General features: G+C 47.9%; 2 protein-coding genes and 1 pseudogene across 3 annotated transcripts; 2 read left to right on the forward strand and 1 right to left on the reverse strand.

The window, feature by feature from the left end:
* Window positions 1–5352: 5352 nt before the first annotated feature.
* LOC137315717 (zinc finger protein 229-like) lies at window positions 5353–11502 on the reverse strand (annotated as a pseudogene).
* A 3591-nt stretch (window positions 11503–15093) lies between these two features.
* On the forward strand, window positions 15094–22378 carry LOC137315701 (zinc finger protein 551-like). Of its 2 annotated transcripts, none has more exons than XM_067980214.1 (2): window positions 15094–15151; window positions 20682–22378. In XM_067980214.1, the coding sequence occupies exon 2, from the start codon at window positions 21441–21443 to the stop codon at window positions 22269–22271; it is 831 nt and encodes a 276-aa protein (XP_067836315.1). In that variant the 5' UTR covers window positions 15094–15151; window positions 20682–21440; the 3' UTR covers window positions 22272–22378. The 2 variants fall into 2 exon arrangements, with proteins under 2 accessions (XP_067836315.1, XP_067836314.1); XM_067980213.1 differs by having other exon boundaries at window positions 15109–15432.
* Window positions 22379–67408: 45030 nt separating this feature from the next.
* LOC137315768 (probable G-protein coupled receptor 139) lies at window positions 67409–70852 on the forward strand. Its single transcript, XM_067980258.1, has 2 exons — window positions 67409–67478; window positions 69948–70852. Exons 1-2 carry the CDS (start codon window positions 67409–67411, stop codon window positions 70850–70852), a joined length of 975 nt encoding a protein of 324 aa, XP_067836359.1.
* Window positions 70853–72089: the final 1237 nt, after the last annotated feature.

A 72089-nucleotide genomic window follows, 5' to 3' on the forward strand; every position in this document is an offset into this window, starting at 1 on the left:
TTATGTGGAGAGTCTGGAGAACCTGGGATTGTTCTTCAGAGAAGAATAAGGGGAGATTTAATAGAGGTGTTGAAAATTTTGAGGGGTTTTGATGGAGGAAATAAGGAGAAACTGTTTCCACTGCCAGGAGGGTCGGTAACCAGAGGATACAGATTGAAGATAATTGGCAAAATAAGCTGAGGGGAGATGAGGAGAATATTTTAATGCCCATAGTTGTTATGATCTGGAATGCACTGCCTGAAATGGTGGTGGATGCAGATTCAATTGTAACTTTCAATGGGAATTGGATAAATACTTGAAGGGGGAAGATTTGCAGGGCTATTTGGAAAGAGCCGGGGAGTGGCACTAATTGGAGAGCTCTTTCACAGAGCCGGAACATGAACGATGGGCCAAATGGCCTCCTTTTGTGCTGTAATACTGGAATAGATACTGTTCTCTGCAGCTGCAACCGGGAGTCCCGAGGGCTGTGTTGCCTGCCCGGTACAAGGGTTAAGGACATCTCCTCGCGACTGGAGAAGAACTTGATGCAGGAGGGGGAGGATCCAGTTGTTGTGATCCACGTAGGAACCAACGACACAGGTAGAACTAGGAATGAGGTTCTGCTGAGGGAGTTTGAGGAGCGAGGGTCCAAATTAAAAACCAGAACCTCAAAGATAATAATCTCTGGATTACTACCTGAGCCACACGCAAATTGGCATTGGGACAGATTAGACGGTTAAATGGGTGAGTGAAAGGTTGGTGTGGGAGACAGGGGTTTCGATTCATGGGGCACTGGCACCAGTACTGGGGAAAGAGGGAGCAGTTCCATTGGGATTGGCTCCACATAAACCGGGCTGGGACCAGTGTCCTGGCGAATCGAATAACTGGGCGGTAGATAGCGGGGGAGGGTTCAGGTAAGGGTAAATTTATAATCGAAAGAGAAAAGTCAAGGCTGTAGAGCAGAGTAGCGATTTGGGTAAAAACCAGCAGAGTCTGTCAGGAAGGGACAGAGAGTATAACAAAGGTAATAGGGTATTAGTGGCTAAAGTCACATCAGGGAAAATAGTAAAAAGTTCAAATTAAAGGCACTTTATCTGAATGCACGAAGCATTCGTAACAAGATAGATGAATTAATGGCACAAATAGAGAGAAATGGGTTTGAACTCGTCGCCATCACTGAGACGTGGTTACAGGGTGACCAAGGTTGGGAACTAAATATTCCAGGGTACTTGACTTTTAGAAAAGATCGGCAAATTGGGAAAGGAGCAGTGAAGGGGAGGGAGGAGGGTTTGGGGAGAGGGATCGGGGGGGAGAGGGGGATGTGGGGAGAGGGAGGACCCCTGATAATAAAGGATGAGGGAAAGACAGCAATGAGAAAGGATCTTCGCTCAGAAAATCAGAATGTGGAATCAGTCAGGGTGGAGCTAAGAAATAACAAGGGGCAGAAAACACTGGAGGGAGTAGTTTACAGGTCCCCAAACAGAAGTTATAGTGTTGGACAGAGTATAAATCAGGAAATTAGAGGAGCTTGTAACAAGGGTAATACAATAATCGTGGGGACTTTAATCTTCATATGGACCGGGCAAAGGAAATTGGTAAAAGTAGTTTGGAGGACGAGCTCATGGAATTTATTCGAGACAGTGTTCGAGAACAATATGTCGAGGAACCAAAGAGGGAACAGGTTATTTTAGATCTAGTATTGTGTGATGGGACATGGTTAATTAGTAATCTTATAATTAAGGATCCTCTGGGGAACAGTGATCATAATATGATAGAATTTCATATTGAGTTTGAGAGTGATGTCGTTAATTCCGAAACTATGGTGTTAAATTTAAACAAAGCCAACTCCGTAGGTATGAGGGCGAGTTGGCTAAGGTAGATTGGGAAATTAGATTAAAAGATATGATGGTAGATAAGTAATGGTGAACATTTAAAGAACAATTCATAATTCTCAACAAATATCCCTTGAGGAATAAAAACTCTGTGTAAAATGATCCATCCCTGGCTAACTAGAGAAGTTAAGGACAGTAGTAGATTAAAAGAAGAGACTTACAATGTTACCAAAAAGAGTTGTCAGCCTGAGTATTGGGAGGGTTTGAGAAACCAACAAAGGATGACCAAGAAATTGATAAAGAGGGAGAAAATAGAATCTGCGTTCAAACTAGCAAGAAATATAAAGACAGATTGTAAGAGCTTCTACAGGATGTAAAAAGGAAGAGATTAGCAAAAATAAACGTGTGTCCCTTCGAGGCTGAGACAGGAGAAATTATAATGGGGAATAAAGACATGGCAGAGACATTAAACAAATATATTTTATCTGTCTTCATAGTAGAAGACACGAAAAACATACTGTAAATAGTGAGGAACCAAGGGTCTAATGAGAGTGAGGAACTTAAAGTAATTAATATTAGTAAAGAAAAAGTACTGGAGAAATTAATGGGACTAAAAGCCGTCAAATCCCCTGGACCTAATGGCCGACGTCCTTGGGTTTTCAAAGAGATGGCTGCAGAGATAGTGGATGCATTGGTTCTGATCTTCCAGAATTCCCTAGATTCTAAAATGATCCCCATGGATTGGAAGGTAGCAAATGTAACCCCGTTATTCAAGAAAGGTGGGAGAGAGTAAACAGCGAACGACAGGCCAGTTAGCCTGACATCCGTAGTGGGGAAAATGCTAGAATCTATTATTAAGGACGTAGTAACAGCGCATTTAAAAAATCATGATGTGATTAGGCAGAGTCAGCACAGTTTTACGAAAGGGAAGTCGTGTGTTTTTGAGGCTGTAACTAGCAGGGATGATAAAGGGGAACCAGTGGATATAGAATATTTTAATTTTCAAAAGGCATTCCATGAGGTGCCACATAAGAGGTTGTTACATAAGGTTAGGGCTCATGTGATTGGGGGTAATATATTTGCATGGATTGAGGATTGGTTAATGGACAGAAAACAGAGGGTGAGGATAAAAGGGTCATTTTCAGGTTGTCAGGCTGTAACGAGTGGGGTACCGCAAGGATCGGTGCTTGGGCCTCAGCTATTTACAATCTATATCAATGACTTAGATGAGGGGACTGAGTGTAATGTATCCAAGTTTGCTGATGATACAAAGCTAGGTGGGAAAGTAAGCTGTGAGGAGGACACAAAGAGGCTGCAAAGGGATATAGACAGGTTAAGTGAGTGGGCAAGAAGGTGGCAGATGTTAGAAAGAATAGAAATACAGGTTAATTTTTTAAAAGTGAGAGACTAAGAACTGTTGTTATTCAGAGGGATTTGGGTGTCCTTATACACGAATCACAGAAAGTTAACATGCAGGTACAGCAAGCAATTAGAAAGGCAAATGGTATATTAGCCTTTGTTGCAAGGGGGTTGGAGTATAAGAGTAAGGAGGTCTTGCTGAAATTATATCGGGCTGTGGTGAGACCTCACCTGGAGTACTGTGTCCAGTTTTGGTCTCCTTACCTAAGGAAGGATATACTTGTCTTAGAGGCGGTGCAACAAAGGTTCACAAGATTAATTCCTGGGATGAGAGGGTTGTCCTATGAGGAGAGATTGAGTAGAATGGGCCTATACTCTCTGGAGTTTCGGAGAATGAGGGGTGATCTCATTGAAATGTATAAAATTCTTTGCGGGCTTGACAGGGTAGATGATGAGAGGTTGTTTCCCCTGGCTGGAGGGTTTGGAACTAGCGGTCATAGTCTCAGGATAAGGGGTCGGCCATTTAGGACTGAGACGAGGAAGAATTTCTTCACTCAGAGGGTTGTGAATCTTTGGAATTCTCTACCCAAAGGACTGTGGATGCTCAGTCGTTGAGTATATTCAAGACTGAGATCGATAGATTTTTGGAATCTCGAGGAATCAAGGGATATGCGGATCGGGCGGGAAAGTGGATTTGAGTTTGAAGATCAGCCATGATCTTATTGAATGGCGGAGCAGGCTCGAGGGGCCATATGGCCGACTCCTGCTCCTATTCCTGACTTTCTTAAACAAAATAACAGATGGTGTAATGAATGTTGATTTTAGAGAGTAAGGATGGAGGGAGGAGAGAGAGTGTGTTGAATGGGGAATTTACAGCTTCGGAGGGGACAGAATTTTCGACAGAAGCAACAACAACTTGTATTTATACAGAGCATTTAACGAAGTAAAACATCCCAAGGTGCTTCACAGGAGTGAAATCAAATCAAATTTGATAATGGAATTTGAAACTGGAGACAAGAAACTAGAATTGTCTGTGCTGAAATTCTATCCTGTAATTAAAGTAGGAACTTTGGTAAACTCCTTTTACAGGATATTAGAAGGGGAGGATTTACAGATGGGAAACTGAAACCAAACATCACGTCAAGGTCTGACAGTCACTCGATTCATCAGGACCTGAATATCATCGGCCTTTGGATGTGGAAGGAAGAATCACCAATCACAGTGGTGAGGAACTGTACACGTGTTCTGTGTGTGAACATCCTTTGGCAGATGGAATATAATGTGGGAAAATGTGAAGTCGTCCACTTTGTGTATTAAATGAAACAGGTGGGGAAATTACAGAAACATTAGTCATAGTTTCCCAAAGCTCTCTGGACTCGGGAATTGTGCCTTTGGATGTGAAAATATCACTCCAATATTTAAGAAAGGAGGAAGAGAGAGAAAAGGAAACGACAGATCTGTCAGTTTAACGTCAGGAGTGGGGAAGTTACTGGAATCTATCACCAGAGACAGAATGATTGAGGACTTGAACAAGTCTGAGCTGATCAAAGAGAGTCAGCGTGGATTTGTGAAGGGTGGGTCATGTCTGACTAATCTAGATGAATTTTTTGAGGTCACTAACAGGCTGGACAGGGAGTGTCGATGGACATTGTCTGTGTGGACTTCCAGAAGGCATTTGATAAGATTCAGCACAAGAGATTATTCGCAAAAATAAAAGTGCACAAAATTGAAAGTGACCTTGTGACTTGTGTTGGGAGGTGGGAGACAGAGAGTGGGGATAAAGGGAACGTTCTTTGATTGGTGGGATGTGACAAGTGGTGTTCCCCAGGGATCTGGACTGGGGTCTCAGCTTTTCACCATATTTATCAATAACTTGGATGAAGGAAGAGAGAGTTTTATATCCAAGTTTGCAGATGACACTAAGTTAGGAGACACAGTAAGTTGTGTGGATGGGAGCAGGAAGTTACAAAGGGACAGATTAAGTGAGTGGACAAAACTGTGGCAGATGGAGTTCAGTGTGGGGAAGTGTGAGATCATCCACTTTGGATACAAGGAAACATTGGAGTATTTTCTTAAAGTGAGAGACTGGGAACTGTGGAGGAGCAAAAGGATTTGGGGGTCTGTGTGCACAAATCACTAAAAGCTAGTGCCCAGATACAAAAAGTAATCACAAAGACTAATGGAATGTTGGCCTTTATCTCGAGGGCTGGAATACAAAGGGGAGGAATTTATGCTTCAGTTCCACAGAGCCTCGGTCAGAGCCCCTCTGGAGTACATATATCCAGAATATTAAACTTCAGCCCAGTTCTGAGGGTTATTTACATCAGAAACAAACCCCAACTGTCAGAATGAATATGGTTCAGTCCTGGATGTGATTAACAGCAGAATGCAACCCCCGCATCACAGGTGAACTCGCTGGTGTGTCAGAAGGTGGGATGAACGAGTGAATCCCTTCCCACACACGGAGCAGGTGAACGGCCTCGCCCCAGTGTGAACTCGCTGGTGTTGCAGCAGGTGTGACGACTGAGTGAATCCCTTCCCACACACGGAGCAGGTGAACGGGCTCTCCCCAGTGTGAGTACGTTGGTGTCTCAGCAGGTTGGATGAACAAGTGAATCCCTTCCCACACACGGAGCAGGTGAACGGCCTCTCCCCAGTGTGAACTTGCCGGTGTTGCAGCAGCTTGGAAGACTCAGTGAATCCCTTCCCACACACGGAGCAGGTGAACGGCCTCTCCCTAGTGTGAACTTGCTGGTGTTGCAGCAGCTTGGAAGACTCAGTGAATCCCTTCCCACACACGGAGCAGGTGAACGGCCTCTCCCCAGTGTGAATTCGCTGGTGTGTCAGCAGGTGGGATGATTTAATTAATCCCTTCCCACACACGGAGCAGGTGAACAGCCTTTCCCCAGTGTGACTGCGTTGATGAGTTTCCAGGTGGGATGGGTAATTGAATCCCTTCCCACACACTGAGCAGGTGAACGGCATCTCCCCAGTGTGACTGCGTCGATGAGATGCGAGCCGGGAGGGGTAATTGAATCCCTTCCCACAGTCCCCACATTTCCACCATTTCTCCATGAGCCGGGTGTCCTTGTGTCTCTCCAGGTTGGACGATCAGTTGAAGCCTCGTCCACACACAGAACACGTGGACGGTTTCTCCCCGCTGTGAATGGTGCGATGTTTTTTCAGACTGTGTGGCTGGTTAAAGCTCTTTCCACAGTCAGTGCACTGGAACACTCTCACTCGGGTCTGAGAGTCTCGGTGATTTTCCACTCACACTGATGTTTGAAATCTTTTCCCACAGACAGAACAGACAAACATTTCTCCTTCCACATTCAAAGGTCGATGATGTTCAGGACCTGATGAATCGAGGGACTCTGTCAGATTTTGACGAGATGTTTGGTTTGAGTTTCCCGTCTGCAAATCCTCCCCTTCCAACACCCTGTAAAAGGAGTTTACAAAAGTCCTCACTGTAAATACAGGATAGAAATTCAGAACAGAAAATTCTAGTTTCGATGGAACATTCTTCCCGCTCATTCCCCCAGACTGTAAATCCCCGTCCCACACACTCTCCCTCCTCCCTGTGCTGAAATCCAAACCCATCGCACCATCTCCATCATTTCTTCCCTCCACTCCCAGTTTCCTCCCTCCCTCTACTCTGGTCGGGTTCAGTTCTCCACCGGGAGCAGAGTGAGAGGAAAATAAATGAGGCACAGGGACCCTGAAGCCCCGCCCACTATTTGTTCACAGTCACAGGGACCCTGAAGCCCCGCCCACTATTTGTTCACAGTCACTGGGACCCTGAAGCCCCGCCCACTCTTTGTTCCCAGTCACAGGGACCCTGAAGCCCCGCCCACTCTTTGTTCACAGTCAATGGGACCCTGAAGCCCCGCCCACTCTTTGTTCCCAGTCACTGGGACCCTGAAGCCCCGCCCACTCTTTGTTCACAGTCACTGGGACCCTGAAGCCCCGCCCACTCTTTGTTCCTGGTCACTGGGACCATGAAGCCCCGCCCACTCTTTGTTCACAGTCACTGGGACCCTGAGGCCCCGCCCACTCTTTGTTCCTGGTCACTGGGAACCTGAAGCCCCGCCCACTCTTTGTTCACAGTCACTGGGACCCTGAAGCCCCGCCCACTCTTTGTTCCCAGTCACTGGGACCCTGAAGCCCCGCCCACTCTTTGTTCCTGGTCACTGGGACCCTGAAGCCCCACCCACTCTTTGTTCCTGGTCACAGGGACCCTGAAGCCCCGCCCACTCTTTGTTCACCGTCACAGGGACCCGGAAGCCCCGCCCACTCTTTGTTCCCAGTCACTGGGACCCTGAAGCCGCGCCCACTCTTTGTCCCCACTGACTGGGACCCTGCAGCCCCGCCCACTCTTTGTTCCTGGTCACAGGGACGCTGAAGTCCCGCGCACTCTTTGTTCACCGTCACAGGGACCCTGAAGCCCCGCCCACTCTTTGTTCCCAGTCACTGGGACCCTGAAGCCCCGCCCACTCTTTGTTCCCAGTCACTGGGACCCTGAAGCCCCGCCCACTCTTTGTTCCCGGTCACTGGGATCCTGAAGCCCCGCCCACTCTTTGTCCCCACTGACTGGGACCCTGAAGCCCCGCCCACTCGTTGTCCCCACTCACGGGGACCCTGAAGCCCCGCCCACCCTTTGTTCCCAGTCACTGGGACCCTGAAGCCCCGCCCACTCTTTGTTCCCTGTCACAGGGACCCTGAAGCCCCGCCCACTCTTTGTTCCCAGTCACTGGGACCCTGAAGCGCCGCCCACTCTTTGTTCACAGTCACAGGGACCCTGAAGCCCCGCCCACTCTTTGTTCACAGGCACAGGGACCCTGAAGCCCCGCCCACTCTTTGTTCACAGGCACAGGGACCCTGATGCCCCGCCCACTCTTCGTTCACAGGCACAGGGACCCTGAAGCCCCGCCCACTCTTTGTTCCTCATCACTGTGACCCTGAAGCCCCGCCCACCCTTTGTTGCTGGTCACTGGGACCCTGAAGCCCCGCCCACTTTGTCACCGGTCACTGGGACCCTGAAACCCCGCCCACTCGTGAACAAAGATGGCCGCGCATGCGCCGTGATCCCTTACTTCTCTGACCAAGATGGCGGCCAGTTCCCCGCTCACCCGGGCGGCCGCCGGTCGGGCCTGTCACCGCGGTGTAAACACGGGGCCTGTGGGCTCTTATTCGGGGCCTGAGGCCTGCACCGGGTGTTTATGAAGCTTCCCTGCCCACCCATGGGTCCAATTCCTCTTCCGCGCCCACCGTCTCCTACCGGATCCCAACCCGCCTGTTCCCTCAGTCCGTCGCCACCACTCGCACCGCGCATGCTCAGAGCACAGCCCAGTCCCGCGCCTGCGCACTGGGCTCCTATAGTCACTGACAGGGCACTTTCTGGGCCGCGGGGGATTCTGGGTAAACTCTCCGCCATTGAAGGTCTGAATCGGTGAACAGAAATTTCGTCATCGCATCGAGATTGGGGCCGGAGGGACAATAAACATTAAACAAAATCAATCAATAAATTATACAGAAACCCGAGTGCCCGGGCCCTCAGACAGGGAGCGAAGTTCACCGGTCGCCACTTTTCCTTCACCACCTCGCACCTCAGGCCCCGCCCAGTCTGGTTCAATTGATCAATGTTTTCCAACTGTGTTTTCCAACTCGAGTTCAGGCCTGTCATTCTGAGAGAAACTTCGAGGCCTCATTTTTTCTGTGTGCTGTGAGGACCGATATCGTTCATCTTGATCTATTTCTAGTTTAATAAGTTTTGCTGAATGTGGCCCAGGCTAAGTGTCAGGAGATCGGATCAGGCCCACCATAGAAAATGATTTTGAACCCCCTGAGATAGACAATGTGAACCGGATTATCCTCATCCACTGACCCAGCAACTTCTTCAAAAAACACCCCTGAGACAGACAATGTGAACCGGATTTTCCTCATCCACTGACCCAGCAACATCTTCAAAAAACACCCCTGAGACAGACAATGTGAACCGGATTTTCCTCATCCACTGACCCAGCAACTTCTTCAAAAAACACCCCGGAGATAGACAATGTGAACCGGATTATCCTCATCCACTGACCCAGCAACATCTTCAAAAAACACCCCTGAGACAGACAATGTGAACCGGATTTTCCTCATCCACTGACCCAGCAACTTCTTCAAAAAACACCCCGGAGATAGACAATGTGAACCGGATTATCCTCATCCACTGACCCAGCAACTTCTTCAAAAAACACCCCTGAGACAGACAATGTGAACCGGATTATCCTCATCCAGTGACCCAGCAACTTCTTCAAAAAACTCCCGAGATAGACACTGCATGAAAGCATGGGGGAATCAGAGTCAATTCTAATTTTCAAAAGGGAATTGGATAAATACTTGAATAGGATAAATTTGCAGGATAAAGGCCATGAGCATGGGACCAATTGGATAGCTCTTTCTTAAAGCTATCACAGGCATGATGGGCCTTATGGCCTCCTTCTGTGCTGTATCATTCAATGATTCTATGATAAAGGGCCAGACACTGCTTCATCCTTCACTAACAGGGTCCCTATTAACAGTCGCTCCCTTCTGTATTCAGTGCAGTGAATGGAAACCTGTCTATTTTAGTGAGTTCAGCCTTTCTAAAATCTCTCACAATTTTTGAAGATCCATTTGACTCACTTGTTTCATTTTGAAAGACTTCTGATTTTTCCACTGTGTGTCGATGGTTTTGTTCAAAGGTGGAATGACATTTGTTTCAAAATATTCTGTTCTAACCCCCGGCCCAGTTTAAAACCCTCTGCACTACTGACCAGGAAGATCACAAGTCCAATCCTTGATCTCAGCCAAGGCAGCAGTTCAGGGGCTGGAATTGGCCTCAGTACCACTGGGCTAAATAAGAGTAAACCTGCTCTCGATGGAGATCCAGTGACCTCAACTGGGAAATTTATGGATGTCACTTGAGGGCAGGACTGGACTCGACCGTGATGCCTACCACAGTGGATAATCCTGCTGTCACTCACTGTGTGGGCTCATGTATAAATGTTCCCTTACTGTTAGATTATTAACGAAGTCTGGCTCATTACTCATTGCTGAATCTAGTTCACCCTCCTTCAAACCTACTTCTTTGACCAAGCTTTTGCTCACCTGTCCTACTATCTCCTTATGTGGTTCAGTGTCAAATTTTGTTTGTTAATCACTCCTGTGAAGAGCCTTGGGACGTTTTACTACGTTAACGGCGCTGGATAAATTGATCAATAAAACAGGGAACTCTTGGAAACACACTGCAGGTCCTTCTTTATCTGGACAGCAAATCACTGCTGTTGTGTTGAACCAGCAGTTCACATAAGAACATAAGAAATAGGAGCAGGAGTCGGCCATACGGCCCCTCGAGCCTGCTCCACCATTCAATAAGATCATGGCTGATCTTCTGCCTCATTTAACATGTACCCAGAATATTAAACTCCAGCCCAGTTATCGGGGTTATTAACATCAGAAACAAACCCCAACTGTCAGAATGAACATGGTTCAATCCTGGATGTGATTAACAGCAGCAATAACAGCAGAATCCAACCCCGGAAGTCACAGGTGAACTCGCTGGTGTCTCAGCAGGTTGGATGAATGAGTGAATCCCTTCCCACACACGGAGCAGGTGAACGGCCTCTCCCCAGTGTGAACTCGCTGGTGTGTCAGAAGGTGGGATGAACGAGTGAATCCCTACCCACACACGGAGCAGGTGAACGGCCTCTCCTCAGTGTGAGTGCGTCGATGATGTGTCAGCAGTTCCCATTTGCTCTTAAAGCTCTTCCCACAGTCAGAACATTTAAAAGGTCTCTTATCAGTGTGAACAAGTTGGTGTGTCAGTAGGTGCTGTGACTGAATGAATCCATTTCCACACATGGAGCAGGTGAACGGTCTCTCCCCAGTGTGAGCACGCTGGTGGGCAATGAGAGTGGATGACTGCCTGAACCTCTTCCCGCAGTGAGAGCAACTGAACGGTCTCTCGTCAGTGTGAATTCGCTGGTGTCTAATCAGTCCCTCCGAGCTTTTAAACCTGTTCCCACAGTCAGAGCATTAAAAAAGGTCTCTCCGCAGTGTGAATATGCTGGTGTGTTCGGAGGGCGGATGACTGAGTGAATCCCTTCCCACACAGAGAGCAAGTGAACGGCCTCTCCCCAGTGTGACTGTTTCGATGAGTTTCCAGCTGGGACGGATAATTGAATCCCTTCCCACACAGAGAGCAGGTGAACGGCCTCTCCCCAGTGTGACTGCGTCGATGAGTTTCGAGCTGGGAGGGGTAACTGAACCCCTTCCCACAGTCCCCACATTTCCACGGTTTCTCCATGGTCCGGGTGTCCTTGTGTCTCTCCAGGTTGGACGATCAGTTGAAGCTTCGTCCACACACAGAACACGTGGACGGTTTCTCCCCGCTGTGAATGGTGTGATGTTTTTTCAGGCTATGTAACTGGTTAAAGCTCTTTCCACAGTCAGTGCACTGGAACACTCTCACTCGGGTCTGGGAGTTTCGGTGATTTTCCAGTCACACTGATGTTTGAAATCTTCTCCCACAGACAGAACAGACAAACATTTCTCCTTCCACATTCAAAGGCTGATGATATTCAGGTCCTGATGAATCGAGTGACTCTGTCAGATCTTGACGTGATGTTTGGTTTGAGTTTCCCGTCTGCAAATCCTCCCCTTCTAATCCCCTGTAAAAGGAGTTTACAAAAGTCATCACTGTAAATACAGGATAGAAATTCAGAACAGACAATTCTAGTTTTTCTGGATCATTTTTTCATCTTTTGAGCCTCAAAAGCTGTAAATCCCCGTCCCACACACTCTCCCTCCTCCCTGTGCTGAAATCTGAACCCATTGCACCATCTCCGACATTTTTTCCTCTGCTCTGCTGGGTTCAGTTCCACACCCACTGGTTCCCCTCTCTCTCCTCCCCTGAAGATGCTGACTCTGACTGGGTTCAGTTCCACACTCACTGGTTCCCCTCTCTCTCCTCCCCTGAAGGTGCTGACTGTCCTTCCCATATCCTAACTCGCACCAAGTCCCATTCACCCATCACCCTTGTGCTCACTGACCTACAGTGACTCCCGGTCCAGCAACGCCTCATATTTAAATTCCTCATCCTTGTGTCCAAATCCATCAATGGCCCTTGACCCTCCCAATCTCTGTAACCTCCTCCATGGCCCTCGCCCCTCCCCTATCTCTGTAACCTTCTCCAGCCCTCCGACCCTCCCCTATCTCTGTAACCTCCTCCAGCCCTCCGACCCTCCCCTATCTCTGTCACCTCCTCCAGCCCTCCGACCCTCCCCTATCTCTATCACCTCATCCAGCCCTCCGACCCTCCCCTATCTCTGTAACCTCTTCCAGCCCTCCCCTATCTCTTTAACCTTCTCCAGCCCTCCGCCCCTCCCCTATCTCTGTAACCTCCTCCGACCCTCCCCTATCTCTGTAACCTCCTCCAGCCCTCCGACCCTCCCAGATCTCTGCTCTCCTCCAATTCCGGCCTCTTGCTCCTCCCCCATTCCCTTCGCCCCACCATTGGGGGCCGTGCCTTCAGCTGTCTGAGCCCCAAGCTCTGGAATTCCCTCCCTGAACCTCTCCCCCTCTCTCTCCTCCTTCAATCCTCCCTCTTTGACCCAGCTTTCGGTGCCCTGTCCTAATCTCTCCTCATTCCTCTCTTCCCGCTCCTGTGAACCCTCTTGACCCATTTTGCTCCGTTAAAGGCGCGATAGAAATGCAAGTTGTTGTTGACTGTGCGGGTTCAGTTCGAGCGGAGATTGCGTCGGGCCCGATCCCGGGAAGCGGCGGGTAGTGGAGGGGGGATGATGCCGCCTGTTTTCTCTCGGGTCCTGGGCCCTACACTCGGTGTTTCTGGGCCCTGTGATCCCCGCCCTTTATTAACCCGCTCTCTCCACACCTCCTCTGACCTGCTCGAACCGCGCTCTCTGCCTCAGACCCTTCGGGCCGCGCATGCTCAGCTCACACTGACCAACAATCAGCCTCTCCTGCGCCGGCGCACTGGGCTCCTCTCAGATCGATAGGGGACATTCCGGCGCGCGGTGCAGTCTGGGGACGGACAGCCGCCATTGGAGCTCCGATCCGACCCTCAGTTTCTCTGATGGGACTGAGATTGGGGGCGGGGGAAAAGCGCTTTTGGAGCAGCGGAGGGCGGAGCGGAAATAATAAAAATAAAATAAAATAAAAATAAACCCGAGAGCCCGGGTCACGCTGGGTAATGGAGACCGCCATTAAACCGTCAGAAACACTCACAGCGCAGGCGCGCACCGCCTCGCCTCGAAAAAACTTTGGGAAATGTATTTTTCCCCAAATCTGTTAATAATTTAGTCTCATTACACATTGGAACTGACGGGCTGGATTGATGTTTATTTTCCAATTGCAGCTCAGGACCTTCAATCCCAGCGTCAACCCGGAGCAAATGCGCTCCCGACCAATAGGAAGAGCGGAGAGGGACTGGAGGACCGAGCGGGCGGTTGGTCCTCCAACCAATTGGAGTGTGTGAGGGGTGGGACTTGCGGCGGAGGGTCTGAGCCCGGATCTCGCTCCGTGTCTGGATCTCTGCCGAATTTTTGAAACTTGATTCATCTCAAGATAAAACTCCAGAAGAAAACTGGACCTTTCAGTTGTGGCTTTAAACAGATGAAACCCTGTGGTGTCGAGCAAACAGTTCAACATTTGTTAGTAAAATGACTCTGATGAAGTAATGGAGAGCCATGTATCCAAGTTTGCTGATGACACTGAGTAAAGAGGCACAGTAAATAGTGCAGATGGGAGCAGAAAGTTGCAAGGGGGCAATAATAGATTCAGTGAGTGGTCAAAACGGTGGCAGGTGGAGTTGAATGTGGGGAAATGTGAATTCACCCACTTTGAACCTAAGACAGAGATCAGAGTATTTACCAAACGGCAAGCAGCGAGAAACTGTGGAGGAGCAGAGAGATTTCGGGGTCCAAGTACCGAAATCACTAAAAGCTAGTGGACAGTTACAAAAAATAATTTTAAAGGCTAAAGGAATGTTGGCCTTCATCTCAAGGGGGCTGGAATATAAAGGGGTGGAAGTGATGTTACAGTTGTACAGAGCTCTGGTTAAACCCCATCTGGAGACTGCCTTCAGTTCTGGGCACTGCACCTCAGGGAGGATATACTGGCCTTGGAAGGGGTGCAGCACAGATTCACCAGAGTGATACTGACAGATTGCATGGACTGGGCTTGTTTTGAGTGGAGCTTGGAAGATTAAGGGGTGATCTAATCGAGGTGATTGAAGGATTTGATAGGGCAGATAGAGAGAAACTACTTCCTCTGGTGGGGGAGTCCAGAACAAGGGGGCATAACCTTAAAATTAGAGCGAGGCCATTCAGGGGCGATGTCAGGAATCACTTCTTCGCACAAAGGGCAGTGGAAATCTGGAACTCTCTCCCTGAGAGCAGTCGAGGCTGGGGGTCAAGTGAAAATTTCAGATCTGAGATTGATAGATTTTTGATAGGCGAGGGTATTAAAGGTTATGGTACCAAGGCGGGTAGATGGAGTTAAGGTACAGATCAGATATGATACAATTAAATGGCGGAACAGGTTGGAGGGGCTGAATGGCCTCCTCCTGTTCATAATGATTAAATGTTCCTAATCTCTGCACTAATTACAGAACGGACCGATTGTTAATAGGAGCTCCGTTAATGAAATCCCCTGACATTCAAAGAGAAACGGGACTGTCCCTTTAACTATAAACAAAGGGGAGTGCCTGTCCCTTTAAATATCTGCCCCATTCCCACAGGCAGTGGGAGGAGGAACAGCGCGCGGTCTCATTCCGCCCAAAACCAGAGGGGCCTCGCGCGAGGGAGCAGCTCCATGAGGGGGCGGGGCCAGTGGGTGAGGGCGGGGCCTCGGCTCTGACGTCACCAGGATCCCAGCGCGCAGGCGCGAGAAAGGGTCCGCGCGGTCGCCAGACGGAGTCGGAGGTTCGGGAGTCGGTAGGCGGGGGGCCGGGACAGGACACTGAGAAACCGGGCGGAGGCCGCGCCCCACGGCTTATAAACATGGAGCGGGGCCGCAGGACCCGAGTCGGATCCTCTGATCCCGAGTGTGAGCAGCCGGACGGCAACTGCGGGATTTCTCCCCGGAGACAGGCCGGGTTACCGGGGGAACCGGCCGCCATCTTAGTACAGGAGGAGGGAGCGTCACTGCGCATGCGTGGCCATCTTGGTACAAGATGTGCTAGCGTCACGGCGCATGCGCGGCCACCTTGGTACAGGTACAGAGTGGGCGGGGCTTCAGGATATTTCACTCAGAATCTCAACCCGTGATGTACCTGCCCCGGGAGTGTTTGATCCGACAGTGTCGAGGGAGCTTTACTCTGTATCTAACCCGTGCTGTACCTGCCCTGGGAGTGTTTGATCCGACAGTGTAGAGGGAGCTTTACTCTGTATCTAACCCGTGCTGTACCTGCCCCGGGAGTGTTTGATGGGACAGTGTAGAGGGAGCTTTACTCTGTATCCAACCCGTGCTGTACCTGCCCTGGGAGTGTTTGATGGGACAGTGTAGAGGGAGCTTTACTCTGTATCCAACCCGTGCTGTACCTGCCCTGGGAGTGTTTGATGGGACAGTGTAGAGGGAGCTTTACTCTATATCTAACCCGTGCTGTACCTGCCCCGGGAGTGTTTGATGGGACAGTGTAGAGGGAGCTTGACTCTGTATCTAACCCGTGCTGTCCCTGCCCTGGGAGTGTTTGATGGGACAGTGTAGAGGGAACTTTACTCTGTATCTAACCCGTGCTGTACCTGCCCCGGGAGTGTTTGATGGGACAGTGTAGAGGGAGCTTTACTCTGTATCTAACCCGTGCTGTCCCTGCCCTGGGAGTGTTTGATGGGACAGTGTAGAGGGAGCTTTACTCTGTATCTAACCCGTGCTGTACCTGCCCCGGGAGTGTTTGATGGGACAGTGCAGAGGGAGCTTTACTCTGTATCTAACCCGTGCTGTACCTGCCCTGGGAGTGTTTGATGGGACAGTGTAGAGGGAGCTTTACTCTGCATCTAACCCATGCTGTACCTGCCCTGGGAGTGTTTGATGGGACAGTGCAGAGGGAGCTTTACTCTGTACGTAACCCGTGCTGTACCTGCCCTGGGAGTGTTTGATGGGACAGTGTAGAGGGAGCTTTACTCTGTACGTAACCCGTGCTGTCCCTGCACTGGGAGTGTTTGATGGGACAGTGTAGAGGGAGCTTTACTCTGTGTCTAACCCGTGCTGTACCTGCCCCGGGAGTGTTTGATGGGACAGTGCAGAGGGAGCTTTACTCTGCACGTAACCCGTGCTGTACCTGCCCTGGGAGTGTTTGATGGGACAGTGTAGAGGGAGCTTTACTCTGTACCTAACCCGTGCTGTACCTGCCCTGGGAGTGTTTTGGACAATGTGGAGGGTGCTTTGCTCTGCATCTACCCCGTGCTGCACCTGTCCTGGCAGTGTGAGACGGCACATTGTCGAGGGAGCTTTACTCTGTATCTAACCCGTGCTGTACCTGCCCTGGGAGTGTTTGATGGGACAGTGTAGAGGGAGCTTTACTCTGTATCTAACCCGTGCTTTATCTGCCCTGGGAGTGTTTGATGGGACAGTGTCGAGGGAGCTTTACTCTGCATCTAACCCGTGCTGTACCTGCCCTGGGAGTGTTTGATGGGACAGTGGAGGGAGCTTTACTCTGTACGTAACCCGTGCTGTCACTGCCCTGGGAATGTTTGATGGGACAGTGTGGAGGGAGCTTTACTCGGTATCTAACCCGTGCTGTCCCTGCCCCGGGAGTGTTTGATGGGACAGTGTGGAGGGAGTTTTACCCAGAATCTCAACCCATGCTGTCCCTGCCCTGGGAGTGTTTGATGGGACAGTGCAGAGGGAGCTTTACCCTGTATCTAACCCATGCTGGACCTGCCCCGGGAGTGTTTTATGGGACAGTGTGGAGGGAGATTTACTCGGTATCTAACCCATGCTGTACCTGCCCCGGGAATGTTTGATGGGACAGTGTGGAGTGAGCTTTACCCTGTATCTAACCCGTGCTGTCCCTGCCCTTGGAGTGTTTGGTGGGACAATGTCGAGGGAGCTTTATTCTGTATCGAACCCGTGCTGAACCTTCCCCGGGAGTGTTTGATGAGACAGTGCAGAGGGAGCTTTACTCGGGATCTAACCCGTGCTGCACCTGCCCTGGGAGTGTTTTGGACAATGTGGAGGGTGCTTTGCTCTGCATCTACCCCGTGCTGCACCTGTCCTGGCAGTGTGAGACGGCACATTGTCGAGGGAGCTTTCCTCTGTATCGAACCCGTGCTGTACCTGCCCTGGGAGTGTTTGATGGGACAGTGTGGAGGGAGCTTTACTCTGTATCTAACCCGTGCTGTCCCTGCCCTGGGAGTGTTTGATGGGACAGTGTGGAGGGTGCTTTACTCTGTATCTAACCCGTGCTGTCCCTGCCCTGGGAGTGTTTGATGGGACATTGTCGAGGGAGCTTTATTCGGTATCTATTCCGTGCTGTCGCAGCCCTGGGAGTGTTTGATGGAACATTGCAGAGGGAACTTTGCACTCTATCTCACCTTATTGTACCTGCCCTGGGAGTGTTTGATGGGACAGTGCAGAGGGAACTTTACACTCCATCTCACCCGTGCTGTACCTGCCCCGGGAGTGTTTAGGACACTGTAGAGGGACCTTGACTCTGCACCTAACCCGTGCTGTACCTTCCCGGGACTGTTTGATGGGACAGTGTGGAGTGAGCTTTGCTCTGTATCTCACCCGTGCTGTAACTGCCCCGGGAGTGTTTGATGGGACAGTGCAGAGGGAGCATTACTCTGCACATAACCCGTGCAGTCCCTGCCCTGGGAGTGTTTGATGGGACTGTGTGGAGGGAGCTTTACTCTCTATCTAACCCGTGCTGTACCTGCCCTGGGAGTGTTTGATGGGACAGTGTAGAGGGAGCTTTACTCGGTATCTAACCCGTGCTGTACCTGCCCTGGGATTGTTTGATGGGACAGTGTAGAGGGAGCTTTACTCGGTATCTGACCAATGCTTTAACTGCCGCGGGAGTGTTTGATGGGACATTGTAGAGGGAGCTTAACCCTCTATCTAACCTGTGCTGTGTCTGCCCTGGGAGTGTTTGATGGGACAGTGTCAAGGGAGCTTTACCCTGTATCTAAACTGTGCTGTTCCTGCCCCGGGAGTGTTTAGGACACTGTAGAGGGACCTTGACTCTGCACCTAACCCGTGCTGTACCTTCCCGGGACTGTTTGATGGGACAGTGTGGAGTGAGCTTTGCTCTGTATCTCACCCGTGCTGTAACTTCCCCGGGAGTGTTTGATGGGACAGTGCAGAGGGAGCTTTACTCTGCACATAACCCGTGCAGTCCCTGCCCTGGGAGTGTTTGATGGGACAGTGTGGAGGGAGCTTTACTCTCTGTCTAACCCGTGCTGTACCTGCCCTGGGAGTGTTTGATGGGACAGTGTAGAGGGAGCTTTACTCGGTGTCTGACCAATGCTTACCCTGCCCTGGGAGTGTTTGATAGGACAGTGTCAAGGGAGCTTTACTCTCGATCTAACCTGTGCTGTCCCTGCCCTGGGAATGTTTGGGACAGTGCAGAGGGAGTTTTACTCTGTATCTAATCCGTGCTGTACCTGCCCTGGGAGTGTTTGGGACAGTGTGCAGCAATCAATAACCAATGATTAACACTATTCACCCCTATTTATTAAAATCTGTGATATAGTTTCTGAACACCTTCATCAACGGAGCCTCTCACTTTTCCTCTCCCTATTCTTCTTCCCAAAATGTATCACTTCACATTTCTCTGCATTAAATTTCATCTGCCATCTATCTGTCCAATTTATTATCCAGTGTCCGTGACACTGAAGTCACTTCCAGTCCTCTTCACAGTTCCCCACACTCCCTATCTTGGTGGCATTTGAATTATCTGGAGATTTTCATCTTGTGCCCGATATACCCGAGCCCAGTTCATTTCCCTGTATTGAGAAGAGCAATGGACCCAACACTGACCCTGGGGGACACCACTGTTGACACCCCTCCAGTCTGAACAATATCCATTATCCACGACTCTCTGTTTTCTGCCCTTTCCCCAACTTCCTGTCCACGCTGCCCCACTCCCTTCAATTCCGTGAACCTTAATTTTATCAACAAGCCTCCTGTGCGGCACCTTCTCAAACACCTTTAGACAATCCATCTACACAACACCCACTGAATTCCCTTGATCACCACACTGTGTTATTCCTCAAATAATCCCTGCTGTCTGTCCTGAATTCACCCATTTCACGAACAAATGTTGAAATGTTTGCTCCACCCCACAGGGTTCCATCTGTTTAAAGCCACACAGAGAGAGGTGGGAGAGGCCCATTGTTGGACAGTGTGAGCTGAGGGGTGGGAGAGGCCCATTGTTGGACAGTGTGAGCTGAGGGGTGGGAGAGGCCCATTGTTGGACAGTGTGAGCTGAGGGGTGGGAGAGGCCCATTGTTGGACAGTGTGAGCTGAGGGGTTGGAGAGTCCCATTGTTGGACAGTGTGAGCTGAGCAGGCGCAGGAGACGCAGACTTCAGTGAACACCGAGTGCCCCACAGACCCCAATATAAAACAGTGAACATTATCCCCCCCAGACCCCAATATAAAACAGTGAACATTATCCCCCCCAGACCCCAATATAAAACAGTGAACATTATCCCCCCCAGACCCCAATATAAAACAATGAACATTATCCCCCCAGACCCCAATATAAAACAGTGAACATTATCCCCCCCAGACCCCAATATAAAACAGTGAACATTATCCCCCCCAGACCCCAATATTAAACAGTGAACATTATCCCCCCCAGACCCCAATATAAAACAGTGAACATTATCCCCCCCAGACCCCAATATTAAACAGTGAACATTATCCCCCCCAGACCCCAATATCAAACAGTGAACATTATCCCCCCAGACCCCAATATAAAACAGTGAACATTATTCCCCCCAGACCCCAATATAAAATAGTGAACATTATCCGCCCCAGACCCCAATATAAAACAGTGAACATTATCCCCCCAAACCCCTCCCCCCAGACCCACATGACGACGGATCAGGGAACGTCTCTAAAGGAAGTTGGAATGGTAACTGGTCAGAGAGCGTCTCTTTGATAGAGAAATCGGGGTGTGTCAGTGAATATCAGAAGGAAAAATGGAGATGGGTCAAGGAGAGCCCATCACCAAAATTGGGAGATGTTGTGGAAGAGGGGGAGAGAACTTCACGGGGAGGGAGAGAGGGGAACCAGTGAGTGCAGAACTGAACCCAGTCAGAGTCAACACCTTCAGAGGGAGGGAGAGAAAACTCAGATGGAATGAAATATGTTGGGGATGGTGCGATGGGTTTGGATTTCAGCACAGGGAGGAGGGAGAGTGTGTGGGACGGGGATTTACAGTCTGGGGGAATGAGCGGGAAGAATATTCTGTCGAAACTAGAATTGTCTGTTCTGAATTTCTATCCTGTATTTACAGTGAGGACTTTTGTAAACTCCTTTTACACGGGATTGGAAGGTGAGGATTCACAGACGGGAAAATCAAACCAAACCTCAAGTCAATCTGACCGAGTCACTCGACTCATCAGGACCTGAATATCATCGGCCTTTGAATGTGGAAGGAGAAATGTTTGTCTGTTCTGTCTGTGGGAAAAGATTTCAAACATCAGTGTGACTGGAAAATCACTGAGTCACACACACCCGAGTGAGAGTGTTCCAGTGCACTGACTGTGGAAAGAGCTTTACCTGGTGACACAGCCTGAAAAAACATCGCACCATTTGCAGCGGGGAGAAACCGTCCACGTGTTCTGTGTGTGGACGAGGCTTCAACTGATCGTCCAACCTGGAGAGACACAAGGACACCCAGACCACGGAGAAACCATGGAAATGTGGGGACTGTGGGAAGGGGTTCAATTATCCATCCCAGCTGGAAACTCATCGACGCAGTCACACTGGGAAGAGGCCGTTTATCTGCTCCTCATATGGGAAGGGATTCACTCAGTCATCCACTCTGCTGAGACACCACCGATTTCAAACTGGGGAGAGGCCGTTCACCTGCTCCGTGTGTGGGAAAGGATTCACGTGCACATCCAGCCTCATTTCACACCAACTTGTTCACAGTGATAAGAGAAATTTTAAATGTTCTGACTGTGAGAAGAGGTTTAAAAGCAGGAATGCTCTACTGAGACACCAACGTACTCACACTGGGGAGAGACCGATTATCTGCTCCGTGTGTGGGATGGGATTCACTCAGTCATCCACCCTGCTGAGACACCAGCGAATTCACACCGGGGAGAGGCCGTTCACCTGCGCAGAGTGTGGGAAGGGATTCGCTCATTCAGCCGACTGGCTGAGGCACCAGCGAGTTCACACTGGGGAGAGACCGTTCACCTGCTCCGTTTGTGGGAAAGGATTCACTTGTTCATCCAGTCTCATTGAACACCAACTTGTTCACAGTGATAAGAGACCTTTAAAATGTTCTGACTGTGGGAAGAGCTTTAAAAGCAGGAATGCTCCACTGAGACACCAACGTACTCACACTGGGGAGAGGCCGTTTACTTGCTCCGCATGTGGGAAAGGATTCACTCGGTCATCCGCCCTGCTGATTCACCAGCGAGTTCACACTGGGGAGAGGCCGTTCACCTGCGCAGAGTGTGGGAAGGGATTCACTCAGTCATCCGCCCTGCTGATTCACCAGCGAGTTCACACTGGGGAGAGGCCGTTCACCTGCTCAGAGTGTGGGAAGGGATTCACTCAGTCATCCGCCCTGCTGATTCACCAGCGAGTTCACACGGGGGAGAGACCGTTCACCTGCTCTGTGTGTGGAAAGGGATTCACTTGTTCATCCAGTCTCATTGAACACCAACCTGTTCACACTGATAAGAGACCTTTTAAATGTTCTGACTGTGGGAAGAGCTTTAAAAGCACAAACGGACTGCTGACACACCAACCGTTCACCTGCTCTGTTTGTGGGAAGGGATTCACTCAGTCATCCAACCTGCAGTCACACCAGCGAGTTCACATGTTACCACAGGGGTTGGATTCTGCTGTTAATCACATCCAGGACTGAACCATGTTCATTCTGACAGTTGGGGTTTGTTTCTGATAATAACCCCTATAACTGGGCTGGAGTTTAATATTCTGTATCAGTCTCAAATAAATCAGCTTTCTTTTCAAGACAGTGTACCATTGTTTAAAAAGGGAGAAAGGGATAGACTGAGTAATTACAGGCCAGTCAGCCGAACCTCGGTGGTAGCCAAATGATTGGAAACAATTCTGAGGGACAATATTAATCGTCATTTAGAAAGGCACGGATTAATCAAGGACAGTCAGCATGGATTTGTTCAGGGAATGTCGTGTCTGACTAAGTTGATTGACTCTTATGAGGAGGTAACGAGGAGGGTCGATGAGGGCAACGCATTTGATGTAGTATCCATGGATTTTAGCAAGTCTTTTGACAAGGTCCCACATGGCAGACTGGTCAAAAAAGTTAAATCCCTTGGGATCAAAGGGAAAGTGGCCAGTCGGATCCAAAATTGGCTCAGTGGCAGGAAGCAAAGGGTGATGGTTGACAGATGTTTTTGCAACTGGAAGGCTGTTTCCAGTGGGGTTCCTCAAGGCTCACTATTGGTCCCTTGCTTTTTGTGGTATATATTAATGATTTGCACTTGAATGTGGAGGACTTGATCAAGAAGTTTGCAGATGATACATAAATTGGCCGTGTGCTTGGTAGTGAGGAGGAAAGCTGTTGACTGCAGGAAGATATCAATGGACTGGTCAGGTGGGCAGATAAGTGGCAAATAGAATTCAATCCAGAGAAGTGTGAGGTAATGCAATTGGGGAGAGCAAACAAGGCGAGTATCTGTCCATGACGGTATTGGTAGGAGTGACCACCGCACAGTCCTTGTGGAGCCAAGTCCCGTCTTCACACTGAGGACACCATCCAACGTGTTGTGTGGCACTGCCATCGTGCTAAATGGGATAGATTCAGAACAGATCTCGCTGCTCAAAACTGGGCATCCGTGAGGCGCTGTGGGCCATCAGCAGCAGCAGAATTGGAATCCAACACAATCTGTAACCTCATGGTGTTCATATTCCTCACTCGTATAAACATATGAATTAAGAGCAGGAGTAGGCCATTCGGCCCCTCGAGCCTGATCTGTCATTTGATAAGATCATGGCTGATCTGATTGTGACATCAACCCTACTTTCCCATCTACCTACTATAACATTTGACTCCCTTGATAATCAGGAATCTATCTAACTCGGCCTTAAACATATTCAATGACCCTGCCTCCCCCGCTCTCTGGGGAAGGGAGTTCCTCAGACTCACGACCTTCAGGGAAAAAAAATTCTCCTCATCTCCGTCTTCAATGGGAGACCCCTTATTTTTAAACTGTGGCCCCTAGTTCTAGTCTCTCCCACAAGGGGAAACATCCTCTCAGCATCTATCCCTTCTATTCCCCTCAGGATCTTATGTGTTTCAATAAGATCACCTCTCATCCTTCTAAACTCCAATGTATACAGGCCCAACTTGTCCAACCTTTCCTCATAAGATAACCCCCTCATCCCAGGAATCAGTCGAGTGAACCTTCTCTGAACCGCCTCCAAAGCAATTATGTCCTTTCTTAAATAAGGAGACCAAAACTGCACACAGTATTCCAGATGTGGTCTCACCAATGCCCTGAACAACTGTAGTAAAATATTTCCACTTTTATATTCCATTCCCCTTGTAGTAAATGAGAACATTCCATTTGCATTCCAAATCACTTCTTGTACCTACATACTAACTTTCTGTGATTCATGTACTACGATACCCAGATCCCTCTGTACTTCAGAGTTCTGCAATCTCTCTCCATTTAAATAATATACTGCTTTTCTATTCCTCTTGCCAAAGTGGACAAGTTCACATTTTCCCACATTATACTCCATCTGCCAAATTTTTGCTCACTCACTTAACCTATCTATGTCCCTTTATGAACTCCTTATGTCCTCTTCACAACTTTCTTTCCTACCTACCTTTGTCTCATTAGCAAATTTAGCAACAATACATTTGGTCCCTTCATCCAAATCATTGATATAGATTGTAAATAGTTGAGGCCCAAGCACTGATCCCTGTGGCACTCCACTTGTTACATCTTGCCAACCTGAAAATGACCCATTTATGCCGACTCTCTGTTTCCTGTTAGCGAACCAATCCTTTATCCATGCTAATATGTTACCGCTGACACCATGAGTTCTTATTTTGTGTCGTCACCTTTGATGTGGCACCTTGTCAAAAGCCTTCTGGATATCCAAGTGCACCTCATCCAAAGGGTCCCCTTTATCCACGTTGCTTGTTACTTCCTCAAAGAACTCTAATAAATTATTCAAACACGATTTCCCTTTCACAAAGCCGTGTTGACTCTGCCTGATTGCATTGTGATTTTCTAAGTGCCCTGCCAGAATCTCCTTAATAATAGATTCTCGCATTTTCCCCATGACAGTTGTTAAGCTAACTGGCCTGTAGTTTCCGGCTTTCTGTCTCCCTCCTTTCTTGAATAGAGGAGTTATATTCGCTATTTTCCAATCTGATGGGACCCTTCCAGAACCTGGGGAATTTTGGAAAATTAATACCAATGCATCGACTATCTCTGCAGCCACTTCTTTTAATACCCTCGGATGAAGTCCGTCAGGACCTGGGAACTTGTCAGCTTTTAGATTTAATATTTTTTCAAGACCCTTTCCCTGGTGATTGTAAATGTTTTAAGTTCCTCCCTCCCTTTCACCTCTTGATCCACAATTATTTCTGGCATGTTATTTGTATCCTCTACAGTGATGACGGATGCAAAATATCTGTTCAATTCATCCACCATTTCCTTATTCTCCATTATTAATTCCCCAGACTCACTCTCTGGAGGACCAACACTCACTTTACTTACTCTTCTTTTTAAATACCTGTAGAAACTCTTACTATCTGTTACTATATTTCTAGCTCGCTTTCTCTGGTACTCACATCTCTCCCTCATTATTCTTTTAGTCATTCTTTGCTGTTTTTTATATTTTGACCAATCTTCTGACCTGTCACTAATCTTTGTGGAATTGTATGTTTTTTCTTTCAATTTGATACTATCTTTAACTTCCTTAGTTGGCCAAGGATGGTATGTCCTTCCCCTCGAGTCTTTCTTTCTCACTGGAATGTATCTTTGCTGAGTGTTATGAAATATCCCATTAAATGTCTGACACTGCATCTCGACTGACATATCCCTTAACCGAAGTTCCCAGTTCACTTTAGCCAGCTCTGTCTTCTGTCACTCTACCATTACCAACAAGCCAGGGGATCAACCCTGGTTCAATGAGGAGTGTAGAAGAGCATGCCAGGAGCAGCACCAGGTGTACCTAATCTTGAGGTGCCAACCTTTTGAAGCTACAACACAGGACGACATGCATGCTAAACAGTGGAAATAACATGCTATCGAAAGAGCTAAACGATTCCACAACCAACGGATCAGATCAAAGCTCTGCAGTCCAGTCACATCCAGTCGTGAATGGTGGTAGACAATTAAACAACTCACGGGAGGAGGAGGCTCCATGAACATCCCCATCCTCAATGATGGCAGAGTCCAGCATATGAGTGCAAAAGACAAGGCTGAAGCGTTTGCAACCATCTTCAGCCAGAAGTGCCGAGTGGATGATCCATCTTGGCCTCCTCCCGCTATCCGCACTATCACAGAAGCCAGTCTTCAGCCAATTCGATTCACTCCACGTGATATCAAGAAACGGCAGAATGCACAAAGCCCCTGACAACATCCCGGCTGTATTGCTGAAGACTTGTGCTCCAGAACTAGCTGCGCCTCGAGCCAAACTGTTCCAGTACAGCTACAACACTGGCATCTACCCGACAATGTGGAAAATTGCCCAGATATGTCCTGTCCACAAAAAGCAGGACAAATCGAATCCGGCCAATTACCGCCCCATCAGTCTACTCTCAATCATCAGCAAAGTGATGGAAGGTGTCGTCGACAGTGCTATCAAGCGGCACTTACTCACCAATTCTCAGTTTGGGTTCCGCCAGGACAACTCGGCTCCAGACCTCATTACAGCGATGGTGCAAACATGGACAAAAGAGCTGAATTTCAGAGGTGAGGTGAGAGTGACTGCCCTTGACATCAAGGCAGCATTTGACAAGAGTGCAGCACCAAGGAGCCCTCGTAAAATCGAAGTCATTGGGAATCAGGGGGAAGACTCTCCAGTGGCTGGAGTCATACCTCGCACAAAGGAAGATGTGATGTGGAGATGCCGGTGATGGACTGGGGTTGACAATTGTAAACAATTTTACAACACCAAGTTATAGTCCAGCAATTTTATTTTAAATTCACAAGCTTTCGTTTACAAAGGAAGATGGTTGTGGTTGTTGGAGGCCAATCATCTCAACCCCAGGACATTGCTGCAGGAGTTCCTCAGGGCAGTGTCCGAGGCCCAACCATCTTCAGCTGCTTCATCAATAACCTTCCGTCCATCATAAGGTCAGAAATGGGGACGTTCACTAATGATTGCATAGAGCTCGGTTCCATTCGCAACCCCTCAGACAATGAAGAAGTCCGTGCCCGCATGCAGCAAGACCTGGACAACATCCAGGCTTGGGCTGATAAGTGGCAAGTAACATTTGCGCCAGACAAGTGTCAGGCAATGACCATCTCCCCTTGACATTCAACGGCATTACCATCGCTGTATCCCTCACCATTGACCAGAAACTTAACTGGACCAGGCACGTAAATACTATGGGTACAAGAGCAGGTCAGACGCTGGGTATTCTGTGGCGAGTGACTCACCTCCTGATTCCCCAAAGTCTTTCCACCATCTGCAAGGCACAAGTCAGGAGTGTGATGGAATACTCTCCACTTGCCTGGATGAGTGCAGCTCCAACAACACTCAAGAAACTTGACACCATCCAGGACAAAGCAGCCCGCTTGATTGGCACCCCATCCACCACCCTGAACAGTCACTCCCTTCACCACCGGCGCACAGTGGCTGCAGTGTGTACCTTCCACAGGATGCACTGCAGCAACTCACCAAGGCTTCTTCGACAGCATCTCCCAAACCCGTGACCTCTACCACCGAGAAGAACAAGGGCAGCAGGCACATGGGAACACCACCACCTGACATTCCCCTCCAAGTCACACACCATCCCGACTTGGAAATATATCACCATTCCTCCATCGTCGCTCGGTTAAAATCCCTGAACTCTCTACCGAATAGCACCGTGGGAGAACATTCAACACACAGACTGCAGCGGCTCAAGAAGGCGGCTCGCCACCACCTTCTCAAGGGCAATTAGGGATGGGCAATAAATGCTGGCCTTGCCAGTGAGGCCCACATCCCATGAACGAATAAAAAAAGAAAAAGTATAGAGTAAATGGAAGGATACTGAGAGGTATCGAGGAACAAAGAGACCTTGGAGTGCATGTCCACAAATCCCCGAAGTTAGCAGGACAGGTAGATAAGTTGGTTAAAAAGGGAGACAGGATACTTTCCTTAATTAGCCGAGGCATAGAATATAAGAGCAGAAAGGTTATGCTCGAACTGTATAAAACAATAGTTAGGCTCCAGCTAGAGTACTGCATACAGTTCTGGTCACCATATTACAGGAAAGATGTGATTGCACTCGGGAGGGTACAGTGGAGATTTACAAAGATATTGCCAGGGCTGGAGAATTTTAGCTATGAGGAAAGATTGGATAGGCTGGGGTTGTTTTCTTTGGAACAGAAGAGGCTGAGGGGAGATTTAATTGAGGTGTATAAAATTATGAGGGGCAAGATGGAGTGAATAGGAAGGACCTATTTTCCTTGGCAGAGGGGTCAGTGACCAGGGGGCATTGATTTAAAGTATTGGCAGAAGGATTAGAGGGAACTTGAAATTTTTTTTTCATCCAGAGGGTGGTGGGGGTCTGGAACTCACCACCTGAAAGGGTGGACGAGGCAGCAACCTTCATCACATTTAAAGGGAACCAGGATATGCACTTGAAGTGCCGTCACCTACAGGGCGATGGACCAAGAGCTGGAAAGTGGGATTAGGCTGGATAGCTCTTTTTCAACTGGCATGGACAAGATGGGCCGATTGGCCTCCTTCATCTCATAAATTTCTATGATTCTCCCCACCTCAACATCACTCTCCTCACACTGACCCCTGCGACAGGGGAAGAAGGGGACATTTACCAGACTCGCCACTATTGACCCTCAGTGTCCCTCTCACGGGTGAAGAGGGGACATTTACCAGACTCTCCACTATTGACCCTCAGTGTCCCTCTCACGGGTGAAGAGGGGACATTTACCAGACTCTTCACTATTGACCCTCAGTGTCCCTCTCACTGGTGAAGAGGGGACATTTACCAGACTCCCCACTGTTGACCCTCAGTGTCCCTCTCACGGGTGAAGAGGGGACATTTACCAGACTCCCCACTATTGACCCTCAGTGTCCCTCTCACGGGTGAAGAGGGGACATTTACCAGACTCTTCACTATTGACCCTCAGTGTCCCTCTCACTGGTGAAGAGGGGACATTTCCCAGACTCCCCACTGTTGACCCTCAGTCTCTCACATTTCCCTGGTCCTGGACTCTGTCTTCCTGTACCAAGATGGCTGCGCATGCGCCGTGACGCTCCCTCCTCCTGTACCAAGATGGCGGCAGGTTCCCCCGGTAACCCGGGCCGGTCCCCGGGGAGAAGCCTCGCAGCTGCCGCCCGGCTGAAGACACGCGGGACCAGAGGATCCTTTTCGTTCCCTGCGGCCGCACTCCATCTTTAAACGACCTACAGCGGGGCCTCTCTCCTGTTTATGAATCTCCGGACCGGGCGCTCGCCGACCGTCTTCAGACCTCCGACTCCGTCTGTCGGCCGCTCAGAGTCTCTCCCGCGCCTGCGCGCTGAGCTCCGGGGACAGGTAAAGAGCGGGGTCTCCCGCGCGGGGGAGCAGGGGCGGTTCCAACCGTCAATGAAATGTCAGAGCCCGCGGGCCCGCCCCCTCCACACACAGTCAGGCCCCGCCCCCACACTGAGCCAGGCCACGCCCCCCACACAGTCAGGCCTCGACCCCACTCCCTGAGTCAGGCCCCGCGCCCACTCGCTGTTTCAGGCCCCGCCCCCCCCCACAACACAGTCAGGTCCCGCCCTCACACACAGTCAGGCCCCACCCACATACAGACAGTCAGGCCCTGCCCCCACAGTCCCCGCCCTCACACACAGACAGGCCCCGCCCTCAACACAACCCCCTCCACACACAGTCAGGCCCCGCCCAAACATAGTCAGGCCCCGCCCACACACATTCAGGCCCCGCCCCACACACAGTCAGGCCCCGCACCCACTCCCTGAGTCAGGCCCCGCCCCCACAACACAGTCAGGCCCCACCCACATACAGACAGTCAGGCCCCGCCCCCACTCCCTGAGTCAGGCCCCGCCCCCACAACACATTCAGGCCCCGCCCCCACAACACAGTCAGGTCCCGCCCTCACACACAGTCATGCCCCACCCACATACAGACAGTCAGGCCCTGCCCCCACAGTCCCCGCCCTCACACACTGACAGGCCCCGCCCCCCACAAAGACCCCTCCACACATGGTCAGGCCCCGCCTCCCATTCGGAGTCAGGCCCCGCCCCCACACCCGTGAGAGGGATACTGAGGGTCTGTCGTGGGGAGTCTGGTAAATGTCCACAAGTCACCCGTGAGAGGGACACTGAGGGTCAATAGTGGAGAGTCTGGTAAATGTCCCCTCTTCACCTGTGAGAGGGACACTGAGGGTCAATAGTGGGGAGTCTGGGAAATGTCCCCTCTTCACCCGGGAGAGGGACACTGAGGGTCTGTCGTGGGGAGTCTGGGAAATGTCCCCTCTTCACCCGTGAGAGGGATACTGAGGGTCAATAGTGGGGAGTCTGGTAAATATCCGCTCTTCACCCGTGAGAGGGACACTGAGAGTCTGTCGTGGGGAGTCTGGTAAATGTCCCCTCTTCACCCGTAAGAGGGACACCGAGGGTCTGTAGTGGGGAGTCTGGTAAATGTCCCCTCTTCTCCCTGGAGAGGGACACTGAGGGTCTGTAGTGGGGAGTCTGGTAAATGTCCCCTCTTCACCCGTGAGAGGGACACTGAGGGTCTGTAGTGGGGAGTCTGATAAATGTCCCCTCGTCACCCGTGAGAGGGACACTGAGGGTCTGTAGTGGGGAGTCTGATAAATGTCCCCTCTTCACCCGTGAGAGGGACACTGAGGGTCTGTAATGGGGAGTCTGGTAAATGAGGGGGTTATCTCATGAGGAAAGGTTGGACAAGTTGGTCCTGTATACACTGGAGTTTGGAAGAATGAACGATGATTTCATTGAAACAGATAAGATCCTGAGGGGACTAGAAGGGGTAGATGCTGAGAGAATGTTTCCCCTTGTGGGAGAGACTAGAACTCGGGGCCACAGTTTAAAAATAAGGGGTCTCCCATTTAAGACGGAGATGAGGAGAATTTTTTTCTCTGAGAGTCGTGAGTCTGTGGAAATCCCTTCCCCAGAGAGCGGTGGAGGCAGGCTCATTGAATATTTTTAAGGCTGAGTTCGATAGATTCCTGATTATCAAGGAGTCAAATGTTATCGTAGGTAGACGGGAAAGTAGGGTTGCGGTCAGAATCAGATCAGCCATGATCTTATCAAATGACAGAGCAGGCTCGAGAGGATGAATGGCCTACTCCTGCTCTTAATTCATATTTTCGGATGTTCCTACCTTTTGTGCTCTATGCCTCCATTAATAAAGCCCAGGATCCCGTCTGTTTTTTAACGGCCTTCTCAACTTCTCCTGCCACCTTCAAAGATTTGTGTACATACATCCCCAGGTCTCTCTGGTCCTGCACCCCCTGTAAAATGTACTATTTAGTTTATATTTTGCCTCTCCTCATTATTCCTTCCAAACTGTATCACTTCACACTTCTCTGTGTTAAATTTAAGCCGCCATGTGTCTGCCCATTTCACCCGTCTGTCTCTGTCCCCCTCACTCTGTTCCTGTGCTCCACCTGGTTTACCACATTTCCCAGTTTCTTGTCATCTTCAAACTGTGAAATTGTGCCCTGGAAACCCAAGTGCCAACCTCACGGAGACAGGGCCCGCCTGTCCCTTTCAGAATGAGTGAGGGGATGAGCTGGAAATCCCTTGATGAAGTTTTCTGAGAGCGAGCAGTCTCTTTATTCTGATCATTGATGGCGATCTCCATCACCCAGCGGGCCCCGCGGGTGTGAAACCGCTCGATGTGGCGCTGGGCCGCGGGCTCTTGTGTTTCTCTCCATTGGATTGATTCCCGCTCCGCCCCGATCCCGCCCGTCGGATCAGTGAAATCTTCAATTAATGACAGTCAATGGCGGCAGGAACTACCCATAACGCCCCGCGGGAGTGAATACGCCCTATCCCGTTTAAAGGGGCCCAGCGCGGAGGAGACGCTGCGCTGTCGCCAGTCGGAGCTGCGGGTCCGGATGCAGGTGGACGGGAGCCGGGGGGCCGGGGATTAATAAACCGGGGGAACAGATTTCAAACATCAGTGTGAGTGGAAAATCACCGAGACACACACACCCGAGTGAGAGTGTTCCAGTGCACTGAGTGTGGAAAGAGCTTTAACCAGTTACACAGCCTGAAAAAACATCGCACCATTCACAGCGGGGAGAAACCGTCCACGTGTTCTGTGTGTGGACGAGGCTTCAACTGATCGTCCAACCTGGAGAGACACAAGGACACCCGGACAACGGAGAAACCGTGGAAATGTGGGGACTGTGGGAAGGGATTCAATTACCCCTCACAGCTGGAAACTCATCGACACAGTCACACTGGGGAAAGGCCGTTCACCTGCTCTCTGTGTGGGAAGGGATTCACTGAGTCTTCCACCCGACTGACACACAGAGATTCTACACTGCTGAAAGACCTTTTAAATGCTCTGACTGTGGGAACAGCTTTAAAAACTCTGCAGATCTGATTCCACACCAGCGAGTTCACACTGACGAGAAACCTTTCAGTTGATCTCAATGTGGGAAGAGGTTCAGGATGTGATCCAACCTCACTGCACACCAGCGAGTTCACACTGGGGAGAGGCTGTTCACCTGCTCCATGTGTGGGAAGGGATTCACAACGACATCGCACCTGCGGAGACACCAGCGAGTTCATTTGTGACTGCAGGGGTTGGATTCTGCTGTTGTTGCTGCTGTTAATCACATCCAGGACTGAACCATGTTCATTCTGACAGTTGGGGTTTGTTTCTGCTGATGTTAATGACCCCGATAACTGGGCTGGAGTTTAATATTCTGGATACATGTTCAATAAATCAGCTTTGTTTTAAACACATTGTTGTAGATTTTGGTCTTTCCCACCTGAATGTTTAGCACCACCTGACTGGAGCTCAGAAAGGACAATCTGGGGGAAGGATCGTCCGATGGGAACGGAACTTCAGCCCGGACACAGTCCTTCAGGGCCACACTGAGAGGGGCAAACGGCACTTTGGGCTTTCTTCTCTCTCTTCATTGACAGCAGAGTCGCCGTGTGGGTTAATCTTGAGGCGTGAGAGTAATGTGTCCCAGCCGCTCTCTTCAATGGTCCAGAGCTCCAGGCACGGAACAGAAGGCTCCTTTACAACTGTGTTTAGATCAGGAAGAACAACGGGGAGTGCTGGAAACATGCTGTAAATCAGAGATTGGTGTAAAACTGGGATCTGTTCCTGACTGAAAGGGAAACGGCAGGTTTAAGTTTCCAGTCTAAAACTGACTGGGAATTATTTTACAAAGATTGAACCTGTTTGTGTTACATTCCTGTGTCTACTATATTAAGGCGGGTGTTAACTCATTTAAAATAAACCTGTTTAAAATAAATGGGTTAAAGTTTGCATTAAAATAGCGGAGGGAGGAATTAACAGGAGCCTGTTAACGGCTGGTACAATTATCCACCAGTCATTTGATCTCCAGATAAAGAAGGACCTGCAGTGTGTTTCCAGATTCCCTGTTTTATTGATGTGAGTGAGTTAGACACCATTAACCCAGTTCGGATCAATATGTTTACAGGAGTTTACAGGAGACCGAGGACAAATATCACCCACAATTGAGGGAGACAAAATCAGCCATTAGAGAAGCTGAGATATGTTTGGTGTTTAAAGAGATGGGACGGGTGCTCTGTGAGCCACTTGCCTGGATCTTCAACAGCTCAATAGAGTCAGGGATTGTTCCCTGAGATTGGAAGGTAACTCACTGAGTTCCCATTCTCAAAAAAGGGAATAAATCCGAGCCAGGGAACAAGAGGCCCGTCAGTGAGACCTCGACCAGAGGGAAGATTCTTGAAGGAATCCTAAGAGATTCTGTTTATGATCACGGGGAAAGAGGAGGGGCCGTTAGAGACACTCAACACAGCTTCCAGAAAAGAAGGTCGCGTCTTACAAATATGCTTCAATTTTTGAAGAAGTTGCTGGGTCACTGGATGAGGATAATCCGGTTCACATTGTCTGTCTCAGGGTTTTTTTTTGAAGAAGTTGCTGGGTCAGTGGATGAGGATAATCCGGTTCACATTGTCTGTCTCAGGGGTGTTTTTTGAAGAAGTTGCTGGGTCAGTGGATGAGGATAATCCGGTTCACATTGTCCATCTCAGGGGTTTTTTGAAGAAGATGCTGGGTCAGTGGATGAGGATAATCCAGTTCACATTGTCTGTCTCAGGGGTGTTTTATGAAGAAGTTGCTGGGTCAGTGGATGAGGATAATCCGGTTCACATTGTCTTTCTCAGGTGGGTCAAACTCATTTTCTATGGTGGGCCTGATCCGATATCCTGACACGTGGCCTGGGCCACATTCAGCAAAACTTATTAAACTAGAAATAGATCAAGATGAACGATATCGGTCCTCACAGCACACAGAAAAAATGAGGCCTCGAAGTTTCTCTCAGAATGACAGGCCTGAACTCGAGGTGGAAAACACAGTTGGAAAACATTGATCAATTGACCCAGACTGGGCGGGGCCTGAGGTGCGAGTTGGTGAAGGAAAAGTGGCGACCAGTGAACTTCGCTCCCTGTCTGAGGGCCCGGGCACTCGGGTTTCTGTATAATTTATTGATTGATTTTGTTTAATGTTTATTGTCCCTCCGGCCCCAATCTCGATACGATGACGAAATTTCTGTTCACCGATTGAGGACCTTCAATGGCGGAGAGATTACCCAGAATCCTCCGCGGCCCAGAACGTGCCCTATCAGTGACTACAGGAGCCCAGTGCGCAGGCGCGGGACTGGGCTGTGGAGCAAAGTGTGGGCGGGGCTTCAGGGTCCCAGTGACCGGGAACGAAGAGTGGGCGGGGCTTCAGTGTCACAGTGACAAGAAAAAATGAGTGGGCGGGGCTTCAAGGTCCCAGTGACCGGGATGTGGAGATGCCGGTGATGGACTGGGGTTAACAATTAAAAACAATTTTACAACACCAAGTTATAGTCCAACGATTTTATTTTTAATCCCAGGAACAAGGTCCCAGTGACCGGGAACGAAGAGTGGGCGGGGCTTCAGTGTCACAGTGACCAGAAACAATGAGTGGGCGGGGCTTCAGGGTCCCAGTGACCAGGAACAAAGAGTGGGCGGGGCTTCAGGGTCCCAGTGACCAGGAACAAAGAGTGGGCGGGGCTTCAGGGTCGCTGTGACCAGGAACAAGGAGTGGGCGGGGCATCAGTGTCCCAGTGACCGGGCACAATGAGTGGGCGGGGTTTCAGTGTCCCACTGACGAGGAACGATGAGTGGGCGGGGCTTCAGTGTCCCAGTGACCAGAAGCGAAGTGCGGGCGGGGCTTCAGGGTCGCAGTGACTGGGAACAAAGAGTGGGCGGGGCTTCAGGGTCCTCGTGACCAGGAACAAATAGTGGGCGGGGCTTCACGGTCCCAGTAACCGGGAACAAAGTGTGGGCGGGGCTTCAGGGCCCCAGTGACCAGGAACAAAGAGTGGGCGGGTCTTCAGGGTCCCAGTAACCGGGAACAAAGAGTGGGCGGGGCTTCAGCGTCCCAGTGACCGGGAACAAAGAGTGGGCGGGGCTTCACGGTCCCTGTGACCGGGAACAAAGAGTGGGTGGGGCTTCAGGGTCCCTGTGACCGGGAACAAAGAGTGGGCGGGGCTTCAGCGTCCCTGTGACTGGGAACAAGGAGTGGGCGGGGATTCAGGGTCCCAGTGACCAGGAACAAAGAGTGGGCGGGGCTTCAGGGTCCCAGTGACTGGGAACACAGAGTGGGCGGGGCTTCAGGGTCCCAGTGACCGGGAGCAAAGAGTGGGCGGGGCTTCAGGGTCCCAGTGACTGGGAACAAGTAGTGGGCGGGGCTTCAGGGTGCCTGTGACTGGGAACAAAGAGTGGGCGGGGCTTCAGGGTCCCAGTGACCGGGATGTGGAGATGCCGGTGATGGACTGGGGTTAACAATTGTAAACAATTTTACAACACCAAGTTATAGTCCAACGATTTCAATTTAAATCCCAGGAACAAGGTCCCAGTGACCGGGAACAAAGAGTGGGCGGGGATTCAGTGCCACAGTGACCAGAAACAATGAGTGGGCGGGGCTTCAGGGTCCCAGTAACCAGGAACAAAGAGTGGGCGGGGCTTCAGTGTCCTAGTGACCAAGAACAATGAGTGGGCGGGGCTTCAGGGTCGCTGTGACCAGCAACAAGGAGTGGGCGGGGTGTCATTGCCCCAGTGACCGGGCACAATGAGTGGGCGGGGCTTCAGTTTCCCAGTGACCAGGAACAGGAGTGGGCGGGGCTTCAGTGTCCTAGTGACCAAGAACAATGAGTGGGCGGGGCTTCAGGGTCGCTGTGACGAGCAACAAGGAGTGGGCGGGGTGTCATTGCCCCAGTGACCGGGCACAATGAGTGGGCGGGGCTTCAGTTTCCCAGTGACCAGGAACAGGAGTGGGCGGGGCTTCAGGGTCCCAGTGACCAGGAACAATGAGTGGGGGGGGCTTCAGTGTCCCAGTGACCAGGAACAATGAATGGGCGGGGCTGAAGGGTCCCAGTGACTGGGAACAAAGAGTGGGCGGGGCTTCAGGGTCCTAGTGACCAGGAACAAAGAATGGGCGTGGCTTCAGGGTCGCAGTGACTGGGAACAAAGAGTGGGCGGGGCTTCAGGGTCCTCGTGACCAGGAACAAAGAGTGGGCGGGGCTTCAGGGTCCTCGTGACCAGGAACAAAGAGTGGGCGGGGAGTTAGGGACCCAGTGACCAGGAAGAAAGTGTGGGCGGGGCTTCAGGGTCCGCGTGACCGGGAACAATGAGTGGGCGGGGCTTCAGGGTCCCAGTATCCGGGAACAAAGAGTGGGCGGTGCTTCATGGTCCCAGTGACCAGGAACAAAGAGTGGGCGGGGCTTCACGGTCCCAGTGACCAGGAACAAAGAGTGGGCGGGGCTTCAGGGTCCCTGTGACCGGGAACAAAGAGTGGGCGGGGCTTCAGGGACCCTGTGACTGGGAACAAAGAGTGGGCGGGGCTTCAGTGTCCGCGTGACCGGGAACAATGAGTGGGCGGGGCTTCAGGGTCCCAGTAACCGGGAACAAAGAGTGGGCGGGGCTTCATTGATCCCTTGGCCAGGAACAAAGAGTGGGCGGTGCTTCATGGTCCCAGTGACCAGGAACAAAGAGTGGGCGGGGCTTCACGGTCCCAGTGACCAGGAACAAAGAGTGGGCGGGGCTTCAGGGTCCCTGTGACCGGGAACAAAGAGTGGGCGGGGCTTCAGGGTCCCTGTGACCGGGAACAAAGAGTGGGCGGGGCTTCAGGGTCCCAGTGACCAGGAACAAAGAGTGGGCGGGGCTTTAGGGTCCCAGTGACAGGGAACAAAGAGTGGGCGGGGCTTCAGTGTCCCAGTGACTGGGAACAAAGAGTGGGCGCGGATTCAGGGTCCCAGTGACCGTGAACAAAGAGTGGGCGGGGCTTCAGGGTCCCAGTGACCAGGAACAAAGAGTGGGCGGGGCTTCAGGGTCCCAGTGACCGGGAACAAAGAGTGGGCGGGGCTTCAGGGTCCCAGTGACTGGGAACAAAGAGTGGGCGGGGCTTCAGGGTCCCTGTGACTGTGAACAAAGAGTGGGCGGGGCTTCAGGGTCCCAGTGAACGGGAACAAAGAGTGGGCGGGGCTTCAGGGACCCTGTGACTGGGAACAAAGAGTGGGCGGGGCTTCAGGGTCCGCGTGACCGGGAACAAATAGTGGGCGGGGCTTCAGGGTCCCAGTAACCGGGAACAAAGAGTGGGCGGGGCTTCATTGTTCCCTTGGCCAGGAACAAAGAGTGGGCGGTGCTTCATGGTGCCAGTGACCAGGAACAAAGAGTGGGCGGGGCTTCACGGTCCCAGTGACCATGAACAAAGAGTGGGCGTGGCTTCAGGGTCCCTGTGACCGGGAACAAAGAGTGGGCGGGGCTACAGGGTCCCTGTGACCGGGAACAAAGAGTGGGCGGGGCTTCAGGGTCCCAGTGACTGGGAACAAAGAGTGGGCGGGGCTTCAGTGTCCCAGTGACAGGGAACAAAGAGTGGGCGGGGCTTCAGGGTCCCTGTGACCGGGAGCAAAGAGTGGGCGGGGCTTCAGGGTCCCAGTGACTGGGAACAAATAGTGGGCGGGGCTTCAAGGTGCCTGTGACAGTGAACAAAGAGTGGGCGGGGCTTCAGTGTCCCAGTGACCGGAAACAACGAGTGGGCGGGGCTTCAGGGTCCCAGTGACGGTGAACAAAGAGTGGGCGGGGCTTCAGGGTCCCAGTGACGGTGATAAAAGAGTGGGCGGGGCTTCAGGGTCCCAGTGACGGTGAAAAAAGAGTGGGCGGGGCATCAGGGTCCCAGTGACTGTGAACAAAGAGTGGGCGGGGCTTCAGGGTCCCAGTGACCGGGAACAAAGTGTGGGCGGGGCTTCAGGTTCCCAGTGACCGGGAACAAAGAGTGGGCGGGGCTTCAGGGTCCCTGTGACTGTGAACAAAGAGTGGGCGGGGCTTCAGGGTCCCTGTGACGGTGAACAAAGAGTGGGCGGGGCTTCAGTTTCCCAGTGACCGGGAACAAACAGTGGGTGGGGCTTCAGGGTCCCAGTGACTGGGAACAAAGAGTGGGCGGGGCTTCAGGGTCCCTGTGCCTCATTTATTTTCCTCTCACTCTGCTCCCAGTGGGTGGAGAACTGAACCCGACCAGAGTAGAGGGAGGGCGGAAACTGGGAGTGGAGGGAAGAAATGATGGAGATGGTGCGATGGGTTTGGATTTCAGCACAGGGAGGAGGGAGAGTGTGTGGGACGGGGATTTACAGTCTGGGGGAATGAGCGGGAAGAATATTCTGTAGAAACGAGAATTGTCTGTTCTGAATTTCTATTCTGTATTTACAGTGAGGACTTTTGTAAACTCCTTTTACAGGTTATTAGAAGGGGAGGATTTGCAGATGGGAAACTCAAACCAAACATCTCGTCAGGATCTGACAGTCCCTCGATTCATCAGGACCTGAATATCACCGGCCTTTGAATGTGGAAGAAGAAATGTTTGTCTGTTGTGTCTGTGGGAAAAGATTTCAAACATCAGTGTGAGTGGAAAATCACCGAGACTCTCAGACCCGAGTGAGAGTGTTTCAGTGCACTGAGTGTGAAAAGAGCTTTAACCAGTTACACAGCCTGAAAAAACATCGCACCATTCACAGCGGGGAGAAACCGTCCACGTGTTCTGTGTGTGGACGAGGCTTCAACTGATCGTCCAACCTAGAGAGACACAAGGACACCCGGACCACGGAGAAACCGTGGAAATGTGGGGACTGTGGGAAGGGATTCAATTACCCATCTAAGCTGGAAACTCATCGACGCAGTCACACCGGGGAGAGGCCGTTCATCTGCTCCGTGTGTGGGAAGGGATTCACTGATTCATGCACCCTGCTTACACACGAGTGAGTTCACACTGGGGAGAGACCGTTCACCTGCTCCGTGTGTGGGAAGGGATTCACTCAGTCATCCCACCAGCTGAGACACCAGCGAGCTCACTCCAGTGAGAGGTCGTTCACCTGCTCCGTGTGTGGGAAAGGATTCACTCAGTCATACAGCCTCAGTGAACACCAACTTGTTCACACTGATAAGAAACCGTTTAAATGTACTAACTGTGAAGAGCTTCAAGAGGACAAGGGACCTGCTGAAACATGAACGGGTTCACACTGGGGAGAGGCCGTTCACCTGCTCCGTGTGTGGGAAGAGATTCACTCTGTCATCCCACTGGCTGAGACACCAGCGAGTTCACCTGTGATGCAGGGGTTGGATTCTGCTGTTATTGCTGCTGTTAATCACATCCAGGACTGAACCATGTTCATTCTGACAGTTGGGGTTTGTTTCTGATATTAATATCCCCGAGAACTGGGCTGGAGTTTAATATTCTGGATATATGTACTCCAGAGGGGCTCTGACCGAGGCTCTGTGGAACTGAAGCATAACTTCCTCCCCTTTGTATTCCAGCCCTCGAGATAAAGGCCAACATTCCATTAGTCTTTGTGATTAATTTTTGTGTCTGGGCACTAGCTTTTACTGATTTGTGTACATGGACGCCCAAATCCCTTTGCTCCTCCACAGTTCCCAGTCTCTCACTTTCAGAAAATACTCCAATGTTTCCTTCTTGTATCCAAAGTGGATGATCTCACACTTCCCCACACTGAACTCCACCTGCCACAGTTTTGTCCACTCACTTAATCTGTCCCTTTGTAACTTCCTGCTCCCATCCACACAACTTACTGAGTCTCCTAACTTAGTGTCATCTGGAAACTTGGATATAAAACTCTCTCTTCCTTCATCCAAGTTATTGATAAATATGGTGAAAAGCTGAGATCCCAGTCCAGATCCCTGGGGAACACCACTTGTCACATCCCACCAATCAAATAACGTTCGCTTTATCCCCACTCTCTGTCTCCCACCTCCCAACTCAAGTCACAAGGTCACTTTCAATTTTGTGCACTTTTATTTTTGCGAATAATCTCTTTTGCGGAACCCTATCAAATGCCTTCTGGAAGTCCACACAGACAATGTCCATCGACATTCCCTGTCCAGCCTGTTAGTGACTTCAAAAAACTCATCTTGATTAGTCAGACATGACCCACCCTTTACAAATCCACGCTGACTCTCTTTGATCAGCTCAGACTTGTTCAAGTCCTCAATCATTCTGTCTCTGGTGATAGATTCCAGTAACTTCCCCACTCCTAACGTTAAACTGACAGATCTGTCGTTTCCTTTTCTCTCTCTTCCTCCTTTCTTAAATATTGGAGTGATATTTTCATATCCAAAGGCACAATTCCCGAGTCCAAAGAGCTTTGGGAAACTATGACTAATGTTTCTGTAATTTCCCCACCTGTTTCCCTTAATACCCTGAGGGAAAAACCATCAGGTCCTGGAGATTTCATTCTTTCATTGGGAACAGATAAATAAATAACGGCAGAGATAATTGATTCATATTTTAATATTAAACATTGATTATCAGATGGGTTTAATTTGTATTCCTTTAGTTACTTTTTATTGCTCACTTTGGTATAATTCACCTGTTTCTTTCTTTTATTGAATCAGTTTTTATTAATTTCCTTTTTATTGCTCACTCCTTTCATACAAACCTCAGAATCCCCAGTCTAAGTTCCCTCGGTTAACTCGAGGTTTTCACCACCACCACTGTAACTGGAAGATCAACTTCAGGTAACTACTGGGGAGATCACATGACGGGGGACCAGGACATCACATGACGGGGCACCGGTGAGATCACTTGACGGGGTACTGGGGAGATCATATGAGATAGGAGCAGGAGTAGGCCATTCGGACCCTCGAGCCTGCTCCACCATTTAATGAGATCATGGCTGATCTGATTTTTACCTCAACTCCACTTTCCCGCCCTTTCCCCGTATCCTTTGACTCCTTTGCTGATCAACAATTTGTCTAACTCAGCCTTGAATGTATTCAATGACTCAGCCTCCACAGCTTTTTGGGGTAAAGAATTCCAAAGAATCACGACCCTGTGGGAGAAGAAATTCCTCCTCATTTCCATCTTAAACGGGCGAACCCTTATTCTCAGACAATGACCCCGAGTTCTAGATTCCCCCATGAGGGGTAACATCCTCTCAGCATCTACCCGATCGAATCCCCTCAGAATCTTATATGTTTCAATAAGATCTCCTCTCATTTTTCTGAACTCCAATGAGTATAGACTCAACCTGTTCAATCTTTCCTCGTAAGACAACCCTTCCATACCCTGGATCAACCTCGTGAACCTTCTCTGAACTGCCTCCAATGCAAGTATGTCCTTCCTTAAATAAGGGCACCAGAACTGTACGCAGTACTCCAGGTATGGTCTCACCAGCACCCTGTACAGTTGTAGCATGACTTCCCTGCTTTTATACACCATCCCCCTCGAAATAAAGGCCAATATTCTGTTTGCCTGCTGCACCTGCATGTTGACTTTTTGTGTTTCATGTACGAGGACATCCAGATCCCTCTGTACCCCAGCATTCTGTCGTATTTCTCAATTCAAATAACAGTTTGTTTTTTTCTTTTTCCTCCCAAAGAGGATGACTTCACATTTTCCCACATTAAATTCCATCTGCCAAATTTTTGCCCATTCACTTAACCTGTCAATATCCCTTTGCAGACACTTTGTGTCCTCATCGCAACTTGCTTTTCCACCTATCTTTGTATCATCAGCATATTTGGCCACAAGACACTCTGTTCCTTCATCCAAGTCATTGATATATATTGTAAATAGTTGAGGCCCCAGCACTGATCACTGCGGCAACCCACTAGTTACAGATTGTCATTTTGAAAATGACCCTTTTATCCCGACTCTTTGTTTTCTGTTAATTAGCCAATCCTCTATCCATGCCAGTATATTACCACCAACACCATGAGCCCTTATCTTGTGCAGTAACCTTTAATGTGGCACCTTATCGAATGCCTTTTGGAAATCCAAATATACTGCATCCATTGGTTCCCCTTCATCCACCCTGCTCGTTACATTCTCAAAGAACTCTCATCAATTGTCAGACATGTTTTCCCCTTCATAAAACCATGTTGACTCTCCTTGATTGTATTATGAGTCTCCAAATGTCCTGCTACTACTTCCTTAATAATGGATTCCAGCATTTTCCCCAATGACAGATGTTAGGCTAACTGGTCTATAGTCACCTGCTTTCTGTCTCACTCCCTTCTTGAATGGGGCTGTTACGTTTGCGGTTTTCCAATCCACTATCTCTGGAGCCACTTCCTTGAAGACCCTTGGATGCAGTTATGGAAAGTCTTCTCATTATTTAATAAATTTAACAATTACAGTCAAGGGATATTTCACCACATTCTTCAACTCCTCTCTGAATTTAGTCTGGGTCACGGCATAAATACACGTGTTGGTGCAGCAACTCAGGAGCTGGAGCATAAATCCCAGTTCTTGTACAAATTTAGGTAGAGTCACAGGAATAAAGCGTAACAGATACATTCGTTCACATACAAAATACAACAGAAACACCGCCCATAACAGGATCAAATTCCCCGATATAACAAACAGTAAAATGATGGATTTCCTTCTCTTCTCCATCTCTGGGTCACTGGGACTCTCCCCACTGCTGTGGGCCCGGAGTCTCCTGCGGACTCTGCTCGACACTAAAATGTGTCTGATGGTTGAAGCATTGAGCAGCAGAATCAGAACAAATGGAACAAAAGGAGTTACAATATAATGAAGGAATTCAATTACTGCCCACACCTGTGAATAAAGAACATCCCATGATGCAACACAAAACCAGGGATTATTGCTGATCCAATATTGATCTCCAAGCATAAAGTACCAGAAAGTGTTCTTCACACAGAACAGCACACTCACTGTTCCCAGAACCACAGCCGCCGTTTTCTCGGTGCAATATTTTGTTTTCAGCTTCTGGTAGCAAATGGCGACAAATCGATCAAAGGTGAAAGTGACTGTGAACCAGATAGAACAGTCTGTGGCTGCGTAAAGCAGGACGGCGTGGATATTACACATTTTAAAGGCCCACATGAACTGAAACTGAGTCCAATAACGAATAGGAATTTGCCTGAATATCAGATCAGTGATAACGACCAGTAGGTCCGCCGCTGCCATGGACACCAGGTAACGGGTGACACATTTGGAGAGACCGCACCTTCCTCGAGACAGGATCACAATCGTCACTAAGTTCACTGTAAGGAAGAGAAAAACAGGGAATTCTACTTCAGACAGGGAGTAAAAGCAGCAGCCTGGTCGAATTCAGAGTGAAATGTTCAGCGTTATTGTTGAATCCAGGGACAGAATCTAATTACTCGTGGAGTTGAATTCGAAGATCAGCCATGATCTTATTGAATGGCGGAGCAGGCTCGAGGGGCCGGATGGTCTACTCCTGCCCCTATTTCTTATGTTCTTATGTACTTTCCTTGTGACAGAACTTTCTGCTGCGGAGAGGGTTTGTTGTAAAGGACCGCCCCGGTGCAGCAGGAAACCAAAACCACCAGCAGGCCCCAGCTCCAATCCAGGGCCTGTCGTGGGTCGGCAGTGGGAAATTACAATGGCCTCAGCGACCGTGGGTTTGGAGATGAAGTAGAACGCCTACTGGTCCGATTTAACCTAAGATCCTGGCCAGGGAGGGGGATGGATTCAGTCACGAGGGAACGGAATTTGTGATCGGGGCCGAAGACAATGGCTTCAGTCGTCGCAATGTTTAAATGGACGAAATTTCTGCTGATCCAGGACTGGACGCCGGACAAGCAGTCTGACAAACCAGAGGCAGTGAAGGGGCCGGGAGAGGCGATGCTGAGTTACTGCTGGGTGTGAGTGTACACGTGGAATCTGACAGTGTGCTTTCGGAGGATGTCGCCGAGGGGAAGCTTGCATATGTGAAATAGGAGGATTGTTCCTTGGGTGACTCCAGAGATAACGGTGCGGGGGCGGGAAGATATGCCGATCGAGGAGATTCTCTGAAGAAGCCTGGATGAATAGGAATGGAACCGGGCGAGGGCAGTCCCAACCTGTTGGACAACGGACGAGAGGCGTTTGAGGTGGATGGTGTGGTCTCCCGTGTCAAAGGATGAAGAGGGATAGTTTACCACGGTCAGTCACATAGGATGTGATTTGTGACTTTGATTCGGCCCGATTCCGCGCTGTTGAGGGGCGGGAACCTGATTGGAGAGGTTACTGGTGCAGTTTCAGGCAAGAAAGGCATGTATTTGGGAGGTGACAACAAGTTTCAGGAGAGGAAAGGGAGGTTGGAGACGGGGGCGGTAATTTGCAAGGACAGAGAGGTCATGGATGGTTTTTTTTGAGGAAGGGGGAATACGGGAGATTTGAAAGGAAGGTGACAGTACCAGACAAAAGAGAACCGGGAAGGAAAAGGGTTAACTTCGCCCCTTTAGATATTACATTTGGACATTGTAAGTTTAAACTGCAAAGGCAGCAATGTGCAGAAACTTCGAGAAGATTCGAACAGGCTTTTGGTTCTCAAAACAACTGAAGGGAACCTCAACAAATAGCAACTTGGAAAAATAGTGCTGAGAGAGTTTGAAATCTTTGGGAGAGACAATTCAAGTTGCTTACACCTGGTTTCACACGGGGAAAAGGCTGTTGGAGTTTTCACACGGTGATTTCACACGGTGGTTTCACTCGGTGGTTTCACACGGTGGTTTCACTCGGTGATTTCACACGGTGGTTTCACTCGGTGGTTTCACATGGTGGAAAGCCTGCACCTGGGGTCACATGGTTTTTATTGGCCCAGCCAACAGTCCATTGTCAATGCAATAGTGGGTGAGTGGCCAAAATGGGACTTCTCTTAACTTTTACTCACACCCCAACTGGCAAAATCATATAAAGTTGGGACATCGTGGCAGACTCTTTAATGTCGTTGTAGGAACCTTAAGAAGCTTCGCCTGGAGGAAGGACGTCCAACAACAAAAGAAGAAAACTTCAAGAGAGAGAGAGAGAGCTGATCGATCTTCTGCCTTGAGGCTGAAATCCTTGGTTTTAAGTTTGTATGTATTGTTTGATTTGTTTGATGCTTGTAAGAATTATGTAAATCATTAAATAATCACTTTGATTAACGAACCGACAACATACATCTTTGACTGACTATAGTCCAGGCCCTAAAATCGTTTACAATATCAGCTAGCATGGGGATCAGGAAGGGAAGTTGGGTGGTCAGCAGTTCAGTGGGAAAAGGGCCGAGGAAGCAGCAGATTGGTTTCATGGTCAAGATGAGCTTGGAGAGGGCATGAGGGGAGATAGAAGAGAAACAAGAGAAAGATGTGGATTCAGGGTTAGGGCTGGGGGGCAGGGAACTTCGGGAAGATTGGCTCGGTGGACTGGAGGAAGGTAGAGAAGCGGCAGAGGCAGCTGAATGAATGGTCTCAATCTTAGTGACAAAGAAGTCCATGAGCTCCTCGCACTTGAAGGAAGTGAGGGTGGACGAGGCAGGGAAGAGGGGTTTAAGAAGACGGTTTGTAATGAAGAGAAGCCGGGACATCTTCGCATTCCAGGGTGATCCTGGAATAGTGAGCAGTTTTAACAGAGGAGAGCAGGTCCCGATAGGACTTGATGAGGTCCAGCGAGATCTGGCGATTAATGGCTTATCCAGATGTGCGCCAGAAGTGTTCAAATCTGCGTCCCTTGGACCTTAAGGAGCAACGATGGAAGTCGTGCCAAGGAAAACGAACAGGGTGAGAGAGAGTAAGGGGTTTACTGGGGTCAAGGGTATCATAGGTGGAGGTGAGGGTGAGATTGAGCAGATCAGTAGCTGCAGAAGTATCGTGGCGAATGGAGGGTCAAAGGTGAAACAGTTGGGAATTTCAAAGTGATTTGAAGGAATGGGATTAAATCAAAACCAAAGGAAATAAATGAATTCAAACATAACTGAATAAACAACAACAATTTGCATTTATATAGCGCCTTTAACATCGTAAAACGTCCCAATGCGCTTCAACAGTAGATGTCAGATCGTCCATGTGGAACTCACTGAGATCTCCTGTAATGTGGCGCACGGGAACGGGACCAAATGAAAACAGTGGAAATCAATCAACTCAATCATAACTGAATAAATAATTTACTGGAACATACATTATAGTTTAAAGCCTGTCCTGACCATCTAACACCAATGACCATAAGGCAGAGCGGGAGACGTTTGAAAGTAAGACAGCTGCCTGGAGCTGAATCATTATTGGATATTGTCCAATATTTCAGAGTGTGTTGGTGATCTGTCTGTTAGCGCTGGTTTCTACAGATCAGTGTCATTAACTGTAACCAGCAGACCTTAAAACTCCTGTTACCTATGAACACATATTTCTGATCCGATACTAGGGTTCAGTGCAAAGAGCAGAGGGCAAACTGTTCAATGAAGAGAACCGTCCACCAACATTCCTTGTGTACGAGACTCAAATAACAGTCAAATCCTAAAAAATGACCATCAGTTGAAGAAAGTAATGAAATGTAATGAAAAGGACAGACTGTTCATTGGACTGGGACCAGTGAATCGGCAACTGTTCACATGTTACATGAAGGAAACAAGGTGCATTACCAGACATTGAACAAGAGGCTTCCACTGAATACAATTAATAACCGGGTCGAAAGGACAAGGACAGTAAATACAGTTAAACATGGTTTACAGAATTATTTGCTGAAATAATGACTTACCAGGAACACCAACAGCAGCGAGGAGCGGATAGTAAATTCGTTGTACATCATGAAGTGCCCACAGAATCCCAAGCTCAGTTGGAACATACCAGAACATTCTTTCATTATCTGTGAGATCCAATGATCACTGTTTGACCTGGAGGCAGAGCCGCATCAAACACTCTGATGTGACGCCTTGAAAACAGTCCCTATTTATATCTTGGGGGAACTCACCAGTGAGACAATTAAACGACACACTGACTGACATTAATTGCAGTCACTGAAGAAACAGGTTAGATTAATCCCTTAACACCATCACTCTATATTGTCAATTATAGGTAAATAAGTACTTTACTGACATGAAGTGATGGTACGGATAATTCGAAATATTACTTCAAAAAAAATCGTGAAGGAAGAAAATATGAATCCCGCAGCCTTACAGTACTGATGTGAAGAAAGAACAGCTTCACTGACAAGGTTCAGATTATTTTTGTGATAGGAATTGAGCCGGCAATTTCAGAATTTTTCAAATCAGTTTCTGGGTTGGACTTCGCAATAGTGCGAAAGACAAAAATGATTGATAGAAGCAGATCAAGTACTCGCCAGTAAGGACACATGGGATCTGATAATACAATGGTCAGTAAGGATACATTGAGATGATAATAAAATGGTCAGTAAGGATACATGGGGGCTGATAATACAATGGTGAATTAGGATACATGGGGGCTGTTAATACAATAGTCAGTAAGGATACATGGTGTCTGATAATACAATGGTCAGTAAAGACATATGGGGGCTGATAATACAATGGTCAGTCAGGATAAATGGGTGCTGATAAAATAATGGTCATTAAGGATACATGGGGGCTGATAATACAATGGTCGGAAAGGAAACATGGTGTCTGATAAGGTAATGGTCAGTCAGGATAAATGAGGCTGATAATACAATGGTAGGTACGGATAAATGAGCGATGATAATACAATGGTCATTAAGGAAACACGGGGTCTGAGATTACAATTGTCAGTATGGATACAGGAGAATGATAATACAATGGTCAGTTAGCATACATGGGGCTGATTATACAATGGACAGAAAGGATGCAGGTGGATGATAATGCAATTGTCTTCAAGGATACATGACTCTGATAATGGAATGGTGAGTAAGGATACAAGAGGATGATAATACAATGGTAACTCAGGATACCGAAGGATGATAACACAATGGTCAGTAATGATATCTGGGGTTGATAATGCAACGGTCAGTTAGGATACATGGTGCTGATAATTCAATGGTCATTAAGGATAGATGGGGCTGATAATACAATGGTCAGTGAGGATACATGGGGCTGATAATGCAATGTTCCAGAAGGATAGGTGGGGCTGAAAATATAATGGTCAGTAAAAATACAGCAACCTGAGAATACAATTGTCAGTGAGGGTACATGGGGTCTGATAATACAATGGTCAGTCACGATACATAAGGGCTGATAATACAATGGTCAGAAAGGACACACGGTGGCTGATAAAGCAATGAGTAAAAGGGCAGTCAAAGGAAGCGTGCGACTGATTTGGGACAAAAAAGATCTTCTTGTGGAGGCAGCGGGCAAGGCTGAGGTACTAAATGAAAACTTCGCATCAGTCTTCAAGTGAGAAGCGGATGCTGCCACTGTCACAGTAAAGGAGGAGGTAGCAGCGATATCAGATAGGGCAAAAATAGGTAAAGAGGAGGTACTTGAAAGTTTGGCAGCACTCAAAATAGAAATATCACCCGATCCAAACGAGATCCATCCGATGTGACTGAGGGAAGTAAGGGTAGGAATTGCAGCGACTCTGGCCACAATCTTCCAACCCTCCTTCGACATGGGGCAATGCCAGATTATTGGAGGAACGCAATTGCTATACCCATGTTCAATAAAGGGGCGAGTGATAAACCCGGCAATTACAGGCCAATCAGCCTAACGTCAGTGGTGGGGAAACTTTTAGAGACAATAATCCACGACAAAATTAATTTGCACTTGGAAAAGAATTGACTAATAAGTGAATGTCAGAACGGATTTGTCAACGGAAAATCGCGTTTCACGAACTTGATTGAGTTCTTTGATGAAGTAATGGAGAGGGTTGATAAGGGCAGCGGGGTTGATGTTGTGTACATGGACTTTCAAAAGGCCTTTCATGAAGTACCACATAATAGACTTGTTAGGAAAATTAAAGCACATTGGATTAAAGGGACAGTGGCAGCTTGGATAAAATATTGGCTTAGGGTCAGCAAGCAGAGAGTAGTGGTGAACGGTTGTTTTGCAGACTGATGGGAAGTATACAGTGGTGTTCCTCAGGGGTTGGTGTTAGGACCATTGCTCTATGTGATATACATTAATGGCCTGGACATCGGTACACAGGGTATAATTTCAAAGTTTGCAGATGATACGTAACTCAGGAATGCAAGAAACAATGTGGAGGATAGCAACATACTTCAGGAGGACATGGATAGACTGGTAAAATGGGCAGACACATGGCAGATGAAATTTAATGCAGAGAATGTGAAGTGATACATTTTGTTAGGAAGAATGAGGAGAGGTAATATAATCTAAATGGTACAATTTCAAACTGGGTACCGGAACAGAGAGACCTGGGGAGTTATGCACACAAATGTTCCAAGTTGGCAGGGCAAGTTGAAAAGGCTGTTGAAAAAGCACATTGGATCCTGGGCTTTATTAACAGAGGCATAGAGTACAAAAGCAAAGAAGTTATGCTGAACATTTATAAAACACTGGTTTGGCCTCAGCTGGACAATTGTGTTCAGTTATGTGCACCACACAGGAAGAAGGATGTGAAGGCCTTAGAGAAGGTCCAGAAGAGATTTACTAAAATGGTACCAGAGATGAAGGACTTCAGTTGTGTGGAAAGACTGGAGAAGCTGGGATTGTTCTCCTTAGTGCCGAGAAGGTTAAGTGGAGATTTGATCGAGGTGTTCAAAATCATGATCAGTTTTGACAGAATAAACAAGGAGAAACTGTTTCCATTGGCAGATGGGTCGGTAACGAAAGCCACAGATGTAAGGTGATTGGCACAAGAACCAGAGGCGACATGAAGAAACATTGTTTTAATACAGATCTTTGTAATGATGTAACAGCCATATTATCATTGTTTAATGATAAAACCAAAAGAGAACCACAGTTATTTTCCAACAATGGTAACTTATTTTAACCCTGGCGAATGGTTTTCCTCTTGAACGAACGATTGTCTTTGAAATGGGACACACACTGACCGCCCATTATTGTCCCATCATTGGTCACCGCCCACCAGCTGCCATCCTGTGCCCACGAAGATGAGTGTGACGGACAGATTAATCCCATTTTAAATGATCTTCCTCCACATTTACCAGGAATACAAGTGTCTGCCGCCTTCCACAAAGAGGCGCGAGGCATTGTCTGTGACTCCGTGCAGCAGCCTCGATGAGAAGTTTAAACCAAAGGGAAGTAAGTCTGAAATTGCAGATAAATCCTTGGATTTCTGTCCCATTCACCATAAACCTGGGTTCGGGTAAAAATACATTGATCACCTATTCCTCTATTACCCGGACATTCTTGAGGCGAAGATCCTGCCCAGGTTTGGCTGCTCCCTGGGGAGCTCCCTTGCTCGGTAACTCGATCCTTGACCATCCGTTGCCATCCTTTGCCCTTTCTCCCCCAATCATCTCTTTTCCACTTTTTTAGTTCCCCTGGCTCCAATAGTGGGTGCATTTGAGCCCGAACTACAAGTTCAAGCTACAAGTTTAAAGTTATCTGGACCCACTGCCCATCCCCCGACCAAGCCTGCTCTTTGTTTTCATCACTGAGCGCTGGATCTTTGCTCAAATTTGGATTCCAAATTTCTGGACTTCTCTGTCGTCAAGACGACGCTTCTCCACTGGACTACACTGCAAGACTCAGCTGCTGTGACTCTGATCTGCTATTCAGTTGCTTAAGTTTTCAGGGAACTTTGAGCAGCCCACAGCCCAACCCCCACCACTGCTGTTATCTGCTGAGCTGATGACTGTCCCATTGGTCCGACTGGTTTTTCAGTTTTATTTTACTGAAGTGAGGTTTCCTGACCAGAAATTCACTCTCCTGGGCCGTAGTCCATCTCTCCACCGCTTCTGGATCTTACAATGACCTCCAACTTCGACACCGTTTTTCTGCCCCGCCATCGATTCTGCACACATCCGGGCTCTTCATTCTCACGGAAATACCTCCAGAAGTGCGTTCTCTGATACTTCAAACAGCTTCTGGATTCTCTCTCCCTCCACACCTGTCTCCGAACCAGGACATCAATTCGTTGATGCTCCAAGCTGACTCCACCCTATCTACGTCATCTTTATCCCACCACGGGACTTCTAACTGTAACTTTGTTCTCCCTCCTATTGTCTTCTCTATTTCCTGTTTATTACCAGGACATTTCTATCCCAATCTTGCTCTGTAACCGCGCCTATATAACATGAGTTTCCCTGTGTCCATTCACGTGTGTGTTTTTGCTGCCGCTTCAGACTCGAGCCCATCGCTTCTATTCCCCCTTTTTTTTCTTTTCTCTTTACCCCTCCTAGGCCTCTTCCTCCTGTCGTCATGCCTCCTTTCATTTCTGCCCTCTCGGGTACTCTGCCCCCCAATCCCTATCCCAACCCTTCATCACTCCTCCACCTTCCTACTCTCCTACCGCCATCCCAGGCTTGACTCCCTCTTAGATAATCCCACAGCTTCCTTCTGTGCCTCTCTTGACATCATCTGAAGGGCCCATTGAGACACTCGTCGCTCCCTCCTTATGAGCAGTAACCCCAACTGCCCCTTCCGACTCTCTCACCGACCTTCCAACCCAACGTATCCGCTGCGGGCTAACCTTCCTGTCCCACTCACCCCTCGCAGCGCTGACACTGTCGATTCTCCCAGCGGATCAGCTATCGCCGCCCCTCTCCGCTTCTCCCTCCAGAATGCCCGTTCACTTGTGATCAAAGCCCTTGCCATCCATGATCTTAATGTGGATGATTGCATCGATATCACGGCCTTGACAGAAACCTGGCTGACGGGTGATGACACCTTCCCCCTTCCTTAAGCCTGACGCCTGGTTATATCTATCACTTGACCCGCCCAGACCGCCGCGGTGGCGGTGTGCATCTGATCACCAAATCACTCCAATGTCTGACCCCCTACTCCTCTGGCACCTTCTCCTCCTTTGAGCATCTCAGCCTGTTCCGCTCCTCTCACCTCTCCGAATAAATCCTCGTTCTCTGCAGCCACCCAAATCCCACGCCACGTTTCTCACCGAGATATCTTCACTGCTTCCCTCCCTCAACCTCTGCACCGAGCGACTTCTCATCCTCGGTGATTTCAATCTCCATCTCAACTCATCATTCTCTCTCTTCTCTGAGTTCACTGCCCTCCTATCCTCCCTTAATCTCTCATATGAACATACGAACTGGGAATTCATGAGGTGCTGTGGGCCGTCAGCAGCAGCAGCAGAATTGTATCCCAGCACAATCTGTAACCTCATGGCGCGGCATATTCGTCACTCGTATGAGGCCATTCGGCCCCTCGAGCCTGCTCTGCCATTTGATAAGATCATGGCTGATCTGATTGTGACATCAACCCTATTTTCCCGTCTACCGACTATAACATTTGACTCCCTTGATAATCAGGAATCTATCGAATTCAGCCTTAAAATATTCAATGACCCTGCCTCCACCGCTCTCTGGTTAAGGGAGTTCCACAGACTCACGACCCTCTGATAGAAAAAAAATTCTGCTCATCTCCGTATAAAATGGGAGACCACTGGTTTTTAAACTGTGGCCCTAATCTCTCTATTCTCTCCCACAAGGGGAAACATCCTCTCAGCAGCTGCCCATTCTAGTCCCCTCATGATCTTGTATGTTTCAATAAGAAAACCTCTCAGTCTTCTAAACTCCAGTGTATACCAGCCCAACGTGTCCAATCTTTCCTCACAAGATAACCCCCTCAATCCAGGAATCAGTCGAGTGAACCTCCTCTGAACCGCCTCCCAAGTAATTATGTCCTTTCTTAAATAAGGAGAACAAAACTGCACACAGTATTCTAGATGTCGTCTCACCAATGCCTGTATAACTGTAGCAAAACATCTCCACTTTTATATTCCATTCCCCTTGCAATAAATGACAACATTCCATTTGCCTTCCGAATCACGTGCTGTACCTGCATACTAAGTTTTAGTGATTCATGTACTCGGACACCAAGATCCCTCTGTACTTCAGAGTTCTGCAATCTCTCTCCATTTCAATAATGTACTGCTTTTCTATTCCTCTTACCAAAGTGGACAAGTTCACATTTTCCCACATTTCCACCATCTGCCAATTTTTTGCCCACTCAACATATTTAACGTATTTATATCCCTTTGTCGACTCCTTATGTCCTCTTCACAACTTACTTTCCTACCTACCTTTGAGTCATAAGCAAATTTAGCAACTACACATTCGGTCCCTTCATACAAGTCATTGATATAGATTGTAAATAGTTGAGACCCAAGCACTGATCCCTGTGGCACTGCACTTGTTACATCTTGCTAACCTGAAAATGACCCATTTATGCCTACTCTCTGTTTCCTGTTAGCTAACCAATCCTGTACCATACGGTCGCTCTCCCTCCATTTAAAGTCCCCATTCATATCCATAGCCACCGCCTCGACCTTGCCATCTCATGTGACCTCTCCACTCCTATCGTGTCAATCACGAATAAGGCCATCTCTGACCACTGAGTTGTATCAATCTCCAACCGTATCGCCACAGCCCCTCCCAACTGCACTTCTTTCTGTGTTCGTCCCTCCACCAAATCACTTATAAAGGCAATTTCAAACTCACAACTGTCTAGCCTTTGCCCCTCCATTCACCACGATATTTCTGTTGCTACTGATCTGCTCCGTCACAACCTCACCTGCACCTTTGATGCCCTTGTCCCAATTAAAACCATTATTCTCTCTCACCCGGGTCGCTCCCCCTGGTACGGCCCCTGTCTCCGCTCCCTTCAGTCCAGGGGACGCAGACTGGAAAGATTATGCTGGACAATTGGTTTAGACATTCATCGCCAGATCTGGATGGACCACATAAAGCACTATCGGGTCCTGATCTCCTCTGCCAAAACTGCTCACTTTTCAAGGATCACCATTGGCGGCCGTGCCTTCAGCTGCCGAGGCTCTAACTTCTGGAATTTCCTCCCTAAATCTCTCCGCCTCTCGACCTCTCTCGCCTCCTTTTGAACGATGCGAACAAACTACCTCTTTGACCAAACGTTTGATCACCTGTCCTAATATCTCCTTATGTTGCTCGGTGTCAAAGTTTGTTTGATGATCGCTCCTGTGAAGCACCTTGGGACGTTTTACTACATTAAAGGCGCCATTTAATTGCAAGTTGTTGTTGATGTCGAATATATGCGGGTATTATAGAGTGGCAGCAGCATTAAATAACGGTAAATTATTGAGATTAAGGATCTCCACTGGTGCTGCTCACAAGTGAGCTGGAGATCGCACTGGTTAATCCCATGTTACCATCTATCAGCTGGCCCACTGATGTACAGCGAGTGAACCAGTCCGACTGTACCTTTATTACTGACTGGTCGACCTATCGTGACATTGCTTGTAAGTGTTGATCGGGTGAAGAGGGGTTAGATGTCAGAGGATAATGGCACAAGGAGTCCTAACCTCGTTCAACCCTAATTTTAAATTTCCATGGCAAGCTATTCCACCTTGTCCAAAACAGTGGGACCAGAGGACAAGGCCTGCAATTGAAGGGGGTAAATTCAAAACTAATCTGCAGAAATAATATTTCAGTGAGCGAGTGGCCAATGTGTGGAACAGATTCCCCTAAGGGAGACAGTGGAAGCAATTGTTATCGATTCAACAGTATCGATACAACAGTAAGTTGGATCGATTTCTTTCAGAAAATATCGGATCCAGTATAAGAGTAATAGGAGACATGACATGTGGTAAGTGTAACATGTTTGGGAGGCACAGGTGACTTTGGACCTTTGGTTCCTAAAGCTCTCCACCACTGGGGTTTCCCTCCCCTCATGCCTGCGTCTGATGTAGATTAATTTATAGAGATTGATTGTCATGATTAGTCAAAAACTCCATTATCATTATATCATGCGACTACCCAGGGTGGTAGAAGGTCAACTAGATGGACCTTGGTCTTTCTTTCCTTTTGGAATTTCTATGTTCTTAAAAGCACAAGGCCGTTTTTGAAATGGGAACTGCCTCTGTAAACTTGTCACGCTGCAATTTCACCCTCCCACCAGCAGTGGCACTGCAGCGCTTTCACTGGCAGGAGAATGAAACTGCATCGTGCCAAGTTGCAAAGGCGTTTCCCATTCGAAATGTGGTACAATCACATTGTTAGTGATATTCTTCGGCTCAAATTTGATGATTATGTGCATATTAACATGCAAATTGTAAATCAGCGATCTTGATTATTACATGTCTGTTTAACCATGTAAGTAAACAAAAAACATTGAACAATCACAATGAACATGTCTGCTTTGGAATATACAGAGGAAGTCCCGCTCACCCATCACCACTGTCCTCGCTGTCCTACATTGTTTTCCAATCCCCCAACGCCTCCAATTTAAAATTCTCATCCTCGTCTTTAAAACCCTCCATGGCCTCGCTCCTCCCTATCTCTGTAACCTCCTTCAGCCCTACAACCCTCCGAGATCTCTGCGCTCCTCCAATTCTGGCGTCTTATCCACCCCCACACTTTTCTTCCAACCATTGGCGGCCGTGCCTCCAGCCGTCTTGGGCCCAAGCTGTGGAATTCACTCCCTAAACCGCTCCACCTCCTTCAAGACCCTCCTTGGAACCCACCTCTTCGCCCAAGCTTTCGGCCGATCATCATAATACTTGATTCTGTAGTTCAGTGTCCATTTATATCTGATTATGCATCTGTGAAGCGCCTTGCGTCGTTTTTCTGCATGAAAGTCTTGATCAAGAAGTTTGCAGATGATATAAAAATTGACCGTGTTGTTGATAGTGAGGAGGAAAACTGTAGACTGCAGGAAGATATCAATGGACTGGTCAGATGGGGAGAAAAGTGGCAAATGGAATTCAATCTACAGAAGTGTGAGGTAATGCATTTCGGGACAGACAAGGCAAGGGAGTACACAATAAATGGGAGGATACTGAGAGGTTTCGGGGAACAAAGGGACCTTGGAGTGCATGACCACAGACCCCTGAAGGTAGCAGGATAGGTAGATAAAAAGGTTAAAAAGGCATATGGAGTACATTCCTTCATTCGCCAAGGCATAGAATAGAAGAACAGGGAGTTTATGCCAGAACTGTATAAAACATTGGTCAGGCCACAGCTTGAGTGCTCCGGACAGTTCTGTCCACCACGTTACAGGAACAACGTGATTGCACTCGAAAGAGTACAGAGGAGATTTACGAGGATGTTGCCACTTCTGGAGAATTTTAGCTATGAGGAAAGATTGGATGGGCTGGGTTGTTTTCTTTGGAACAAAGGAGGCTGAGGGGAGATTTAATTGAGGTGTATAAAATTATGACTGGACGAAACAGAGTGGACAGGGAGGACCTATTTCCCTTAGCGGAAGTGCAATTGACCAGGGGCATAGATTTCAAGTGATTGGTCGAAGGATTGGAGGGGAGCTGAGAAGAATCTTTTTCACCCAGAGGTTGGTGGGGTCTGGAACTCAATGCCTGAAAGGGTGGGAGAGGCAGAAATCCTCAACTCATTTAAAAAGTACTTGGATTTGCAGTTGAAGTGCCATAACCTACACGGCTATAGACCAAGTGCTGGAAAGTGGGGTTAAGCTGGATAACTCTTTTTAGGCCGGCACGGGCACGATGGGCCGAATGCCCTCCATCTGTGCCGTAACTTTCTATGATTCCATGATTCAGCCCCTCAAATCTGTAACACGGGAACAGTAGGAAGCCTCGTCAGATCCACTCCCTGTTACATTGGAACAGGAGGATGCCCATTAATCCCCTCGAGCCTGTGACACAGGAAGAGGAAGAGTCCATTCTGCCTCTCAAGCCCATTACACAGGAACAGGAGGAGTCCATTCTGCCTCTCAAGCACACTGCACAGGAACTGGAGGAGTCCATTCAGCCTCTCAAGCTTGTTCCACAGGAACTGGAGGAGTCCATTCTGCCTCTCAAGCCCATTACACAGGAACTGGAGGAGTCCATTCTGCCTCTCAATCCTTTTACACAGGAACAGGAGGAGGCCATTCTGCCTCTCAAGCCCATTACACGGGAACAGGAGGAGGCCATTCTGCCTTTCAAGCCTGTTACAAAGGAACAGGAGGAGGCCATTCTACCACTCGAGCCTTTCCCGCCATTTTATTAAATCTTTGCCGATCTGTATCTCACTCCATTTCCCCGCCTTAGCTCCATATCCCTCGATCCCCAGACCAAATTAAATGCGAGGTTTTATGACTTACTACTTTGTACTGAAAACAGAATCTGATCCTGTTCAGAAACTAGAAACCAGGGAAACAGACAGACTAAGTGAGTGGGCAAAACTGGGGCAGAATTTATGTTTAATGTGGGCAAGTGTGAGACCATCCACTTTGGGTCAGGGAAAAACAAAGGAGAAAATTTTCTTAATGGGGAGAGATTAGGAACCGTGGATGAGCAGAGAGATTTGGGGTTCAAGTACACAATTCACCAAAATTAATCAAAAGCCTATTGGGCTGTTGGCCTTTATCTCAAGAGGGCTGGAATACAAAGGTGGTGGAAATTATGGTGCAATTGTTTGGAGCTCTGGTTAGAACCCATCAGGAGACTGTCTTCAGTTCTGGGCACCGAACCTCAGGAAGGGTATATTGGCCTTGGAGGGGGAGCAGCACAGATTCACCAGAATGATACAGGGGCTTAAATCGCTACATTATAAGGACAGGTTGCATAACATTTGCTTGTATTCCCTTTAATTTAGAAGGTTGTGGGGATTTCTGATCGAGGAGTTTAAAATGATATGGGGATTAGATAGGGTAGATACGGAGAAACTATTTCCTCTGGTGGGGGAATCCAGAGCAAGGGGGCTAATCTTAAAATTATAACTAGGCTGTTCAAGGGAGATGTCAGAAAGCAGTTCTTCTCAAAAAGAGTAGTCGAAATCTGGAACCGTCTCCCCCAAAAGGCTGTGGATGCTGGGTGTCAATTGAAGCTTTAAAGACTGAGATTGATAAGGTTTTTGTTGGGTGAGGGGATCAAAGGATACGGAACAAAGGCGAGTAAATGGAGTTGAGGTCCAGATCAGCCACCATCTAATAGAATGGCGGAACAAGCTGGTGGGTCTGAATGGCCTCCTCCTAACCCTATGCTCATGAGAGATTAATGTTAGCGGTCTGGCAAGCACCACAAGTGGGGTCTAATAGCGTCGACCCCGCCCCCCACAACAGCTTGTTACAACAACAATTTGCCCCTGTGCTAGATCCTGCGGTAAACTTTAAAGAGGAGAGGTGTGAAATGTTGTATCAGGTGAACATAACGAGAGAGGAAGCACTGGAGGGACTGGAATCTTTGATTGTTCATAAGTCACCAGGGCCGGATGGATTGTTTCCTCGGCTATTGAAGGAAACCGGGGAGGAAATACCGGATGCTCTGAGGATCATTTTCCAATCCTCACTAGATACAGGGAGCTCCCGCAGGACTGGAATACTGCAAACGTAGTACCATTGTTTAAATAGGGTACGAGGGAAAGGCCGAACAATTATGGGCCGGTCAGTCTTACCTCGGTGGTGGGCAAACTATTAGAATCAATACTGAGAGATAGGATAAACTGTCACTTGGAAAGACATGGTTTAATCAGGGATAGTCAGCATGGATTTGTTCAGGGAAGGTCATGCCTGACAAATCTGATTGAATTCTTTGAGGAAGTGACAAGGAGGATTGATGAGGGTAGTGCAGTGGATGTTGTCTACCTGGAATTTGGTAAGGAATTTGACAAGGTCCCACATGGCAGACTGGTCAGAAAGGTAAACTTCCATGGGATACAGGGAAATGTGGCAAATTGGATCCAAAAATTGGCTCAGTAACAGGAAACAAAGGGTCAAAGTCGATGGATGTCTTTGCGAATGGAAATCCGTTTCCGGTTGTGTGCCACGGGGCTCAGTGTTGGGTCCCTTGCAGTTTGTGGTATATGTTCATGATTTGGACTTGAATGTCCGGGGCATAATTGGCAAATTTGCAAGCAAAACAAAAATTGGATGTGTGGTTGATCGTGAAGAGGATAGCTGTGGACTCCAAGAAGATATCAATGGGTTGGTGGTGTGGGCGGAAAAGTGGCAAATGGAGTTCAACCCGGAGAAGTGTGAGGTAATGCACTTAGGGAAGGCAACCAGTAAAAGGGAATACGCAATAAACGGGAATATATTGAGAGGGGTAGAGGAAGTGAGAGACCTTGGAGTGTATGTGCACAGGTCCCTGAAGGTGGCAGTACAGGTAGATAAGGTTGTGAAGAAGGCACACGGAATGCTCTCCGTTATTCGCCGAGGTATGGAATACAAAAGCAGGGATGTAATGATGGAACTGTATAAAACGCTGGTAATGCCACAGCTGGAGTATTGTGCGCAGTTCTGGTCACCACATTACAGAAAGGACGTAATTGCTCTGGAGAGAGTGCAGAAGAGATTTAAAAGAATGTTGCCAGGCCTTGAAAATTGCAGCTGCAAGGAGAGATTGGATAGGCTGGGGTTGTTTTCCTTGGAGCAGAGGAGGCTGAGTGCAGACTTGATTGAAGTGTACAAAATCATGAGGGGCCCAGGTTGAGGAGGCAGGAAGTAACTGTTTCCCCTAGCGGATAGTTCAAGAACAAGAGGAAATAGATTTAAACTGATTGGCGGAAGGATTGGAGGGGACATGAGGAAAAGCTTTTTTTACCCAGAGGGCGGTGGGTGTATGGAATTCGGTGCCCGAATTGGTGGTAGAAGCAGGGACCCTCAACTCTTTTAAAAAGTACCTGGATCTGCACCTAAAGTGCTGTAAGCTGCAGGGCTACGGACCAGGTGCTGGGAGGTGGGATTAGAATGGGCACATGGTTGTTCTTCGAGCTGGCGCGGACACGATGGGCCGAATGGCCATCTTCTGTGCTGAATCTTTTCTATGGTTCTATGGTTCTATCCCTTTTCAAAGCACTGATGTTGTCTCCCTTCCCGTTAGGCATTTTCACCGCTGAATTTCATTTGCCCCTTTCTATAACTACTTTAATCCAAATTATATTATGATCACTATTACCCAGATGTTCTCCCAATGAAACTCAGTCCACTTGCCTTACTTCATTCCATAAAACTGGATCCAGCACCGCCTCCTTCCTCTTTGGGCTAGAAACATACTGATTAAGAAAGTTCTACAAAACACATTTTAGGAATTTTTCACCCTTCTTGCCCTTTACGATGTTGTTCCCCCAAGTCTTCTCTGTTTCTGTGGAAATAATTCCAATATCTGACCCGAAGACTGTTTCCCTTCCTCGGCTTCATTCGATTCAATCGACACTGTGCTCTCTATGGCTTTAATGTAGTTTCTATAATGGGATGCACAAAGCTGCACACAATACTCTGGAATTGTGGGCCAACCCATGTTTTGTACAAATTTGTCATTGCTTCTTTATATTTGTACTGTGTGACCCAACTTATAAAGTTCAAAATGCTGTTTGCATTTGTTTATGATTTATGGAGCTGCCGTCACAATTCCATGGAATTATACATTTAAGTACTTAATTCTCACTTTTACTCAACATCATTCGGCGTCTTTTCATTAACTGTATACACAAATTCATTGATTTGCTTCCAATATCTATCACTTTACATTACAGAGTGGAGCTACAATAGGGGGTGATGTGCAGCCAAATATCGAGAAAAAAACAAGTCAGCTTGGAAGACAGGGCAAATATGTGAGGGCAAGGCTGGATGGCATCTATTTTAATGCAAGGAGTCTTGCGAATCAGGTGGATGAACTGAAGGTGTTGATAAACACATGGGAGTATGATATTGTTGCTGTCACAGAGACATGGTTGAGGGAGGGGCAAGACTGGCAGCTCAATATTCCGGGGTACAGAATCTTCAGGCGAGACAGAGGGGGAGGTATAAGAGGAGGGGGGGTCGCAATATTAATTAAAGAATCAATTACTGCCATAAGGAGGGATGATATATTAGCAGGTTCCTCTAATGAGGCCATATGGGTGGAGCTTAAAAACAAAAAGGGGGCAAGCACTTTGATGGGAGTGTACTATAGGCCCCCAAACAGTCAGGGGGAGATAGAGAAACAGATATGTAGGCAAATCTCAGAAAATTGTGCAAATAATAGGGTAATAATAGTGGGGGATTTCAACTTCCCCAATATTAACTGGGATACTCAGAGTGTAAAAGGCTTAGAGGGTACAAAATTCTTAACGTGCATCCAGGAGAGCTTTTTGAGCCAGCATGTAGAAAGTCCTACAAGAGAGGGGGCGGTACTGGACCTAATTCTCGGGAATGTGGCCGGCCAAGTGGAAGAAGTGCTATTAGGTGAGCACTTTGGTGACAGTGACCATAATTCGGTGAGATTTAAGGTGGTCATGGAAAAGGGCAGGGAGGGGACGGAAATAAAGGTTCTAAATTCGGGGAAGGCCGATTTTAATAGGATAAGGCAGGATCTGGCCAAAATGGACTGGGATCAGCTGCTTGTAGGAAAATCCGCATCGGAGCAATGGGAGTCTTTCAGAAGGGAGATTGAGACCATACAATGGCAACATGTTCCCGTAAAGGTCAAGGGTGGTTCCAAGAACTCCAGGGAACCTTGGATGTCAGGGCATATACGAGAATGGATTAGGAAAAAAAGGAGGGCTTTTGGCAGATACAAAAGGCTAAAGACGGAGGAAGCCCTAGAGGAGTAAAAAAAGTGCAGGGGGATACTTAAAAAAGAAATTAGGAGATCAAGGAGGGGCCATGAAATAACACTGGCGAGCAAAATAAAGGAAAATCCTAAGATGTTTTATAAGTATATTAAGGGTAAGAGGATAACTAGGGAAAAAATAGGGCCCATTAGGGACAAAAATGGCAATCTGTGTGTGGAGCCGGCAGATGTAGCAGGGGTTCTAAATGAATTTTTTGCATCTGTTTTCACTATGGAGAAGGACGATGTAGACATAGAAATACGGCAGGGGGACTGTGATATACTCGAACATATTAACATCGAGCGGGAGGAGGTATTGGCGGTTTTAGCAGGCCTAAAAATGGATAAATCCCCAGGCCCGGACGAAATGTATCCCAGGCTACTCTGTGAGGCAAACGAGGAGATTGCGGGGGTTCTGACACATATATTCAGAACCTCTCTGGCCACAGGGGATGTGCCAGAGGACTGGAGAACCGCTAATGTAATACCATTATTCAAGAAGTGGAGTAGGGAAAAACCGGGGAACTACAGGCCAGTGAGCCTAACATCAGTGGTAGGAAAATTATTGGAAAAAATTCTGAAGGACAAAATTAGTCTCCACTTGGAGAAGCAAGGATTAATCAGGGATAGTCAACATGGCTTTGTCAAGGGAAGATCATGTCTGACTAATTTGATTGAATTTTTTGAGGGGGTGACTGGGCGTGTGGATGAGGGTAACGCAGTGGATGTGGTATACATGGATTTCAGTAAGGCCTTCGATAAAGTCCCCCACAGGAGACTGGTCAAGAAGGTACGAGCCCATGGAATCCAGGGTGCCTTGGCACTTTGGATACAAAACTGGCTTCGTGGCAGAAGGCAGAGGTGATGGTCGAAGGTTGTTTTTGTGACTGGAAGCCTGTGGCCAGTGGGGTACCACAGGGATCGATGCTGGGTCCCTTGCTGTTTGTGGTCTACATTAATGACTTGGATATGAATGTAAAAGGTATGCTCAGTAAGTTCGCTGATGATACAAAGATTGGTAGGGTGGTAAATAGCGAGGAGGATAGCCTCAGTCTGCAGGACGATATAGATGGGTTGGTCAGATGGGCGGAACAGTGGCAAATGGAATTTAACCCGGAAAAGTGCGAGGTGATGCACTTTGGAGGGACTAACAAGGCAAGGGAATAGACAATGAATGGGAGGACCCTAGGCAAGACAGAGGGTCAGAGGGATCTTGGTGTGCAAGTTCACAGATCCCTGAAGGCGGCGCAACAGGTAGATAAGGTGGTAAAGAAGGCATATGGGATACTTGCCTTTATTAGCCGAGGCATAGAATATAAGAGCAAGGAGGTTATGATGGAGCTGTATAAAACACTGGTTAGGCCACAGCTGGAGTACTGTGTGCAGTTCTGGTCGCCACACTACAGGAAGGATGTGATCGCTTTGGAGAGGGTGCAGAGGAGATTCACCAGGATGTTACCAGGGCTGGAGCGCTTCAGCTATGAAGAGAGACTGGGAAGATTGGGTTTGTTTTCCTTGGAGCAGAGGAGGCTGAGGGGGGACATGATTGAGGTGTACAAAATTATGAGGGGCACAGATAGGATGGATACTAAGAAGCTTTTTCCCTTCGTTGAGGGTTCTATAACAAGGGGACATAGATTCAAGGTAAAAGGCGGGAGGTTTAGAGGGGATTTGAGAAAGAACTTTTTCACCCAGAGGGTGGTTGGAGTCTGGAACTCACTGCCTGAAAGGGTTGTGGAGGCAGGAACCCTCACAACATTCAAGAAGCATTTGGATGAGCACTAGAAATGCCATAGCATACAAGGCTACGGACCAAATGCTGGAATATGGGATTAGAGTAGACAGAGCTGATGGCCGGCGCGGACACGATGGGCCGAAGGGCCTCTATCCGTGCTGTATAACTCTATGACTCTATGACATACAACTGCCTCGTGTCTGCTCAATCCAGCCAAGCTGCCTGCATCGTTCTTTAATGTTGTTATAGTCTTCCTCATATTTTGCCAAACCCTGCTTTTGTTTCTCAGCAAAATTAGAGATTGTCTAAGTCCAAATCATCTCGAGAAGCAGTGGGAGTTAGTGGGGTTTGGCACATGGACATTCCTTGATTAACCCGAGCACTGCTACCTGCTCCTCAGTTTTAGATCTAATGATGGATCCTAAGAGTTTCTCCACAAACAAGATTGGAACCTTTGGTCTACACGTATCCAATGGATTTCTCTCTCCCTCCCGTACCAAAAACACCAATCTAATTTCATACCAAGACACCACAATGTCAGAACATACTGGGCCTTTCTCAATCATCCCCAGGGAGAAGTGATATCGTAGATTGGATGGCAAAAAGTGAAACAGTCCCTAACCGAAGAGACTAACTATTAAAGCTTCATCCGAGTCATCAGCCAGGGTGCAGTAAAATGTGTTATAACCAAAGAGAAAAAAGACAAATAATTAATAAATCTTCATCTTCGTAACTGTAGCTGGTTTCATCTTAGATAGCAGACTCCCTGAAGGTTGCCTCACAGTGGGACAAACCTATTTCAATGTGCTGTCTGTGGACAAACCAATTTATGTTGTTCGAACAAAAAGATTTCTCCTAGTAGCTGCCGATGTTAATGTATCTCATCAAATCCGCCTATTATATAAATCTCTTTCTGATACAAGAATATTAGCCCAGAAATTACTTTTGCTCATACAGTGGACAACTAATGAACACATTCCAATGAAAATCAGGAACAACTTGCATTCACAGACCGCCTTTAATGTAATAAACATTCCCAAGGGGATTCACAGGGGCTGGAAGTAAAACAGGCACAAACGGAATCAGGAGGGATGATGAAATCCTTCGGCAAGGAGGGTTTAAGGGGGGTGTAAAACGAGAGACGAAGGGGATCAGGTTGGTTTTAGTTGTGTGAAGGAATGGCCACCAATGGTGGGATGAAGACAGAGGAGGATGGTAAAGTATAACAATAACTACCTGGATTGATAAAGCGCCTTTAACATGGATAAAAGTTAAAGGTGCTTCACAGAGATATCATCCGACAAAAATGGACCCCAGCCAAGGATGGGGATATTCGTCGAGGGACAAAAGCTTGGAGCAAGAGATGGATAGAAAGAAAGAAAGAAAGTTACATTTATTAAGCGCATTTCACAATCTCAGTATGTCCCAAAGTGCTTTGCAGCCAAAGAAATACTGTTGTAATGTAAGAAACACAGCGGGCATACTGCACACAGCAAGATCCCACAAACAGCAATGTGAAATTGAACAGATCATCTGGTTTTAGTGATGTTGATTGAGGCATAAATATTGGCCAGGCCAGCGGGGAGAACTTCCCTGCTCTTCTTCGAATAGTGCCATGGGATCTTGTACATCGACTTGAGGGGTCAGACGGACCCTCGGTTTAACGTCTCATCTGATGAAGGACTGCACCTGTGACAGTGCAGCATTACCTCAGTACAGCACTGAACTGAAGATTTTGTGTTGAAGTCGCTGAAGTTGGTCTTGAACGCACAAACTTCTCATCTTCTAACTCAGAGGCAAGAGTCCCACCCACTGAATCACAACTGACACCTGAAAGGGAGTAATGTAGATGGGAGAACTTTGGGAGCACACCTGGGGCGTGGACGTGGCTTCAGGTTCAGCTGCCAAAAGTAGGGCAAAGAGATTGTGGATACACAAGCAGCCAGAGGTGGAGGAGAAGAGAGAGGGGCTGTAAAACTGGAGGAGGTTGCAGAGATAGGGAGGGGTGAGGCTCTCATGTATTTAAGCGTAAGGAAGAAAACGATAAAGACTTAGGAGACTGGAAGCCAATGCAGGTCAGTGAGGGCTTGGATGATTGGTGAAGGAGATAGTGAGGGATAGGTTACAGACAGCAGAGTTTTGGATGAGTTGAAGTTTTTGGAGATGCCGGAGAGGAGAACAAAGGCCAGAGAGGGTAGAAAGGCATGGCTAAGGGTTTTAGTAGCAGATTATCAAGGCGAGTGGAACGGGTGTTATTACGGACCCGGAAGAAGGCGGTCTTTGTGATGGAGAGGATATGGGATCAGAAGCTCAGCACGGGGTCGAATGGGACGTCAAAGTTACGAACAGTGAGTTTCAGCCTCAGACAAAAGCCAGGCATGGGGATGGAATCAGTGCCGAGGATTTGGAGATTGTGGGGCCAAAGGTCATGACATTCCAATTGTAACTGGAGGAAATTGTAGCTTATTTAAAACAGGTTGTCGGTCTGATAACACAAAGACATTGGAAAGGTCGACAGGGGCGGTGATTTTGTCCACGTTCAACTGAAAGCAGGTCCATGTTTGCAGACGAAGTCACCATAGATGAGGAAAAGGGATAGGTTACAGACAGCCTTGATAATCTGCTACTAAAACCCTTAGCCATGCCTTTCTACCCTCTCTGGCCTTTGTTCTCCTCTCCGGCATCACCATGTAGATGAGGAAAAGGAGGGAGCCGAGGATTGAACCTTTAGAAACATCAGAGATAACGGTGGTAGGGTGGGAAGAGAAGCTTCTCCCGGTTACGATCAGATCATTGAGTGGAAACAAGCGAGGGTCGTCCCACCAAAAGGGGACAATGTCTGATGAATGAGGAGGTCATGGGTGGATTTGCTGTAGGTGCTTGGGGAAATGTTCATGGTTATGTGGAAAGAGCAAGATGGTGGGACTAATTGAATAGCTCTTTCAAAGAGCCGGCACAAGCAAGATGGGTCGAATGGCATCCTTCAAATTCGATGAATTAATTTGTGGTGGGGTGGCGGGCGGATGCAGAGGGGTGGCCCATGGACGAATTTAAAATCAAGGATGAGAATTTTAAATTTCAGGGATATGGGAGTGGGTGCCAGTGAGGGTCAGTGAGGCCGAGCGGGACCTGGTGCTGGTTGGTCACAGGCAACAGAGATTTGGACGAGCTCAGGTTTATGGAAGGTGGAGGATCGGTGGCCGGCCAGGACTGTATTGGAGGAATGGAGTCTGGAAGGGACAGAGGCATGGATGAGGGACTCAATGGCAATGGGCTGAGGAAGGAATGGAGGCGGGTGAGGGAAACAGGGGGCCTTTGTGATGGAGGTCAAATCAGGTCATCAGTTCAGCTCGGCGTTACACGGGGCCAATTTTACTGGACCCGTTAACCAATGTAGAATAAACGGGTAAACACCTGCAGTAAAATAGCGGAGAGTGGAATCCCAATGGGGCACTTTCAGTCTCCGTCCCCTAATATCACCCACAGTCATTTCTAGGCTGCAATCCTCAACCTGCCCTTTAACTCTCCTCGTGTCGGAGACTCAAAATTCATATTTTGACTGGGAAACTGCAGGAACAGAGTGAAACGGGTCTGGTTGAGTCCCTGGATTTAATGTACACTGCGGATAAATCGGTATACATTATAAATGAATCGCCAAGAGTGAACATGACCAATACAATTATATGAAAACTGTAAATGAAGCCGCTCATTATTGTTGGATCAGTCCTGTATGAGCACAGATTTTAACTTTATTCCTGAGAGAGGTCTCATTAAGATAATGTCCTGGACTTTGAGATGTTTGTGTTATATCCACCACATTATTTATATCGGAGTCAAAGCTGCTGATGTAATGTGTTTGTTCAAGTGACTGTAACTAATAGCAATGATCAGGAGTATAACCATGTCAGTGTCGACTTGTCCCCTGTATAAATCAGGGTTCATTGGAATTCATCAGTTCAGGGCGTCTTCTGGAGTTATGTTTACCAGACCAACAGAAGTGACAGCTTCTCACAGAAATGGGATATCCAGTAATATTTCAGATAGAAGACATTTACTATCCTGCCCTTTCAGCCGTTGGAGTGCCGGGTAAGCTGTTATCTCAGCTGATAATGGCGTAAATCGGTGTTAACTGTGCTGCTGTCCTTGGCGAAATATTTTTTCTCCCTGCATGTTTTGCACGGTGGCCTGAGCTGCTCTACCAGTTTAATGATGGAATGTGTTAAGTTGGTCTTGTTGGAGCTGGTCTGTAATGATCTTTGGAAATCCAACCCTGGCATTGTTACTGGGTGTACTGAATGTACACTACTCTGTACTGAATGTACTGTTCAATAACTGAATGTACTGTTCAATAACTGAATGTACTGTTCAATAACTGAATGTACTGTTCAATAACTTCTAAACGTTCGGTCTTGTCGCAATTCCATTATATCTGCAATGACCTTTGTATATCCCAAACTGGCATTGTTCCTGGATTATTCTCTGTACTGAATGTATTGGAATCAGGTGTCTGGACTAAGAGATGGTATCAGACCATCAGGAGCTGTTAACAGTTTCATGTTGTGGAACTAACGTGTCCTGGAATATTTTTTCATAAATGTGTTTTCAGTGATTGATAATGAGACAGCTCACGGTCTCAGTGTTCCAAGAAGGCAGAGCAAAGTCCCCCTTCCCCAATAACATGGTTCAGTTTAACAGGGGTTTCAGTCTATTTATTGGTTATCACTTATGAAATGTTATTTCATTGCGTTCATCTGACAGAGCTCCAGTTGTCTGGCTTCTGTATTGAGTTTGTTGCTGAATCTTTCACATCTCCTTTTCTGCTTCACTGTGGATGAATTCATTCTAAGATACAATGTTTTGGTGTTATGCTGTGTCAGTTTGCACTGTAACTGTTGGAATCCTGAGTCCTTCTATTTATCTGTGAATTCTGAGCAGCAGCGGTGACGTTGGCGTTTTGTTTGAAGAACAACACCGCTATCTAATGGTGTACTTTATAATTACAGGAGAAGGAATTTCAATTGTTGTGAAATCTGGAAGATGTATTTCTTCCATGATTTTACAGATTTCTATGTTTCTTCCATGATTTGCAGATGAAGCAAACAGCGTAGGCGAACAGGAGGAAACTTGGAAATCTGTAGTAACAGTAAACTATTCCACAGAGGCTTCACTATTTAACAAACTGACACTGAGAATAGGATCCGTGGAACACGGGGCTGGTGAACAGAATGTAGGGGCAGGAAGTTAGGATTGAATCGAAAGTGAAAAGGGCGCATTGAGAAAGAGAGTAGAGAGGGCAGAATAATAGATAGAAGAGCGAGAGTGCAATAAAACCCTCACAATCTGACAACTAATAGATAGAGAAGCGATAGAGACTGAGGCGGAGAGGGAAAACGAGAGGGGGGAGGAGGAGCGTGAGACGAGAAAGAGAGAGAAAGAGAGAAAGGGAGAGACAGAGAGAGAATGAGAGAATGAGAGAGAGAGCGAAAAAGCGACAGCAGGGTGAATAATTCATCGGAATGAACTGCTGAAACTTCCAGTACAATTATGAAGAGGAAATGTGACTTGAAGATGTTAATAGGAAGTTGTCAGATTGTGAGAGTTTTATTGCACTCTCGCTGGGTGTGTTTATCGTTATCAGGACCTCAGTCTGTTTTGGTGATTGTTACTTTTCCTTATTCACTGACTGAATAAATAAACATAATTCAAATGTATTTAAAGAATAGAATCAGTGATTTTTTGATCCTAATGAATTATTATGATACTGTATTCTAAAAACTCGGTATCAGCGGAATTCAATGAAGAACGAGGTTGATTTAATGAATACATTTTGATTTAATTTTAATTGAATGTGCAAATTAAATTTAATGAGCATAATTTAATAGCCAATGAGCGGTTCCCTGACACCAATAACCACTGAAATGAACTGTTGAATTTATTAGTTGGATTGTGTTAGTGGGGTCTATAGATTAGATTTCCTCTCACATTCTGCTGCAGTCTCTCCCTGTGAATCCCAGTCTCTCCAACCACCACATTGAATCCTCTGTCTCCTCATCCATTGCTTCAGTTCATCCGCTTTCTCACACCAGCTGTTCCTGACTCCCTTCCAGCCACTCTCGGCCTTTCCCCGTTTTGTGCCAACCCCTGTCGGTTCTCTTAACCCAGGGCAACAAACCAGCTGCACCTCCGCCTATCCCCTCACCTTCCCAGCCTCTGCTCTCTTTCCCGTCAGTCTGGAGCCAAATCCGACTTTAACCCGTTGGATTCGCGCTCGGTAAAACTCCTTCTCACTTCCCCACCGGCACTGCGCTCTCACTCGGCCCTTCCAGTGGATCCGGTGCTCATTTATTCACTTTCTTTATCGATTTCACAATTCATTATTTATAATTGAGTTTAAAAACATCTCTCTTCCTGAAAGCGCTCTCCAGGTGAATGAATCAGTTTCCACCGTTCGATGCAGGAACAAAGCTGGAAATTTAACCCCAGATCCTGTCAAATTGCTGCTTTGGCTCCAGGTCTGATCAGTAATTTCTATGCTTCCTTTTCTCTCTCTTACAGTTAACTTGGTGGCGATTCTGATCCTGTCCCGAGGAAAGTGCGGGCTCTCCAAATGTATCAGTTGCTATCTGGTAGGAATGTCTGTGGCCGATCTCCTGGTCGTTATCACTGATCCGATATTGACACGGGTTGGTCAAATTTATTTCCGCAATTCATTCTTGTTCATTACTCCCGTGTGTCGTCCCATTAAGTACTTGGGTTCTGCAGCCACAGTGGTATCCGTCTGGCTCACAGTCGCTTTCACCTGTGATCGATTTGTGGCTATTTGTTATGAGAATCTTAAAACAAAATATTGCAACGAGAAAACGGCGCTTGCAGTAATAGGGACAGTGAGTGTGTTGGGCTTTTTAGAGAGTGTTCCCTGGTACTTCATATATGAACCTTACCTTATAATTGATAATGTTCCCAGAGATTGTATCTTTAAAGTGATCTTCCGTACTTCCCCAGTATGGGCCGCATTTGAGTTATTTCACCTCATTTTAACCCCTTGTGTCCCGTTCTTTCTGATTTTGCTGCTCAATGTTCTGACGGTCAGACGCATTTTGGTGGTCAGTCGAGTCCGCAGGGGACTCCGGGGCCGCAGCAATGGAGAGAATCACCAGGATCCAGAGATGGAGAACCGAAAGAAATCCATCATTTTACTCTTCAGTATATCGGGCAGTTTTATCCTATTATGGATGACACAGGTTGTAAATAACATTTATCGGCGAATTACAGACACTCGGTATTATAATTCCTTCACTGACCCTCGTTATATCACAGAATCCACATCAAGAATACTGCAGCTTCTCAGTTCCTGCACAAACACGTGTATTTATGTCCTGACCCAGGCTAAATTCAGGGAGGAGCTGAAGAACGCGGTGAAATACCCACTCAATCTAATTGTTAAATTAGTGAAATCGTAGAAAGAGCTGAAGGGTTTCAAGCACTAAAACTATTTCTAGCCATTTCATACTCCACCCCCTGCACTTCCCACCGGATGGAAAGTACATTTTATATTAGCTGAAATAATCTTATGTCTGATTCTGAAATTATATTTTATTGATAATATGACCCTTTGAGGCGTGATTCGCTCTGCAGACAACACATGAATTGTTGCTCAAACAGGCGGCACTAAAGAGCTCAACTGGACTTCAACTAAATGGCCGTCCTGCAAAATCGCCAAACCTGTCAATCAAAGAAGCTGCTGTGGGCCTGATCAGAATGGGTGCACTCCACATGAATGGAGAGATAGAATGACAGAGATAGACAGACAGACAGAACAAAAAGTAGATAGATGGATAGATAGATTGATGGAGGCAAGGAGAGGAAGAGACATTGAGAAAAACTGACATACAGAGGCAGATAGAAAAGGGAAATGAGAGACAGTTAGAGCCATAAACAGAGAGAAAAGCAGATAACTGTGAAAGGAATAGTGAAGAAAGTGAAAGAAAGGAAGACGTAGAGAAAAACAAAGTGAAAGTGACTGAAGTGCAGAAAGGGGCAGAGAGAAAAGGACAGTTCACAAGTTAAAGAAAGACGTGAAGAAACAGAGTAAGAGATTTAGATGGAGAAACAGCTGGAGACAATCAAAAAGAAAAAGAAATAAACAGAAAAGAGGGAGAAAGAATAAAGGGCAGAAACATAGTGGGGGCAGGAAGATAAATAGAAAAGAAAAGAGAGGTGGAAATAACGTGGAAGGAGAAAAATATAATGAGAAAGAAATACATGGAGAAAAAGCACAAACAGGAAAGGAGCATGTATACATTAGAAAACAGAGACAGGAAATGAATAACACAGATTAAGGGAAAGAGAGGGAGTTTACCAGCGAGAGAAAGTTGAGAGAAGCAGGTAGACAAATGGAGAAAGAAACTCAGAGGTGCAGAAGGAAAGTGGACAGAAAGTGAGAGGCACACAGGGAAAATTACAAAGAGAGATTGAAACAGGGCAATAGAGATAAAAGAAGTGAAACAAAGAGAACTGGAGACACAGAAAAAATCAGTGCAGGAGAGCGACAGACAGCAAAAGAGACAAAGTGAGACAACAAAAGAAAGAGGCGGATATTTTCTGGTTTACAAATGGACAATGTAATTCATTGAAACGGAATTTGTACACTGCCCTTTATATTAACACATCTCAAAACACTTTACACAATGAATTAAT

Source organism: Heptranchias perlo, unplaced genomic scaffold (genome assembly GCF_035084215.1).
Source record: "Heptranchias perlo isolate sHepPer1 unplaced genomic scaffold, sHepPer1.hap1 HAP1_SCAFFOLD_56, whole genome shotgun sequence".
In the NCBI taxonomy this organism is placed as follows: Eukaryota; Metazoa; Chordata; class Chondrichthyes; order Hexanchiformes; family Hexanchidae; genus Heptranchias; species Heptranchias perlo.

What these genes read in the sequence shown, in the direction of transcription:
- LOC137315701 (XM_067980214.1), top strand. Translation starts at nt 21,441, where the DNA reads ATGGGATTCACTCAGTCATCCACCCTGCTGAGACACCAGCGAATTCAC.
- LOC137315768 (XM_067980258.1), top strand. Translation starts at nt 67,409, where the DNA reads ATGGGATATCCAGTAATATTTCAGATAGAAGACATTTACTATCCTGCC. An exon ending in TTCAGCCGTTGGAGTGCCGG is followed by an intron (nt 67,479 to 69,947) that starts GTAAGCTGTTAT and finishes TCTCTCTTACAG; the next exon opens with TTAACTTGGTGGCGATTCTG.